The sequence below is a fragment of the Salvelinus namaycush genome, chromosome 23 (assembly GCF_016432855.1).
Source record: "Salvelinus namaycush isolate Seneca chromosome 23, SaNama_1.0, whole genome shotgun sequence".
Taxonomy (NCBI): Eukaryota; Metazoa; Chordata; class Actinopteri; order Salmoniformes; family Salmonidae; genus Salvelinus; species Salvelinus namaycush.
In genome coordinates this window covers 27,187,852-27,249,079 of record NC_052329.1, presented here as the reverse complement: position 1 = coordinate 27,249,079, position 61,228 = coordinate 27,187,852, and the positions used below count along the sequence as shown (strand labels likewise).

The following is a 61,228-nucleotide window of genomic DNA, read 5'->3' as shown; positions in this document are numbered from 1 at the left end:
TCAGCTTCCGGCAGGGTAGGCGGAGAGGGAGGTTCCTGGTGGAGAGCCAGATGCGATCACCAGGATGGAACACAGGAGCCTCACTGCGGTGGCAGTCCGCCAGATCCTTCTGACGGTGGGCTGGAGCCTTATGTGAGCGTCGTTCCACACCTCCTCTGCTCGCCGGAACCACTCATCAACTTCAGGGGCCGCGGTCTGGCCCAGAGTCCTCGTAGCCAAAGCCGGCTAATATCCCAGAACGCACTGGAAGGGATTCAGCCCAGTGTAGGAGTGACTAAGTGAGTTCTGTCCGTAATCCACCCAGGGAAATAACTGGGCCCACTCACCCTACCGGTCCTGGCAGTGATTCCTCAGCAGCCTCCCCAGCTCTTGGTTGGTCTTCTCCACCTGCCTGTTAGACTGAGGCCGGTACCTGGATGTGAGGCTTACCGTGGCCCCCAGCTTCTCCATAAAGGCTTTCCAGACCCGTGACGTGAATTGGGGACCACAGTCGGAAATGATGTCCTCCGGAAGGCCATTGTGCCGGAAGACCTACTGTGCCTTAGCAACCTGGAAAGCGGTAGGTAGACCAGAGAGGGATAACACGGCAGGATTTAGAGAATTTGTTAACCAACCAGAATAGTGGCAAACCCATCAGAAAGGTGGAGATATATTACAAATCCTATGGACAGATGTGACCAAGGCCACTGAGGAACGGGAAGGGGAAGTAGTTTCCCTACTGGAGCGTGTCGGGTAGATTTGGACTGAATACATAACGAACATGAGTTGACATAGTGGGCGACGTCCTGTGCCAAGGTGGGCCACCAGTATTTATCGGAGATGGATTAGATGGTGCGGGGTGATACCTGGGTGTCCAAAAGCAAGGGATGTGTGTACCCAGGTCAACAACCGATCTCTCTTCTCCCCTGTGGGGACATAGATGCGCTCTGGAGGGTAGGTGGCATTTGCGGGTTCCCTCCAGAGCCTGACGGATGTCCACATCTACATCCCAAACCACGGGGCCAACGATACTGGAGGACCGATTGATGGGCTGGAGGACACTCACAGGACCCTCCACTGACGTGAAACCACAGGGTGTGGTAAAGCAGGTCCTCTGGCATCCTGGTCCCCAGGCGGTGATTCTCATCTTTGACCAGGAGATGGTCGGGTTATGAAGTTGGAGGCACGGGAAGCTGAGGATGACTGTGTACGGGTGGTGATGAAGTGAAGGCTTTCCTGGTGCTTGCGTCCCACTGTGAGGGTGAGGTGGTGCTGTGACATGCGTAATTGTGCCGGATCCCAATGGTCAAATATCCAGAGCTTGGACAGGAAAAGGAGAGGGGGTATGAAGTTAACTTCTTGACGCTAGGGGCCAGATTTTATTTTTTTATTTTTATAATGTTACCAACGTAAACGGACTATTTCTCAGGCCCAGATCGTAGAATATGCATATAATTTACAGATTAGGATAGAAAACACTCCAAAGTTTCCAAAACTGTCAAAATATTGTCTGTGAGTATAACAAAACTGATTCTGCAGGCGAAAACCTGAGGAAATCCAACCCAGAAGTGCTTTAAAAAAATAAAATCCCTGTTCTGTTGCCTGCCCCTCATCTATTTAAAGGTGTATCAACCAGATTCCTTTTCCAATGGCTTCCTCGGGCTGTGACCAGGCTTTAGACATAGTTTCAGGCTTTTATTTTGAAAAATGAGCGAGATTTTTCAAAACGAGTCAGGTGTCCTTTGATTAGTTCCTGCACGCGAGAGGGGTAGCTCGACATTTTCTTTCTCTCTTTTATTGAGTAAGTTACCGTCCGGTTGAAATATTATCGATTATGTATGTTAAAAACAACCTGAGGATTGATTATAAAAAACGTTTGACATGTTTCTACGAACATTACGGATACTTTTTGGAATTTGTCTGCCTTTCAGGAACGGAACGAGGCTGTGGTTTTCTGAACATAACGCGCAATCCAAATGGCGTTTTTTTGTTATAAAACAAATATTTATCGAACAAAAAGTACATTTATTGTGTAACTGGGAGTCTCATGAGTGCAACATCCGAAGATTATCAAAGGTAAGCGATTTATTTTATTGCTTTTCTGACTTTCGTGACCAAGCTAATATAAGGCTAACTGTTCTAGCATTGACTGATACACTCACAAATGCTTGGATTGCTTTCGCTGTAAAGCATATTTTCAAAATCTGACACGATAGGTGGATTAACAACAACCTAAACTGTGTTTTGGTATATTTCACTTGTGATTCCATGATTATAAATATTTTTAGGATTATTTTTTAATTTTGCGCTCTGCAATTCAGTGGTTGTTTAGGAAAATGATCCCGGTAACGGGATCCGTAGCGCCAAGAAGTTTTTAAGTTCAAGGAGGAGGCAAGGGCCTGGTCGATAAAGTCCTCTAGAGTTGTAGAGACAACACTTGAGCGACAGCCAGCAGTGAAATGGGAACTAGGGTTTTGGCGGAAAACGATGATACTGGAATACTCACACCTACCCTGGGAGATGGAAGGTCACGGGGCCGCCCCTCTACTCTAGTGGACCCCAGGGTTAGGACGCACCGGATACCACTGAAGCTGGTGCCGCCCCGGGCCACAGTAGGGACAGAGTGCCAGCTGTCTCCGGCGAACCCTACTGCCATGGCTTCAGGCTCTGCCTCAGGACAGCCAAAGGATGTTCCGTTGACAGCAATACTGCAAAATTAAGCTCTGTATAGAAGCTAGTTTTCATCCTCTTAGCCTAATTGAAAGAATGATAACACTACCACTACTTCATCAAAGAGGGAAGGGCCAGCAAAGCTACAATCAATGGCTGGCTAGTCAATATGTCAATCCAAGATGCAAGGTTTGTCCAATCACAAGTGTAATTCATTTGACTCTGCCTATTTGGAGGTTAGTCACTCATATTTGGGAGTTCTGTTTCTGTTACTGCCTGAAATTATACATTCCCTATAAGACAGTAAAAATACATAATTTCGAATTGTCAGAATATTACTATAGACAATCATTTTGTCAGAATATGAATACAGAATATACACTGCTCAAAAAAATAAAGGGAACACTTAAACAACACAATTGTGCAAGGAGGAGCACTGCCAGAGCCCTGCAAAATGACCTCCAGCAGGCCACAAATGTGCATGTGTCTGCTCAAACGGTCAGAAACAGACTCCATGAGGGTGGTATGAGGGCCCGACGTCCACAGGTGGGGGTTGTGCTTACAGCCCAACACCGTGCAGGACGTTTGGCATTTGCCAGAGAACACCAAGATTGGCAAATTCGCCACTGGCGCCCTGTGCTCTTCACAGATGAAAGCAGGTTCACACTGAGCACATGAGCACGTGACAGACGTGACAGAGTCTGGAGACGCCGTGGAGAACGTTCTGCTGCCTGCAACATCCTCCAGCATGACCGGTTTGGCGGTGGGTCAGTCATGGTGTGGGGTGGCATTTCTTTGTGGGGCCGCACAGCCCTCCATGTGCTCGCCAGAGGTAGCCTGACTGCCATTAGGTACCGAGATGAGATCCTCAGACCCCTTGTGAGACCATATGCTGACACATTCACATTTGTGGCCTGCTGGAGGTCATTTTGCAGGGCTCTGGCAGTGCACCTCCTTGCACAAAGGCGGAGGTAGCGGTCCTGCTGCTGGGTTGTTACCCTCCTACGGCCTCCTCCACGTCTCCTGATGTACTGGCCTGTCTCCTGGTAGCGCCTCCATGCTCTGGACACTACGCTGACAGACACAGCAAACCTTTTTGCCACAGCTCGCATTGATGTGCCATCCTGGATGAACTGCACTACCTGAGCCACTTGTGTGGGTTGTAGACTCCGTCTCATGCTACCACTAGAGTGAAAGCACCGCCAGCATTCAAAAGTGACAAAAACATCAGCCAGGAAGCATAGGAACTGAGGAGTGGTCTGTGGTCACCACCTGCAGAACCACTCCTTTATTGGGGGTGTCTTGCTAATTGCCTATAATTTTCACCTTTTGTCTATTCCATTTGCACAACAGCATGTGAAATTTATTGTCAATCAGTGTTGCTTCCTAAGTGGACAGTTTGATTTCACAGAAGTGTGATTGACTTGGAGTTACATTGTGTTGTATAAGTGTTCCCTTTATTTTTTTGAGCAGTGTATATTCAAATTGGGGAAAATGTGTGTGGTGATTAAAACCTCTTATGGCTGCAATCCCGTTAACGGGATCGATATGACAACAGCCAGTGAAAGTGCAGGGCGCCAAATTCAAATAACAGAAATTTCATAATTAAAATTCCTCAAACATACATGTATCTTCGACCATTCTAAAGGTAATCTTGTTGTTAATCCCACCAAAGTGTCCGATTTCAAATAGGCTTTTCAGCGAAAGCACCACAAACGATTATGTTAGGTCACCACCAACTCACAGAAAAATGCAGCCATTTTTCCAGCCAAAGAGTGGAGTCACAAAAAGCACAAATAGAGATTAATTAATTAATCACTAACCTTTGATGATCTTCATCAGAGGACACTCATAGGACTTCATGTTACACAATACATGTATGCTTTGTTCGATAAAGTTCATATATCCAAAAATCTCAGTTTACATTGGCGTATTATGTTCAGTAATGTTTTGCTTCCAAAAGATCCGGTGATTTTGCATAGAGCCACATCAATTTACAGAAATACTCATCATAAATGTTGATGAAAATACAAGTGTTATGCATGGAATTAAAGATATACTTCTCCTTAATGCAACCGCTGTGTCAGATTTCAAAAAAGCTGTTACAACGAAAGCACACCATGGAATAATCTGAGGGCAGCGCTCAGGCACCAAAACAAGCCGTACAGATACCCGCCATATTGTGGAGTCAACAAAAGTCAGAAATAGCATTATAAATATTCACTTACCTTTGATGATCTTCATCGGAATGCACTCCCAGGAATCCCAGTTCCACAATAAATGTTTGTTTTGTTCGATAAAGTCCATAATTTATGTCCAAATACCTCCTTTTTGTTTGCGCGTTTAGTCCAGTAATCCAAATGCGCAGGCACTAGGTCCAGACAAAGTCAAAAAAGTTGTATTACAGTTCTTAGAAATATGTCAAACAATGTATATGATCAATCTTTAGGATGTTTTTATCATAAATCTTCAATAATTTTCCAACCGGACAATTCCTTTGTCTTTAGAAATTAAAAGGAACAGAGCTCGCTCTCACGGCTGCACGCCTGACTTAGCTCATGGCATTCTGCCAGGCCTCTTAGTCAAACAGCTCTTATTCGCTCTCCCTTCATAGTAGAAGCCTGAAACAACGTTCTAAAGACTGTTGACATCTAGTGGAAGCCTTAGGAAGTGCAATATGACCCCATAGACACTGTATATTGGATAGGCAAAGACTTGAAAACCTACAAACTTCAGATTTGACCACTTCCTGGTTGGATTTTTTCTCAGGGTTTTTGCCTGCCATATGAGTTCTGTTATACTCAAAGACATCATTCAAACAGTTTTAGAAACTTCAGAGTGTTTTCCATCCGAATCTACCAATAATAAGCATATCTTAGCTTCTGGGACTGAGTAGCAGGCAGTTTACTCTGGGCACCATATTCATCCAAGCTACTCAATACTGCCCCTCAGTCCCAAAGAAGTTAAGAACATAGAAAGATGCATTTTTAGAACTCAATAACCTAAAAAAATATAAATGATTTGACAGTATTGTCCCCACAAGCATTATTGACATAATTTATTTTCTGAGAGTATTTAGAATAAAGCACACTTGACAGAGTAGCTTTGCATATTGTTGTACAATATATGCTAGGTTACCCAATGTCTCACCAGGAAGAGGATTGGCCATTCCTGTTATAACATTTGGAAGATGAATGAGATAAGTCACAGTGACACAAATGAGAGAAATCACTCTCAACATTTTAGTCACCTTAAAACTTCTTCTCAATAGGGGGTGCTGTTTGCACTTTGTAATAATTTCGTTCCCAAATTAAACTGCCTCGTACTCAATTCTTGCTCGTACAATATGCATATTATTATTACTATTGGATAGAAAACACTCTCTAGTTTCTAAAACCGTTTGAATTATATCTGTGAGTGAAACAGAACTGGAGTTGGAGGAATTTTCCTATGAGGATGTGAGAATGCTGAATTCTGCAAGCTGTTCCCAGGTCAGTTTATTAATTTGCCTGTCTTCTATTGGTTGAGATGCACTGCATACGCCTTCCCCTGGATGTCAGCGAATAGTGAGAATTGAAATGGTGTTTCTAGGCAGATCTGAGAGCTTATAAATGGCCTGGCAACGTGGTGTCCGTCCTTTGTCCTCTTCGCTCTGACGCAGAAAGGATCTCTGGCTGTCGTTCTAGAATGCTCCGGTTATAGCCCTTAGATATATCCGGCTCTGTTTTTATTCGATATAGGTGTTAAAGACATCATAATGTTGTTATATTAAACCGAGTTATATCAGTTTATATCATTATATTGCGATTTTCGGATATTTATTTATGCTGCGTTTTATGGAGTTGGGCACGTCTTTGCCACATGGCTAATGTTTACTGCTAATTCCAACGTTGAAGGCGACAATCTACAACCGAGCAACGATTCTTTTGGACTAAGGACACCTTGGTTCAATAATTCTTGGATAATATAATGTATAAATGTACTTCAAGGCAATTCTTTGTCATGCCTCATCTGAGCTGGCTACATTCTGGCAAAACTATGTTATTTTGTCTCAGCATGTCTACAGATTCTCACTTTCCCTTTTTTGTTTGCTTGGAAATGTTGATACTGGAGGCTATTATAAGAAGAAACTGTGTAACCATAGCATTTATAGCAGCTAACCTTCATTGGAAGGTTGGTCATCCTCCCACAATGTCACAATGGATGGCAGAAATGTCAAATAATGTATTACTAGATTAAGGGTGTACTGTGCAAATTTGATAAGGTCTGGGTACCTTATGGAATACTTTATGACAAATGGGGTCTGTAATGAAAACATTTTTATTTTTTTGTCAAGCAGTCACAAATATATATATATATATATATATATATATATATATATATATATACTGTATATATTTATGGCACACGAGACACCTATCTGATTTGCGCCTGTCTCAGTGGACTAATCCACTGAGGAGGCAGCGGGATGCCACGGTCCAAGAATATGGGGATTGTGGCTCTCTCCCGCCATTTCAAGAGTATTCATTGTGTGCATTGTTTGCTATGTCTATCAATTCCTCATTACAAATATCACCAGTAGTAGCCTACATTTACAGCTAATTCACATAATTTGGAATCTGCAATGTTTATTTGGTTACGATAATTTACTGTTCTCAATGTCGGAGTGGATATGTGTTTTGCAGAACTCACAACCTATGCTCTTATTACGCATATAGAAGTATGACTAGTCTACCTGGCTTGCGTGCAAATGTAGGCCTATAAATGTGCCCATTTAGGGATGATAGTATTTCTGATTGTCTTAACAAATTTACATAATACAGTATAGGTTAAATGGAATTCATCCATCAATGCTTAATCTTGAGAACACTGCACAGAAAGATTGCTGAACCTTTTCCTAGCTTTTAGTTGTCCTGAATGGTTGATGCACTTTAGTTTTCTCAAGATTAAGTGTAGAACTTTATATCAACTACAAATGTATCAAAATACACATTTTACATTTAATAACAAAATATATACTAAATTTAATAAATTGTTTTTCTCCCACTGTAAAATTAGTCAAATAAAAAAATGTATCCTCCAAAATTTACAAATATCTTGTTCTGTATTGCAATGACAATCTTTTGTGTTCTATCTCCATAGTTGATTGAATTTACAGCAGGTGAAATAATCAAAAAATACAGATAGTTTCTCCCCAATTTGGTGTGATATATGACTCAATATCAAATCTGCTGTGGAACAGCTCAAATGAACAACCAAGTATTACGTTTTAAAAAGTTATTACATTTGAGACACATGTTGTCATCACTTTAGTTTGTCCAGATTTGGTTACATTTAGGCAAAATGCAATGATTATGGTGTAGGAATAGATTCTAATAATCTTTATAGTTGAGGTGTATATGTTAATGTACAAGATATCTGAACATGCCAATTTCCCTATTGAGTAGTTGTGACAAAGCTCTTTGATGACTCACAGTTCAAGCCAAAGTTTAACATTTTGGTTGAAAAGGTCTCTATTTTCTATTCTCCTAGCAGATAGATCAAGCTTGAGAAGCTAACACCATTTTACATATTCTTGACCTTATCATCATTTTCACTCTCAGGTCACAGGTCAACATAGTATGATCAACAATATGTGTTTGTAGTATCTTTCCGGTGCAGCCAACTTCTTGTTAGGCCCAGTTCAATATTGTTGCATCATTCACATCAGACCAGTCTGAAGGGAGGACATTAAGCCTAATGCCACTCTAAACCTCCCTGGGACTAACCCTTCAATTGGCCTAACGAGAGGCAAGAGACGGTAACCAAGGCCTACCTTTGTTGTTATTTCAGTCTCTCTGATCTCACAGGTAGGTGTTGCTTGAGAGATACAGTGGACTAATGACCTGTTTTCTGAAGACTGACGGCCAAACAAATACAGTAAACACGTTTTCCTGCTCAATTGACCAGCTTCTACATACCCTAAGGCATTAGGATAATGGACAGGCATCCAAGTCGTTACTTAACATCCCAATGTCTCTGCGTTTCTATGTGGTATGCACTTTATGTTATATCTCAAACACACAATATTACATATAATGTTTTACCTTCCCTTGAAGAAAGTCCCTATAAATAGAGTGCATTTCAAAACACTGAAATCCCAAATGAGTTATCTTTGTAATGATTGCAATTTCCAGCAAGACTAAAACAAGTGGCCATCTGTCAAGTTGCAGGTATAAGGGTATTGTGTTTCAGTCATTACTAAGCCTAATATTAGTCAGGCCTGTGTACTACAGGTGTAGGATCTTTAGGTATATGAAAAATAAACATTGACAAATTATTTAATAAAATAATGAATTTGGCCTTTATTACTACAGCTCATCGATACGCAACTAATAACACATTCGTAAATGTCAAAAAAGACAATCCAAAAATAAATCACAACGAATAAGGTTTTGAAGTGTTAGGCATATATCTAAGAGATATAAGAAAGCTGTCACGATCGTCTTGCTGAGAGAGATTGGACCAAGGCGCAGCGTGTGCAAAATACATTCTCTTTTATTTTAGAGAAAGGGAAAAAAACACGCAACGAACACTTTAACAAACTGAAACAAAACAACAAACGATCGTGAAGCTATAGACGTAAGTGCACACACAAGCTACAAACGTACAACATAGACAATTACCCACATAAACCTAGTGCCTATGGCTGTCTTAAATATGGCTCCCAATCAGAGACAATTAATGACATCTGTCTCTGATTGAGAACCATTCAGGCAACCATAGACACAGCTAGACACCTACACTAAACACAAACCCATCTACTCTACTTAACCCCCTAAACCATACAACCACCCTAGACAATACAAAAACACACACCTTCCCCATGTCACACCCTGACCTAACTAAAATAATAAAGGAAACAAAGAATACTAAGGCCAGGGCGTGACAAAAGCTAAGGAAATATTTGTGTTTTTTTGGACACATATTTAACCCCTTATTTTTGTTGGCACAAAACTACCTCCGTACTTCCATTTGTTTGTATGGGTTACCTTCAGATGAGTCCTGTGACACTGAGCAAAACAGAGAACACCATCGAGTTTGTGAGAGTCTCCCCTTTCCATAGTGGGGTCATAAATGTATTAGTAGATAGGTCAAACGGTTCGGGCGGTACAGAAATAAGTTGGCACATCAGAGTTATCGACTTCAGACGAGTTCCGTGACACTTGTGGGTACATTCAAAGATATACATTTTGCTCATCAGTGCCCCCTCAACATTTTGGGGAGCATGATGCCCCTGGTTGGATGTGTTGTGCCAATCAAGAGGTCATCGGCCATGAGGCCTGTGAACAGTCCGCTGGGGGGTAGATAGTACTTTGTTACAAAGACCAGTTTTTATACGCTCTGACAATATTTTACAGTGCATTTTGCAATTGAAATGTTTTTCATAACATTTTATTTAAGAATTAATTAATGCAAAAACTAGCTACTACCAAAGTCTAGCCCTTTAAGACTGCTCGAGCTGAGCAGTGGTAAAAAAAACAAGTGCTAAAATTGGCTGAGATCTGTGCATTTTGTGGAAAGCCTTTAAAGACAAAGAAAAACTTAAACAATGTGGTCCAAATTTCCAATTAGGAAAATGGCCATGCTCTAAACAAGTTCTGTTCAAAATGGAGCAAGGTGCCAAAAAAAATGGTGTTAAACTCCTCCCAGGAGATAGTGTTTGTGCTGCATGGACTGAACGTGACATATTTATGTAACCGGTGTGAAATGGCTAGCTAGTTAGCGGTGGTGCGCGCTAATAGCGTTTCAATTGGTGACGTCACTCGCTTTGAGACCTTGAAGTAGTGGTTCCCCTTTCTCTGCAAGGGCCGTGGCTTTTGTGGAGCGATGGGTAACGATGCTTTGTGGGTAACTGTTGTTGATGTGTGCAGAGGGTCCCTGGTTCGCGCCCGGGTCGGGGCGAGGGGACGGACTAAAGTTATACTGTTACATTTACTTTGGATTGACTCTCACTCTATACCTCTTCACCATTTCTGTCAATCTGACACTGATCATTACCATTTTTCTGTAGAAAATGTAGCACGAACCTATGTATTTATTCCTCTGTAATCTGTGTATTAATGGTATCTATGGCGCTTCAGCTTTCTACCCGACGATACTTTATGACCTTTTATTTGACTCTCATGTGATAACATACATTGGCTGTATGACCCAGATATGTGTCATCTACTCCTTTGCTTTCTGTGAATTCACCAGCTGGCATATGACAGGTATGTTGCAAGCCGTTACAATACCACTCTATCATGACTACTCTAAAAGTGTGGACTGCTTCTTGTAATGTGGCTTTTCTAATGGCTAGAAAGTAGCATTGGGATGGGACTAACAGCTAGGTTACCGCTCTGTGGCGTCTACATCGGTAAACTCTACTGCTCAAACTGGGAGGTCGTGAAGCTCTCATACGTGGACACCACTTTGACCAACCTCCGCTGCTTCATTGTCACGTTATCTCACGTCTCTCAAACATTACTCATTCTTATTTCTTATGCATTCCCGGGCGGAGAGGAGGAAGTTCATGCAGACCTCATCTAATCACGCTGACTAACTTCACCATATCCATCACCTTGGATGTGATTTACGCTCGCTACGGCAGCAACACCAGCCTGCTGCCCCTGAGGAATATCATGGCGGTGGAGTTCCTAGTTGTGCCTCCTCTTGTGAACCTTATCATATACGGAATGAAACTCAGATTCGGAATAAAGTTGTATAGATGTTCAACCGTAAAGTTCCTGCCCTACGCTAAATGTATTGTAGTGATGCACTTGTGTGTATCAACATATTTTTCTTGTTGATCTAAAATGTGCAATACAGTATACTCTATTTTACATAAAGCTATATTAACAATTTGTATGTGTAATTAGGACATTAGGAAGGAAAAGGTGCAACTCGCTCACAATTAAAATCTTGGTACCTTATCTAAATATTAAAATCATGATGTTTTAGCCATCAATGGGCTTCGTCAGAATAATTTTTCATGGACATCCTGTGGAAAAACGTTGACCCTCTCATTTGTTGTTAATGACAGATTCAGGGGTTTGGCTTACGCTGGCCAACTAAGTGAAAATAGCTGTATATAGCAGTATATAGTATATAAACGTCCCTTTTTCAGGACACTGTCTTGCAAAGATAATTCGTAAAAATCGAAATAACTTCACAGATCTTCATTGTAAAGGGCTTCAACACTGTTTCCCATGTTTGTCCAATGAACCATAAACAATTAATGAACATGCACCTGTAGAACGGTCGTTAAGACACTAACAGCTTACAGACGGTAGGCATTTAAGGTCACAGTTATGAAAACTTAGGACACTATAAAGGCCTTTCTACTGACTCTGAAAAACACCAAAAGAAAGATGCCCAGGGTCCCTGCTCATCTGTGTGAACGTACCTTAGGCATGCTGCAAGGAGGCATGACAACTGCAGATATGGCCAGGGCAATAAATTGCAATGTCCGTACTGTGAGATGCCTAAGAATGCGCTACAGGGAGGCTGGACTGAGGGCTTGTAGGCATGTTGTAAGGCAGGTCCTCACCAGACATCACCGGCAACAACGTCACCTATGGGCACAAACCCACTGTCGCTAGGACCAGACAGGACTGGCAAAAAGTGCTCTTTACTGACGAGTCGCGGTTTTGTCTCACCAGGGGTGATGGTCGGATTCACGTTTATCGTCAAAGGAATGAACTTGTTGCTTGTTGTCATTGCAGGCAATCTCAACGCTGTGCGTTACAGGGAAGACATCCTCCTCCCTCATGTGGTACCCTTCCTGCAGGCTCATTCTGACATGACCCTCCAGCATGACAATGCCACCAGCCATACTGCTCGTTCTGTGTGTGATTTCCTGCAAGACAGGAATGTCAGTGTTCTGCCATGGCCAGCGAAGAGCCCGGATCTCAAACCCATTGAGCACATCTGGGACCTATTGGATCGGAGGGTGAGGGCTAGGGCCATTCCCCCCAGAAATGTCCAGGAACTTGCAGGTTCCTTGGTGGAAGAGTGAGAGTGTAACATGTTAAGTTTGCTGAAATGAAATTAATGAAATAACAGATATGGAATCCTTACCTTTGTGTTCTTGAGCACAGGGACCATGGTGGTCTGAGGGAAACATGTTGGTATTACAAACTCAGACAGGGAGAGGTTGAAAATGTCAATGAAGACACTTTCCATTTGGTCAGTGCATGCTCAGAGTACACGTCCTGGTAATCTGTCTGGCCCTGCGTCCTTGTGAATGTTGACATGTTTAAAGGTCTTATTCTTATTGGCTGCGGAGAGCGTGATCACACAGTCGTCCAGAACAGCTGATGCTCTCATGCATGTTTCAGTGTTACTTGCCTCGAAACGAGCATAGAAGTAATTTAGCTCATCTGGTAGGCTTATGTCACTAGGCAGCTCTCGGCTGTGCTTCCCTTTGTAGTCCGTAATAGTTTGCAAGCCCTGCCACATCCGACGAGTGTCGGAGCCAGTGTCGTACGATTCGATCTTAGTCCTGTATTGACGCTTTGCCTGTTTGATGGTTCAGATATCACATGAACACACATAAGACATGTTCCCCAGTGATGAGGGGGCCCGAGTGAAAAGGTTTGGGAACCACAGCTCTACTGTATAACAATATTACAAAAACTAAAATCATTAGTGTCTTAATTCTGCTGTCCTGGTTGTGTTATTTTTCATGGATGTCATCGTTATATCCCTGAGTTTGCGGTAATGTTATAGACAGAGTGTATTGTGATAACTAGTCGGTAGTCAAGCTTGCCTGTTCAAATATTACACAAAAATATCATATGGGGTCTTGTTGTAACTGTGCTTTCTTTGGCATGTACTATATTTCCTAACATATACTCATATGTAAGAATACTAGAAATATGTTTGTCTTCAAAAGAGACTAAACAGAAAGTGTTTAACACTTGTATACCACATATAGCCTCTTTGCTGAACTTCTCCTTTGACTGTTTATTTGTGATTCTACAAGGCAGACATGATACTGCACATTGTCCTCCTATACTTTTAAATCCTATTATGTATGGCATTAGGATCATTAAAACCAGGCAGGCTTGTAAAAAGGAACTAGGCCTTAACCTATTTTTGTCATATTGAATTTAGTGTTTTTGTAACGCCCTGGCCATAGAGAGGCTTTTATTCTTTATTTTGGTTAGGCCAGGCTGTGACTAGGGTGGGAATTCTAGTTTCTTTATTTCTATGTTTTCTATTTCTTTGTTTTTGGCTGAGTGGTTCCCAATCAGAGGCAGCTGTCTATCGTTGTCTCTGATTGTGAATCATACTTAGGCAGCCTTTTTTCCCACCTGTGTTTTGTGGGTAGTTATTTTCTGTTTAGCTGTTTTGTTGCCTGACAGAACTGTTCGCTTTCGTTTTCTACTTTGTTATTTTGTTGCGGTGTTCAGTTTTATTAAAAATCCTACAACGCTATATTTTTTTAACTTTTAAACGTACAATCCACCTGCAGTGAAGCTTGTCAACATTTACATTACATTTTAGTCATCTAGCAGATGCGCCCATCCAGTGGACCCACAGGAGCAACCAGCCCAGGCATTGGATGTAACAACCTTTTTTGTGTCATTGTGTCACGTTCCTGACCTTGTTTTCCTTTTGTATAGTTGTGTTTAGTGGGTCAGGACGTGAGCTGGGTGGGCAGTCTGTGTTGTTTGTTCTATGTTAAGTGTCAGTGTTAATTGACCTTGTATGGCTCTCAATCAGAGGCAGGTGTTTTACGTTTTCCTCTGATTGAGAACCATACATAGGTAGGTTGTTTCACATTGTTTGTTGTGGGTGGTTGTCTTCCGTGTTTGTGTCTGTGCACCACACGGGACTGTTTCGTTTGTTCGTTCGTTTGTGTAGTCTGTACCTGTTCATGCGTTCTTCGTGTTTATGTAAGTTCTCTAGTTCAGGTCTGTCTACATCGTTTATTTGTTTTGTAGTTTGTTGAAGTATTTTCGTGTTTCGTTTTTACTTTAATAAATATCATTATGTCTACATATAACGACGCTGCGCTTTGGTCCAATCCCTACTCCTCCTCTCCGGAAGAAGAGGAGGAGGACAACCGTTACAGAATCACCCACCAAACCCGGATCAAGCAGCGGGTTAACGGGCAGCAGTGGTACAAGGAGGAATGGACATGGGAGGAGATTCTGGACGGAGAAGGACCCTGGGCAGAGCCAGAGGAGTGTCGCCGCCCCAAAGCGGAGCTGGAGGCAGCGAAAGCGGAGAGGCGGCATTATGAGGTGCTAGCAAGGCAGAGCGGCTGGAAGCCCGAGAGGCTCACCCAAAAATGTATTGGGGGGGGGGGGGGGGGCTAAAAGGGAGTGTAGCTGGGTCAAGTTGTAGACTTGAGCCAACTCCCCCTGCTTACCGTAAGGAGCCGGTGAGGGCGGTATTGGAGGTGAGTGACACAGAGACAGTGAAGGAGTTAATGGGGAAATTGGAGGAGAGAGTTATGAGGGATGTACTGGTTTGGTGCATGAGGCACGGCATCCGTCCGACTGAACGTGTCGGTGAGTTGATGTCACCGGGAACAGCTCTCCATACTCGTCCTGAGGTGCGTGCTAGCCGTCTGGTTAACCTGTTTGGGGTGCAGCCCGACACCGGTACACTTATGACAACATCCAGCTCAAGTGCAGGGCGCGAAATTCAAAAGATATTTTTTTTAAATATTTAACTTTCACACATTAACAAGTCCAATACAGCATATGAAAGGTACACATCTTGTGAATCCAGCCAACATGTCCGATTTTTAAAATGTTTTACAGGGAAGACACAATATGTAAATCTATTAGCTAACCACGTTAGCAAAAGACACCACTTTTCTTACTCCATCAGTTTTTTACTCCATCAGTAGCTATCACAAATTCGACCAAATAAAGATATAAATAGCCACTAACCAAGAAACAACTTCATCAGATGACAGTCTGATAACATATTTATTGTATAGCATATGTTTTGTTCGAAAAATTTGCATATTTCAGGTATAAATCATAGTTTACATTTCAGCTACAATCAGAAATTGCACCGAAAGCAGCCATAATATTTACAGACACCAACGTCAAATACCTAATTACTCATCATAAAACATTTCTGAAAAATACATAGTGTACAGCAATTGAAAGACAGGCATCTTGTGATTCCAGACAATATTTCCGATTTATCAAGTGTTTTACAGCGAAAACACAATATAGCGTTATATTAGCGTAGCCACAATAGCCAGAAACACTTGGGCGCCCACGACCAGTTCACATGCACGACAGATATTAGAAATAGCATCATAAAATGTTTCTTACTTTTAGTGATCTTCCGTCAGAATGTTGGACAAGGTGTCCTTTGTCCAGAACAGTCGTTGTTTGGATCTGGAACGGCAAATTTCCCTCTTGATTTAGCATGGGCACTTGCCAAGTGGCACGGATCTCTCCAACGTCAACAAAGTCAGAGAACGGAACACGGCAAAACTCCCGAAAAAATTTCAATAATCTTATTAAACTATATTGAAAAAACATACTTTACGATGATATGGTCACATGTATCAAATAAAATCTAAACCGGAGATGTTAGTCGTCCATAACGACAGCTAAACAGAAGGCAAATCCATGTCCCCTTTCGCGCGCTCCAGAAACAGGAAATGGACAGTCACGTCATACAAAGAGCTTTAATTCCACCTCAGACCAAGATAAACACGAAATTTCTTCTCTCACCGCCTCTTGACAACCAGGGGAAGGTGTATGAAGTGTACGTAGACTCTTACGTGTCATGCCCATGTATAGGCAGGAAGTTGAACAGAGCATCGATTTCTGACATTCCACTTCCTGGTCAGGAAATGTGCTGCAGAATGAGTTCTGTTTCACTCAGAGAAATAATTCAAACGGTTTTAGAAACTAGAGAGTGTTTTCTATCCAATAGTAATAATAATATGCATATTGTACGAGCAAGAATTGAGTACGAGGCCGTTTGAAATGGGCACGATTTAACTGGCTACTCAATACTGCCCCTTGCAGCCATAAGAAGTTAAGCACACGGTGTTCGTCTATTGTTTTGACTTAGATGAAGATCAGATAAAATGTTATGACCAATTTATGCAGAAATCCAGGTAATTCTAAATGGTTCACATACTTTTTCTTGCCACTGTATATAACTATATAAATTAGTTGGGCAGACCGCACCACCCTCTGGTGAGCCCTACGGTTGCAGGTGGTGCAGTTGCCATACCAGGCGGGGATACAGCCCGACAGGATGCTCTCAATTGTGCATCTTTAAAAATGTGTGAGGGTCTTAGGGGCCAAGCCAAAGTTCTTCAGCCTCCTGAGGTTGTAGAGGCATTGTTGCGCTTTCTTCACCACACTGTCTGTGTGGGTGGACCATTTGAGATTGTCAGTGATCCTTACGCCGAGGAACTTTACGTTTTTCACCTTCTCCACTGTGGTTCCGGTCGATGTGGATAGGGGCATGCTCCCTCTGCTGTTTCCTGAAGTCCACAATCAGCTCCTTTGTTTTGTTGACGTTAAGGGAGAGGTTATTTTCCTGGCAGGGCCCTCACCTCCTCTCTATAGGCTGTCTCGTCATTGTTGGTAATCAGGCCTGCTACTGTGTTGTCTGCAACCTTGATGATTGAGTTGGAGGCCTGAGTTGCCCCGCAGTCATGGGTGAACAGGGAGTACAGGATAGGGCTGATCACGCACCCTTGTGAGGCCCCTGGATCAGCGAAGTAGATGTGTTGTTTCCTACCTTGACCTCCTGGGGGCGGCCAGTCAGGAAGTGCAGGACCCAGTTACACAGGGCGGGGTTCAGACACAGGGCTGCGAGCTTAATGATGAGCATGGAGGGTACTATGGTGTTGAAGGCTGAGCTATTGTCAATAAACAGCATTCTTACATAGGTATTCCTCTTGTCCAGATGGGATATGACAGTGTGCAGTGCGATGGCATCATCTGTGGATCTATTGGTGCGGGTTGCAAATTGAAATGTGTATAGGGTGTCAGGTAAGGTAGAGGTGATATGATCCTTAACTAGCCTCTCAAAGCACTTCATGATGACAGAAGTGGGTGCTACGGAGCGATATTAATTTAGTTCAGTCACCTTCCTTTGGAACAGGAACAATGGTGGACATCTTGAAGCAAGTGGGGACAGCAGACTGGGATAGGGAGAGATTGAATATGTCCGTAAACACTCCAGTCAGCTGGTCTGTGCGTCTGGGCCAGGCAGCCTTGAGAGAATTAACACGCTTAAATGTCTTACTCATGTCGGCCATGGAGAATGAGAGCCCACAGTCCTTTGGAGCGGTCCGCGTCAGTGACACTGTGTTATCCTCAAAGCGGGTAAAGAAGGTGGTCAGCTTGTCCGAGAGCAAGATGTCGGTGTCCGCGACGTGGCTTGTTGTCCCTTTGTAATCCATGATTGTCTGTAGACCCTGTCACATACGTGTTGTGTCTGAGCCATTGAATTGCGACTTTGTCTCTGTACTGACGATTTGCCTGTTGATTGCTTTACGGAGGGAATATCTACACTGTTTGTGTTCGACCATAATCCCAGTCACCTTGCCATGGTTAAATGCGATGGTTCCCGCTTTCAGTTTTGTGCAAATGCTGCCATCTATCCACAGTTTCTGGTTTGGGTAGGTTTTAATAGTCTCAGTGGGAACAAAATGTCCTCAGACACTTCCTGATGAACTCAGTCACCATGTCCATGTATACATAAAGGTTTTTCTCAGAGGCTACCCGGAACATATCCCAGTCCGCGTAATCAAAACAATCTTGAAGCATGGATTCTGTTTGGTCAGACCAGCGTTGAATAGACCTCAGCATGGGTACTTCCTCTTTGAGTTTCTGCCTATAGGAAGGGATGAGCAAAATGGAATTCTGATCTGATTTGCCGAAGGGAGGGCCTTGTAGGTTGAGGGTTTTAGCAGAGAGTTCTACAGTCAGTGTTGACAGAACTTCCTTAGTGTTTTCCTCAAATTTGCTTTGTTAAAATCACCCGCTACAATTAATTCAGCATCAGGAAATGTGGTTTCCAGTTTGCACAAAGTCCAGTGTAGTTCCTTGAGGGCCGTTGTGGTATTGGCTTGGGGGGGAATATACACGGCTGTGACTATAATCGAAGAGAATTCTCTTGGGAGGTAATATGGTCGGCATTTGATTGTGAGTGTTCTAGGTCGGGTGAACAAAAGGACTTGAGTTTTTGAATGTTATCAAATTCACACCATGAGTGGTTAATCATTAAACATACATCAACACCTTTCTTCTTCCCTGAGAGTTCTTCATTCCTGTCTGTGCGATGTACTGAGAACCCAGCTGGCTGCATGGACGGAGACGGTATATCCAGAGAGAGCCATGATTCCGTTTAACAAAGTAAGTTACAATCCCTGATGTGTCTCTGGAAAGAGATCCTCGCCCTGAGCTTGTCTATTTTAATGTCCAGAGACTTAACACTTGTGAGTAATACACTCGGAAGCAGCTGATGGTGCGCAAGCCTCCTGAGTCGGATTACAAATCCACTCCGAATAACTCTTCTCCGCCGGCGGCGTCTTGGGGCAGCCTCTGAGACAAGTTAAATTTCCCTGGGGGGTACGAACAAAGAATCCGATTCAGGAAAGTCATATTCCTGGTCATAATGTTGGTGAGTTACCGCCACTCTGAAATCCAAAAGTTATTTCTGGCTGTATGTAATAACACCAATAATGTAAGAAATAACACACAAAAAATACTGCAAAGTTGCTTAGGCGCTAGAAGCAGATCTGCCATGTTATTTTGTGCTATCTTTATACTATACTATACTTCACAATAACTTTGTGGTAGATCTTATTTTCTCAAAGCCGCGGTACCCCATGAAAATAAAGTTACATTTTCAAACTTGGTGAACTTGCATGGCAGGTTAGCATTTTACATATAGAATGAAGTCTTTGATCGAGGATCTATCCATTCAAGGCTAGATCACCCAGGAGTGGCTGAATACAAGTGAATTATTACAAAATATGTAACTTTAACAAGAAACTCAATGCAGAGAATTGGAAAACCTTTTAATTTTACTTGCACTTGTGTGTGCTACTCTATTGTTGCAAAGCAAACATTGTTGCAAAACAAACATAGCTACCCCTGTCACTGAAATAAAATAGTTACAAACTAGTTTGAGGTGTCTCTTATTGATCTTTGCACTTCTGTTGAACCTAATACTGCAATAATATATCTCTGTATAGTAGGCTATTTTCCATCCTGTTATGCTAGTAGAAAAACTCATAACACTACCACTACATCAGAGAGGGAAGGGCCAACAAAGCTACAATCAATGGTTGGCTGGTCAATATGTCAATACAACTCAAGATGCAAGGTTTGTCCAATGACAAGTCTAAATCATTTGATTTACTGCCTGAAGTTTTACATAGCCTAATTTGTGCCATTGGTTAAACAATCATTCTTACTATCATAAAACAGTGAAAATACATAATTTTCAACTGTCAGAATATGAATATATAATATATATTTTAAACTTGGATTAAAAAAAATGTAGTGATTAAATTAAATAGAAATTCACAATGTGATATTTCTGTCCAGTATTTCTTGTATCTTGTTTATGCATGTTATATCACTCTAAATGTGTAGCCTACATTCAACCATACTTTCTTCATGCATATTAATGTTATTACATCAAAGTGTTTGTGAATATACATTTATTTTGAGATACACTGAGGAGGCCTGGTTATAAGCACATAGATGCATTATCACAAGTTATTTAAAAAAAACTATAAAAAATTGGGATTTGTGTAAACACAAGCATTATTGACATTATTTTTTGACAGAATTAATAAAGCACCCAGTGGGAATAATATATATTGAAAGAGTAGCTTTCCATATTGTTATTCTTCTTTAGAAAATTCTTAACTGCATAAGGAGTCACAAATTTGTTCTATCAATTTCACCCTATAAACTTTATAGTGCACTACTTTGGCTCTGTTGAAAAGTAGTGAACTATACTGGGAATAGGGTGCCATTTGGGATGTCTTCAAGTGTTTTCCTGCTCTGGAAGTCTGCTACAATTACTCTATTCTTGTAATATTTGGAAATCACAGACTATGGCAATAGGCAGGGGCGCAACTTTCACTGGGGATGGGGGGGACGTGAACCCCCACATTCTGGGTGCCTTATGGAATATTGCATGACAAAAGGGGTCTATATTGAAGACATTAAATTTATTTTTGTAAAATATTCAGAAATATATATTTTTCATGGTACATGAAACACTGATTCGCGCCTGTCTCAATGAGGAGGCCGCAGGGATGCCACTGTCCAAGAACATGGAGATTGTGGCTCAGACGCACAGGGCACGTCTCTCTCCAGAATGAGCTCTCTCCCGCCATGTCATGGGTATTCATTGTTTCATAACTTCATTGTGTGCATTGTTTGCTATGTTTATCAATTACCCATTATAAATATCACTAGTAGTAGCCTACATTTACTGTCAATTCCCATAATTGCTAATCTGCAATGTTTATTTGGTTACGGTCATTTCTTATAATTCATTGAATATATTATTATTACAGTAATTTACCATTCTCAATGTCGGAGTGGCCATGTGTTTTGCAGAACTCACAACCTATGATCCACTTGTGAGAAACAAGTTTTGGTTTATTCCATTCCATTTACGAGTTTTGTCAATTTATTCATAGTTTTATGTTTGAAACTCTCGTGTCAATGTTGTGTCTTTGCTGTCATTAATGTGTTTGACTGTTATTTTATAAAATCAATTAACTACGTTTCATTATTACCCAATTAAATTAACCATATAAGAATTAATTAAGTAGTAATCTTGGGCACCACGGTAAAAGTTTATTTAACGAGTTACCATTTTCCGAATTCACTCTTAAAGATCTCTTACATTAGTCACAGTCAATTCATTATTTCTTATTTAACTTCAGTCTCATTCTGAACGTCGTTGACTTCAAATATGCACGAACCCTAGCATAAATGATGAATCAACGATATACAAATTGGCTTAATTACTTATTTACTCACTAACTACATAAACACACAAACAGGATAGCTTACACATTGATTATTAACCCGATATGAAAGCTTGTTACAAAAATGAAAAGGAAGGGGCATGTAAGAAAGAACGGGGGAAGAGACAAAGGACTTCACTATTGTACATACAGCTGATAGCTATGCTCATGGAAATGAACAATTAACAATATTTCCATCTCTCTCCCTTTCCATAACGACTTGGCATGAAAGGGAAAAATGTAATGCTCTGATCCAGTGGAAACATCATAAAATACCTGACCCAGTTGATAGTTGATACAGTGTTAGAGTTCGTTGAAGACAGGTCATGCGTAGCCAATGCGATTTATAGGATATTTTATATTTACCAGGATATTTTTCTGCCTGCAGGCTGCAATATTTTTATGTGTTGGCTTTATGTAGGCTTTTTTTACATAGTTGGCAGTGGCAATAAAAGTTAATTTTAGATTTGTATCATTTTCATTTAGATTCATATTTTAGAATGTAGATTAACCACAGACAATTATTTTGTGATACAAAGTGTTCCATGATATGTGCCTATGAAAATCAAAGCTGTCTCACAGGTTGGTAGAAATGGTAAGATAAATAGGCACATCAGATGTGTCTATATATGGAAAATTACATGTTTTAAAATCTACACAGATTGATTGGTCGAAAGAAAAGACTACGCTTGGTTGACCAAGATTTTTTTGTTGTTGTGTACAGCACTAGAATGCGAAGTCGGTCCCTCTCCATGTTCGGGCGGCGTTCGGCGGTCGACGTCACCGGTCTTCTAGCCATCGCCGCTCCACCTTTCATTTTTCATTTGTTTTGTCTTGTTTTCCCGCACACCTGGTTCACATTCCCTCATCAGACTAAATGTATATTACCCTCTGTTTCCCCATGTCTGTGTGTGGAATTGTTCTTTGTGTAGGGTGTTACGCTACAGGCTGGCTTTCGCTAGGTTTGTTTGTTTTGTTTAATCCGGTTCATGTTACCGTGGTTGTGCTTTGTGCTGCCTCGCCTGTGCCTTTGGGCCAGGGTGTATATTAAAGTTCTCCTGTTATCACCCATCTCTGCTCTCCTGTGCCTGACTTCCTGGCAACCAGTCACTCACCCCATTACAGAATTCCACACCTATCAATGGAGTCAGCAGGAACGGGTGCCCCCGTTGTGGGGGTAGAGGAGCGCGTCCAGGAGCACGCGGCGATGCTTCCCCATCTCAGCGCTGTCATGGATCGCGTCGGCCAGACTATGGACCGCTGAGAGAGACAGGGAGTCCCTCCAGCGCCCCCACCAGCACAACAGGGGTCTCCACTACTCGCCTCCCCTGAACCCGGTCCCAGTGGGATTCGTCTCGCCCTTCCCAGAGAGTTTGATGGGACGGCGGCACGCTGCCAGGGGTTCCTGCTGCAGCTGGACCTGTATCTGGGGACCGTCCACCCGTCTCCTTCGGGACGTGAGAGGGTGTCCGCCCTCGTCTCGTGCTTCTCGGGGAAAGCCCTGGAGTGGGCTAACGCCGTGTGGGAAGAAGGAGATGCGGCGCTTAACCACTTTGAGGATTTCACCCGGAAGTCCAGGGCGAACTCCTGGGCACTCCTCGTCCCCTGCCTCAGGTGGAAGAGACGTTCACCTGCCGCTCTACCCTTGGGCGGGTGGTCAAAGCCTGCCCGGAAGCGGCGGGTGAACGTCTCTTCCACCTGAGGCAGGGGACGAGGAGTGCCCAGGAGTTCGCCCTGGACTTCCGGACCCTGGCCGCCGGAGCGGGATGGAACGACAGGGCCCTGATCAACCACTATCGCTGCAGCTTGCGCAAGGATGTCTGTCGGGAGTTGGACTGCAGGGACACCACCCTCACCTTTGACCAGCTGGTGGACCTGTCCACCCGGCTGGATAACCTGCTGGTCACCCGCGGACGTTCAGACGCGGCTCTGTTGGCTGGGGGGTGCTGCGCTCAGGGAGGCCGGAGGGGGAGGCTTTCACGTGCACAATCTGTGGCCGCAGAGGTCACACTAAATTATGTCAATAATGCTTGTGGGTACAATACTGTCATAATTTATATTTTCTTTTAGGTTTTTTAGTTCTGATAACGCATCTATGTTCTTAACCAGGCCTCTTCAGTGTATCTCATTAACAACCACTTTGAATATAATTCATTATTTCATTGATGCAATAACAACAATATGCATGTAACTAGAAAGTATGGTTGAATGTAGGCTACACATTTGGAGTGATAAATTGAATAAACAAGATAAAAGAACACTGAACAGAAATATCCTATTCTGAATTTCAATTTAATTGAATCACTACACACATTGTAGGGGTAAAGTGACTGTGCATAGATAATAAACAGCGAGTAGCAGCAGTGTAAAATCAAAGGGGGTGGGGGGTCTTATGGCTTGGGGGTGGAGGTGTTGGAGCTTATTAAAGCTTATTAAAACATACTACCAGCTGTCTGTATCCTAAAACATAAGCTAAACATTAGTGTGACCTTTTTTTGTCCTGATTGTTAGATTTTTGTGATGTTGACTTGTGTGTTTTGTTGCTTATACAGTAGGTGTAATAATGAATGGAGGTGAGGATGTTAAAAATCAGACTTGTAAAACATTTGCTGATTTGTATAAAATTGTCATTTACCTTTTATTCACTTGCTGATCTCCATTGACTACCTTTAAAGCAGGCCTTAAGACTCATCTCTATGAGCCTTCCCTTCTTTCTAGACTTGTATTGTTGCTTTCATGATTTGTTTATCTTTTTTACACACTTTGACATTATTATTTTATAATGAAAAGCACTTTACAAATGTAATAAATGATTATTATAATATATATAAGAATAAACAGAAGTTCATTACTTTGAATTCCTTACTTACATTTACAGTTTTGCCAAAGACTGCTTTATCGTACTATAAGGGCACAAGTCGAGACCCAAATGCAGATACAGGAGGCAGATGGTTGCCGCCCGAGCTCTTCTCCAGGTACGTCGACAGCGACGGACAAACATCTGGGCCGAGGGTACGTTAACCTCCTGCTCTTCTTCTGGGAAGAGAGGAGGCTGATTCCCCTTTTGAGTGTTCAAGGGGGTGAGTCCCGTGGCTGAACAGGGAACGGTGTTCCCGGGCATACTCCACCCAGACCAGTATTCGGCTCCAGGTATTGGGGTTGGTTGAGACCAGGCATCGTAGGGTGGTTTCCAGGTCCTGGTTAGCTCGCTCCGACTGGCCGTTGATTGGGGATGGAATCCAGAGGACAAGCTGGGCGATGACCCAATAAGGGTGCAGAATGCCTTCCAGAACAGAGACGAGAACTGAGGACCCCGGTCGGAGACCCTGTCCACCCGGAGTCCATGGATCCGGAAGATGTGCTGCACCATAAGCTGGGCTGTCTCCTTGGCAGAGGGTAGTTTGGGGAGAGGGATGAAGTGGGCGGCCTTGGAGAACCGATCCACTACCGTCAGAATGACAGTGTTGCCATCAGAGGGAAGGAGCCCAGTGACAAAGTCCAGAAAGATATGGGACCAGGGATGATGAGGAACAGGTAGTGGCTGAAGGAGGCCAGAAGGAGCTTGCCGTGGAGTCTTGTTCCGAGCACACAGTGCATGTGGCGACGAAGGCAAAGACGTCAGGAACCATTGCGGGCCACCAGAAACGTTGTCAGAGGAAGGCTAGGATACGACGGGAACCTGGATGACAGGTCAACCTGGAGGAATGAGCCCTTTACAGGACACGGGACTGGACTGAGAGCGGTGGAACTCACACTTCTCGGCTTTCACAAACAATTGGTTCTCCAGGAGGCGCTGAAGGACTTGTCTGACATGAAGAACGTGTTCTTGGGCAGACCGGGAACATAACAGGATATTGCTACGGTAGACAAACACAAAACGGTTTAGCATGTCCCAGAGCACATCGTTTATCAGAGCCTGGAAGACAGTTGGCGAGTCCAAATGGCATGACCTGGTACTCATAATGTCCGCTGGCTGTGTTGAATGCTGTCTTCCACTCATCTCCTTCGCGTATCCCAACCAGGCGGTAGGCATTGCGAAGGTCCAGCTTGGAAAAGCCCACTGGAGAGGTTCTTGATCGTAATATCATTCAGACCCCGGTAGTCAATGCACGGATGCAGGGTTTTGTCCTTCTTCTCTACAAAGAAAAACCCTGCGCCGGCAGGAGATGCAGATGGACGGATGCCTCCAGTAGCCAGAGACTCCTCTATGTACTCCTCTATGGCCTTGGTCTCCAGGCCAGATAGAGAATATAGCCGACCACGAGGTGGTGTGGTGCCTGGGAGGAGATCAATGGCACAATCATAAGGATGGTGCGGGAGAAGAGAAGTAGCACGTGCCTTACTGAAGACCTCCAGGAGGTCATGGTAATCAGTGGGAACGGCAAAGACATTCGAGGCTTTGCTTACGTCCTGAGGGGACGTCTCAAAGATGGCTGTGCCGCTTTAAGGCAATGAGAATGACAAAACGGGCTCCAACCCAGGTTCGAGCTCGTGGTCCAGTCAATAAGAGGATTGTGTTTCTGGAGCCAAGAAAATCCCAAAACCACAGGAACATGGGGGGAATCGATGAGGAGGAACTGTATGGTCTCACTGTGGTTTCCTGATACCTGTATATGAATGGGCATTGTGCTATGAGGCCGTCCAGTGCCCTTGCATCCATGGGGACAGAGAGAAGTTGAGTGGGAATACCTAATACAGAAACCATGGTTTCATCCATAAAACTTTCATCAGCCCCAGAATCAATGAGCACCCAGAGATACTAAGACTGGTCTCCCCACAGCAGAATCACAAAAAAGGTGGGCAGGTGATGGAAAATAGGGGACTCCCAGTCTGACTCACCAGAGTAGGGTTTCTTAACAGGGCAAGTGGCTATATGGAACACAAATAGAACTGTTTGGCCATAATGACCATCGTTATGTTTGGAGGAAAAAGTGGGATGCTTGCAAGCCGAAGAACACCATCCCAACTGTGAGGGACGGGTGTGGCAGCATCATGTTGTGGGGGTGCTTTGCTGCAGGAGGGACTGGTGCACTTCACAAAATAGATGACATCATGAGGTAGGAAAATTATGTGGATATATTGAAGCAACATCTCAAGACATCAGTCAGGAAGTTAAAGCTTGGTCGCAAATGGGTCTTCCAAATGGACAATGACCCCAAGCATACATCCAAAGTTGTGGCAAAATGGCTTAAGGACAACAAAGTCAAGGTATAGGAGTAGCCATCACAAAGCCTTGATCTCAATTCAATAGAACATTTGTGGGCAGAACTGAAAACCGTGGACAAGCAAGGAGGCCTACAAACATGACTCAGTTACACCAGCTCTGTCAGGAGGAATGGGCCAAAATTCACCCAACTTATTGTGTGGAAGCTTGTGGAAGGCTACCCGAAATGTTTGACCCAAGTTAAACAATTTAAAGGCAATGCTACCAAGTACTAATTGAGTGTATGTAAACTTCTGACCCAGTGGGAATGTGATGAAAGAAATAAAAGCTGAAATCAATCTATCTCTACTATTATTCTGACATTTCACATTCTTAAAATCAAGTGGTGATCCTAACTGACCTAAAACAGGGATTTCTACTAGGATTAAATGTCAGGAATTGTGAAAAACTGAGTTTAAATGTATTTGGCTAAGGTGTATGTAAACTTCCGACTTCAACTGTATATACAGTGGCAAGAAAAAGTATGTGAACCATATGGAATTACTTGGATTTCTGCATAAATTGGTCATAAAATTTGATCTGATCTTCATCTAAGTCAAAACAATAGACAAACACGTTATGCTTAAACTAATAATGCAAAAAGTATTGTATTTTTCTTGTCTATATTGAATATGTCATTTAAATATTCACAGTGTAGGTTGGGAAAAGGTATGTGAACCCCTAGGCTAATGACTTCTACAAAGGCTAATTGGACTCAGGAGTCAGCTAACCTGGAGTCCAATCAATGAGACGAGATTAGAGATGTTGGTTAGAGCTGCCTTGCTCTGTAAAAAACACTCAGAAAATTTGAGTTTGCTATTCACAAGAAGCATTGTCTGATGTGAACCATGCCTCGAACTAAGGAGATCTCAGAAGACCTAAGATGAAGAATTGTTAACTTGCATTAAAACTTCTTATGGCTGTGATCCTGCTAACGGGATCGATATGACAACAGGCAGTGAAAATGCAGGGCGCCAAAATCAAAAAACAGAAATCTCATAATTAAAATTCCTCAAACATACAAGCATCTTATAGCATTTTAAAGGTAATCTTGTTGTTAATCCCACCACCATGTCCGATTTCAAATAGGCTTTACAGCGAAAGCACCACAAACGATTATGTTAGGTCAGAGCCAAGTCACAGAAAAACACAGCCATTTTTTCCAGCCAAAGAGTGGAGTCACAAAAATCAGAAATAGAGATAGAATTAATCACTAACCTTTGATGATCTTCATCAGATGACACTCATAGGACTTCATGTTACACAATACATGTATGTTTTGTTCAATAAAGTTCATATTTAAAAAATCTCAGTATACATTGGCGCGTTATTTTCAGTAGTTCCAAAAACATCTGGTGATTTTGCAGAGAGCCACATCAATTTACAGAAATACTCATTATAAATGTTGATAAAAATACAAGTGTTATACATGGAACTTTAGATAAACTTCTTCTTAACTTCTTTGGGGTACCCCCCCTCTTCTCAATTTCCGCCTAAAGACATACCCTAATCTAACTGCCTGTAGCTCAGGCCCAGAAGCAAGGATATGCATATTCTTGGTATCATTTGAAAGGAAACTCTGAATTTTGTGTAAATGTGAATTGAATGTAAGAGAATAACACAATAGATCTGGTAGAAGAAAATACAAGGAAATAAACATACGTTTTCTGTTTTTTATTGTTGCATCTTTCAAATGACCAAGACCAGCCAAACATACAGATAGGATGCTGTGGATGATTTGAATGAAGAACATAAGATGGCAACAATAGCTGAGCAAAGTTTTAGAGAGATTCAAAAATGAGCGAGCTACATGACATTGAGCATGAAGTCACCCAGGTGTCCCACACAAATGTACCCAAATGTACCCAAGTGGCCGAATTGGTACATTTTGAAGGAAAGAACTATATACAAAATACATAAATGCTATTATAACACACCCCAAAAAAACAAATATATATACAGTGGGGAGAACAAGTATTTGATACACTGCCGATTTTGCAGGTTTTCCTACTTACAAAGCATGTAGAGGTCTGTAATTTTTATCATAGGTACACTTCAACTGTGAGAGACAGAATCTAAAACAAAAATTCAGAAAATCACATTGTATGATTTTTAAGTAATTCATTTGCATATTATTGCATGACATAAGTATTTGATCACCTACCAACCAGTAAGAATTCCGGCTCTCACAGACCTGTTAGTTTTTCTTTAAGAAGCCCTCCTGTTCTCCACTCATTATCTGTATTAACTGCACCTGTTTGAACTCGTTACCTGTATAAAAGACACCTGTATAAAAGACATCTATCAAACAGACTCCAACCTCTCCACAATGGCCAAGACCAGAGAGCTGTGTAAGGACATCAGGCATAAAATTGTAGACCTGCACAAGGCTGGGATGGGCTACAAGACAATAGGCAAGCAGCTTGGTGAGAAGGCAACAACTGTTGGCGCAATTATTAGTCTCTCACAGTTGAAGTGTAACTATGATAAAAATGACAGACCTCTACATGCTTTGTAAGTAGGAAAATCTGCAAAATCGGCAGTGTATCAAATACTTGTTCTCCCCACTCTATATATATGAAAAAATATATATATACAGTGGGGCAAAAAAGTATTTAGTCAGCCACCAATTGTGCAAGTTCTCCCACTTAAAAAGATGAGAGAGGCCTGTAATTTTCATCATAGGATTTTTGTAGGATTTTTAATGAATTTATTTGCAAATTATGGTGGAAAATAAGTATTTGGTCACCTACAAACAAGCAAGATTTCTGGCTCTCACAGACCTGTAACTTCTTCTTTAAAAGTCTCCTCTGTCCTCCACTCGTTACCTGTATTAATGGCACCTGTTTGAACTTGTTATCAGTATAAAAGACACCTGTCCACAACCTCAAACAGTCACACTCCAAACTCCACTATGGCCAAGACCAAAGAGCTGTCAAAGGACACCAGAAACAAAATTGTAGACCTGCACCAGGCTGGGAAGACTGAATCTGCAATAGGTAAGCAGCTTGGTTTGAAGAAATCAACTGTGGGAGCAATTATTAAGAAATGGAAGACATACAAGACCACTGATAATCTCCCTCGATCTGGGGCTCCACGCAAGATCTCACCCCGTGGGGTCAAAATGATCACAAGAACGGTGAGCAAAAATCCCAGAACCACACGGGGGGACCTAGTGAATGACCTGCAGAGACCTGGGACCAAAGTAACAAAGCCTACCATCAGTAGCACACTACGCTGCCAGGGACTCAAATCCTGCAGTGCCAGACGTGTCCCCCTGCTTAAGCCAGTACATGTCCAGGCCCGTCTGAAGTTTGCTAGAGAGCATTTGGATGATCCAGAAGAAGATTGGGAGAATGTCATATGGTCAGATGAAACCAAAATAGAACTTTTTGGTAAAAACTCAACTCGTCGTGTTTGGAGGACAAAGAATGCTGAGTTGCATCCAAAGAACACCATACCTACTGTGAAGCATGGGGGTGGAAACATCATGCTTTGGGGCTGTTTTTCTGCAAAGGGACCAGGACGAGTGATCCGTGTAAAAGAAAGAATGAATGGGGCCATGTATCGTGAGATTTTGAGTGAAAACCTCCTATCAGCAAGGGCATTGAAGATGAAACGTGGCTGGGTCTTTCAGCATGACAATGATCCCAAACACACCGCCCGGGCAACGAAGGAGTGGCTTCGTAAGAAGCATTTCAAGGTCCTGGAGTGGCTTAGCCAGTCTCCAGATCTCAACCCCATAGAAAATCTTTGGAGGGAGTTGAAAGTCCGCGTTGCCCAGCAACAGCCCCAAAACATCACTGCTCTAGAGGAGATCTGCATGGAGGAATGGGCCAAAATCCCAGCAACAGTGTGTGAAAACCTTGTGAAGACTTACAGAAAACGTTTGACCTCTGTCATTGCCAACAAAGGGTATATAACAAAGTATTTAGATAAACTTTTGTTATTGACCAAATACTTATTTTCCACCATAATTTGCAAATAAATTCATTAAAAATCCTACAATGTGATTTTCTGGAATTTTTTTCCTCATTTTGTCTGTCATAGTTGAAGTGTACCTATGATGAAAATTACAGGCCTCTCTCATCTTTTTAAGTGGGAGAACTTGCACAATTGGTGGCTGACTAAATACTTTTTTGCCCCACTGTATATATAATAAACAAACAAATAACAAGGGTAACTATTTACACATTTTCTATTTACAATATTGTGAAGACCCTCAGTCCTCTACACAATATTGTGCTGCTGGTGCCATGGCCCATAGCAGTCTCTTTCTGCTGTAAAGCAGAGGCTTACTGAGCAGTTGGTGCAGGTGATGGGGCATTTCCTGTGACAAAGGGCACAACGACGTCTCCCTACTGTGCCCTTTTTGCCCTGAGGCACATTCATGCCTGCAGAGATGAATCTGGGCAGGTGAACAACACTGGTTGGAGCAGAAGGTGCTGCAGTGGACTTGCTGTAGCTAGCAAGCTCCTGGATGAGCAGCTCCCTGAAGGCTAGCTGTGAGATGGGGGGCTGTCTCTATCAATTTCCTCTATAATTTGGGTTAAATCTGTATACCTAGACTTTGTTTTAGCTTTTCCTGATTTATTCGCCATAACTTAATTATATAAACTTGTTGAAAATGCTATTGAATATGTACTGCTATGCGTAACACGCGTGGCTCCGTCAAGTAGGATTTGCAATGGCGAATTAACCTCTTTTACGCCAGAGTTTACGACAAAGGCTGGTCTTCAAACGTATAACCATTACATATTGCCGTTTACCTCAGCTCATTGGCTATCTTCCAAGCTAGATTTCAAGATGATCAGTGGTCATTGGGCCAAAATACAGTCAATCAACGATAAACCGGTCCTACCATTGGTGCGCAATGAGGTCATTGATTGGTGTCTTCAAATCAGTTTGTTTCGGTCAATACGTCCTGGGAAAAGAGCCATCATGTATGGTTGTGTTAGTAACAACCAGAGGATTGCAATGAAACCAACCATGACTGGATAAACGTTTGTTTAGTGTGTGTAATTACCACGAACGCTTCGTCCAAAGTTGAATGAGACGGAAATCACGACGCAACCAGTTTACAAATGTTTCGTGTTAGGCTATAAAAATGGATTTTATCAAACAAAACGCACATTCACTGTGTAGTTAGGACACTTGGCATTGCCACCAGAGAAGATCTTAAATTGTAAGCAATTTATTTTATTGTTATTTCTGACTTTCGTAACGCTAATGCTTGGTTGGAAAATGCTAGTAATACTTGTGTGTGTGGGGCGCCGTCCTCAGAAAATCGCATGTTTGCTTTTGCAGTAAACCTTTTTGAAATCTGACACAGCGGCTGGATTAATAAGACGTTCATCTTTTAAATGATGTAAGATACATGTATTTACAAGAATGTTTAACCTGTTTGGGCTGCAAGCCCGACACCGCCCACAATATGACAACATCCAGCTCAAAGTGCAGGGCGCGAAATTCAAAAGCTAGTTTTTAAAAATATTTAACTTTCACACATTAACAAGTCCAAGACACCAGATGAAAGATAAACTTCTTGTGAATCAAACCAACATGTCCGATTTTTAAAATGTTTTACAGGGAAGACAAAATATGTACATCTATTAGCTAACCACGTTAGCAAATGACACCACTTTTCTAACTCCATCAGTTTCTTACTCCATCAGGTGCTATCACAAATTCGACCAAATAAAGATATAAATAGCCACTAACCAAGAAACAAATTCATCAGATGACAGTCTGGTTACATATTTATTGTATAGCATATTTTTTTTCGAAAAATGTGCATATTTCAGGTATAAATCATATTTTACATTTCAGCTACAAATCAGAAAGTGCACCGAAAGCAGCCATAATATTTACAGACACCAACAGACACCAACGTCAAATAGCTTATTACTCATCATAAAACATTTCCGAAAAATATATAGTTTGCAGCAATTGAAAGATAGGCAACTTGTGATTCCAAACAATATTTCCGATTTATTAAATGTTTTACAGCGAAAACAAAATGTATCGCTATATTAGCGTAGCCACAATAGAGAGACACATTTGGGCGCCCACGACCCGTTCACATGCACGACAGATATATGAAATAACATCATAAAATGAGTCTTACTTTGGCTGATCTTTCATCAGAATGTTGAAACAGGCGTCCTCTGTCCAGATGAGTCGTTGTTTCGTTTCAGAATGAGAAATATCCCTGTTCATTTACCATTTCCAGTAGCCGTGGTCCAACGTAAACACAGTCATACGACGGAACACGGCAAAACTCCCGAATAAAGTTTCAATAATCTGATTAAACTATATTTAAAAAACATACATTACGATGATATGGTCACATATATCCAAAAAAATTCGAGCCGGAGACGTTAGCCGTTCGTTAGGAAGGCAAAACAGAAGTCCATCCCACTTCCTTCAGAATACCGGAAGTGGGCGCTCAGGTCAAAGAAATAGGTTTTTTTCCACCACAGACCAAGAGGAGCAAAAAAAATTCTTCTCTGACATCCTCTTTACACCAATAGGAAGGCGTATAGACTGTCAGCAGACTCCTAGGTGTTAAGACCATGTATAGGCATCAGATTGAAAAGAGCATAGATTTCTGACATTTCACTTCCTGGTCAGGAAAAGTGCTGCAGAAGGACTTGTGTTTCACTCAGAGAAATAATTCCAACTGTTTTAGAAACTAGAAAGTGTTTTCTATCCAAAAAGAATAATAATATTCATATTGTACGAGCAAGATTTGAGTAGGAGGCCGTTTGAAATGGGCACGATTTCACTGGCTACTCAACACTTTGCCTTGCAGCCATAAGAAGTTAATACAACGAATGGTGTATTTAAAATGTTAGCTCTCTGCAGTTTCACCGGATGTTGGCCTGGTGGGACGTTAGCGTCTCACCTACCCTAGAGAAGTTAATGCAACCGCTGTGTCAGATTTCAAAAAAGCTTTACGGAAAAAGCAAACCATGCAATAATCTGAGTACGGCGCTCAGAGACCCAACAAGCCAAAAAGATATCCGCCATATTGTGCAGTCAACAGAAGTCAGAAAGAACATTATAAATATTCACTTACCTTTGATGATCTTCATCAGAATGCACTCCCAGGAATCCCAGTTCCACAATAAATGTTTGTTTTGTTCGATAATGTCCATCATTTATGTCCAAAGAGCTACTTTTGTTAGGGTGTTTTGTAAACAAATCCAAAGTCACGAAGCGTGTTCACTAGGAGCAGTCGAAATGTCAAAAGGTTCCGTTACAGTCCGTAGAAACATGTGAAACGATGTATAGAATCAATCTTTAGGATGTTTTTAACATAAATCTTCAATAATGTTCCAACCGGAGAATTCCTTTGTCTGTAGAAAAGAAATGGAACGGGAGCTACCTCTCACGTGAACGAGCGTCACGAGTTTGTGGCACTCTGCCAGACCACTGACTCAAAGAGCCCTTATGAGCCCCTCCTTTACAGTAGCAGCCTCAAACAAGTTTCTAAAGACGGTTGACATCTAGTGGAAGCCTTAGGAAGTGCAACATGATCCCCCTGTATCTTCAACAGGGAATGAGTTGAAAATCGACCAACCTCAGATTTCCCACTTCCTGGTTGGATTTTTTCTCAGGTTTTTGCCTGCCATATGAGTTCTGTTTTACGCACTGACATCAGTCAAACAGTTTTAGAAACTTCAGAGTGTTTTCTATCCAAATAGACTAATAATATGCATATATTAGCAACTGGGACTGAGTAGCAGGCAGTTTACTCTGGGCACCTCTGGGCACCTTATTCATCCAAGCTACTAAGTTTTTTTTTAAAATCTGACACAGAGGTTGCATTAACAAACAGATCACCGACTATTTCGAATCCCACCTTACCTTCTCCGCTATGCAATCTGGTCACCTCAGCCACGCTCAAGGTCCTAAACGGTATCATAACCGCCATCAATTATAGACAATACTATGCAGCCGTATTCATCGACCTGGCCAAGTCTTTTGACTCTGTCAATCAACAGCCTTGTTTTCTCAAATGACTGCCTCGCCTGGTTCACCAACCTCTTCTCAGATAGAGTTCAGTGTGTCAAATCGGAGGGCCTGTTCTCCGGACCTCTGGCAGTCTCTATGGGGGTGCCACAGGGTTCAATTCTCGGGCCGACTCTCTTCTCTGTATACATCAATGATGTCGCTCTTGTTGCTGGTGATTCTCTGATCCACCTCTACGCAGAAGACACCATTCTGTATACTTCTGGCCCTTCTTTGGACACTGTGTTAACAAATCTCCAGACAAGCTTCCATGCCATACAACACTCCTTCCTTGGCCTCCAACTGCTCTTAAATGTAAGTAAAACTAAATGCATGATCTTCAACCGATCGCTGCCTGCACCCGCTCGCCCGTCTAGCATCACTACTCTGGACGGTTCTGACTTAGAATATGTAACTAGGTGTCTGGTTAGACTGTAAACTCTCCTTCCAGACTCACATTATCTCCAGTCCAAAATCAAATCTTGAATCGGCTTCCTATTTCGCAACAAAGCATTCTTCACTCATGCTGCCAAACATACCCTCGTAAAACTGACTATCCTTCCGATCCTTGACTTCGGCGATGTCATTTACTAAATAGCCTCCAACACTCTACTCAGCAAATTGGATGTAGTCTATCACAGTGCCATCCGTTTGACACCAAAGCCCCATATACTACCCACCACTGCGACCTGTATGCTCTTGTTGGCTGGCCCTCACTTCATATTCGTCGCCAAACCCACTGGCTCCAGGTAATCTATAAGTCTTTGCTAGGTAAAGCCCCGCCTTATCTCAGCTCACTGGTCACCATAGCAGCACCTACCCGTATCACATGCTCCAGCAGGTATATTTCACTGGTCATCCCCAAAGCCAACTCCTCCTTTGGCCGCCTTTCCTTCCAGTTTTATGCTGCCAATGACTGGAACGAATTGCAAAAATCACTGAAGCTGGAGTCTTATATCTCCCTCACTAACTTTAATCAACACAGTGCTGGGTCATAGTGTCGGGTCAAAATGACCCAAGGACAGTGGGAGGGTCAACACTGTGTGGGGTAAAAATGACCCGAGGACAACACAGTGTCGGGTTGGGTGTCGGGTTGGGTCAAAATGACCCGAGGTCAGCGGGAGGGTTAATCAACACAGTGCCGGGTCACAGTGTCGGGTCAAAATGACCCAAGGACAGCGGGAGGGTCAACACTGTGTGGGGTCAAAATGACCCAAGGACAACACAGTGTCAGCTTGGGTCAAAATGACCCGAGGGCAGCGGGAGGGTTAAGCAACAGCTGTCAGAGCAGCTTACCGATCATTGCACCTGTACACAACCCAACTACCTCATCCCCGTATTGTTATTTATTTTTTGCTCCTTCGCACCCCAGTATCTCTACTTGCACATTCATCTTCTGCACATCTATCACTCCAGTGTATAATTGCTAAATTGTAATTATTTCGCCACTATGGCCTGTTTATTGCGTTACCTCCCTAATATTACTACATTTGCACACACTGTATATAGACTTTTCTATTGTGTTATTGACTGTACGTTTTGTTTATCCAATGTGTAACGCTGTGTTGTTTGTGTCGCACTGTTTTGCTTTATCTTGGCCACGTCGTAGTTGTAAATGAGAACTGGCCTACCTGGTTAAATAAAAGTGAAAAAAATAGGTTTCTACATGCAACCCAAAAGAGTTCTACCTGGAAGCAAAAAGGGTTCTTCTATGGGGACACCCTTTTGGAACCCTTTTTTGTAAGAATGTACCTCTCATAGGACATAACTGCTAAATAAAAAATATATGTTATAGCGTATGTGTACAACACATACATCTGGATGTATGTGTACAACACATACATCTGGATATAACAATAAAGAATGGAAATATCATGTGTGTCAGAGAGTAAGTAAAACATGAGAGCAGGAAACAAACCAGTGCTCCCATACAACTGATTAACAAACAAAGCACACATAAACAGATACATGGGTTCAAGAAGGCTTCTTTCAATGCACATAACTCCAATAAGCAAAGCATTGGCAATATAAAACAGTTACTGCAGCAAAGTGAAATTCTTAAATTCTCTGACATCCCTGTATGCAGCAAGCCTAAAGACCTTGAAGTAAGTATAGTTAGTTTTGTTGTTTAAATATTTAATTACATTTTTTACAAAATACAAAACATACACATACTAACCTCAACATCACACAAACGTCCACTACATCACACCTGCCCAGACCCATATGCTCATAACCTCATCTCCAGCACCCACATCTGTCTCTGCCACATGGCCTCAAACTGCACCATTTCGTTTCTCTCCTTCGCCACCACACTTTCAATATTTACATAATAAAGCATTCAAGCTTTCTATTGTGTTAATGACTGAGCATTGGTAGATTTCCAGTTTTTAAGTATACATTTTTTCAAGATGATTGACAAGAAAAGTCAAATCGTCAAATCCATTGGGCTCCCGAGTGGCGCAGCATCTAAGGCAGACCCTGGTTCGATTCCAGGCTGTATCACAACCAGCCGTGATTGGGAGTCCCATAGGGCGGCGCACAATTGGCCCAGCGTTGTCCGGGTTCGGGTTTGGCTGGGGTAGGCCATCATTGTAAATAAAAATTTGTTCTTAACTGACTTGCCTAGTTAAATAAAGGTTAAATAAAATAAATACAATAAAAAATATCATATGCCATGTCTTGAAATATGCAGACAGAAGGATTAAAAGTTCATCTACTTTGTAATACTGCCAACTTTCTACCTCCGCCCATAACTTTTGGACTTTATAACATTCCCAGAAGGCATGGATTATTGAGTCAATGATAGTTTTACACTTAAGACATGACTCTGCCGTTGTGCTGTAGAATTTGTAAATTGTGTCTCTTGCATAATTCTATACATGTGTATACTGGATTAAGCATACATTTTAGTTAACTGTAATTTCATTAGTTATTGTAACGGCAGTCTAGCTCTTCCTCGGACGAGGAGAGGCGAGAAGGATCGGAGGACCAATGTGCAGTGTGGTAAGTTTCCATGATTTAATATGTCCGCGAAAACTATACAAAATAACAAAAACAACTAACCGTAACAGTCCCGTGTGGCACAAACACTGACACAGAAAACAACCACCCACAAAATCCCAACACAAAACAAGCCACCTATATATGATTCTCAATCAGGGACAACAATTGACAGCTGCCTCTGATTGAGAACCATATTAGGCTGAACACAGAAACAGACAAACTAGACACACAACATAGAATTCCCACCCAGCTCACGTCCTGACCAACACTAAAACAAGCAAAACACATAAGCACTATGGTCAGGACGTGACAGTACCCCCCTCCTGAGGTGCGGACTCCGAACGCACCCCTAAACTCAAGGGGAGGGTCTGGGTGGGCATCTGTCCGCGGTGGCGGCTCCGGCGCAGGACGAGGCCACCACTCCACCATTGTCTTTGTCCCCCTCTTTAGGGGAGGGGGCGAGGGTTGAGTGGCAACCCTCGCCCCCGACCTTGGCCTAGAAATCCTCACCAAGGTCCCCACTAAATTTAGGAGACAGCTCAGGACAGAGAGGTAGCTCAGGACAGAAGGGTAGCTCAGGACAGAAGGGTAGCTCAGGACAGAGAGGTAGCTCAGGATAGAGAGGTAGCTCAGGACAGAGAGGCAGCTCAAGACAGAGGGGCAGCTCAAGACAGAGGGGCAGCTCAAGACAGAGGGGCAGCTCCGGACAGAGAGACAGCTCTGGACTGAAAGGCAGCTCCGGACTAATGGCAGCTCCGGACTGAGGGGCAGCTCCGGGCTGAGGGGCAGCTCCGGGCTGAGGGGCAGCTCCGGGCTGAGGGGCAGCTCCGGGCTGGAGGGCAGCTCCGGGCTGGAGGGCAGCTCATGACTGGAGGGCAGCTCATGACTGGAGGGCAGCTCATGACTGGAGGGCAGCTCATGACTGGAAGGCAGCTCATGACTGGAGGGCAGCTCATGACTGGAGGGCAGCTCATGACTGGAGGGCAGCTCATGACTGGAAGGCAGCTCATGACTGGCAGGCGGCTCTGGCAGCTCCTGACTGGCTGGCGGCTCTGGCAGCTCCTGACTGGCTGGCGGCTCTGGTAGCTCCTGACTGGCTGGCGGCTCTGGCAGCTCCTGACTGGCTGGCGGCTCTGGCAGCTCCTGACTGGCTGGCGGCTCTGGCAGCTCCTGACTGGCTGGCGGCTCTGGCAGCTACTGACTGGCTGGCGGCTCTAGCGGCTCGGGACAGACGGGCGGCTCTGACGGCTCGGGACAGACGGGCGGCTCAGACGGCGCTGGGCAGACGGACGGCTCAGACGGCGCTGGGCAGACGGATGGCTCAGACGGCGCTGGGCAGACGGATGGCTCAGACGGCGCTGGGCAGACGGATGGCTCAGACGGCGCTGGGCAGACGGATGGCTCAGACGGCGCTGGGCAGACGGATGGCTCAGACGGCGCTGGGCAGACGGATGGCTCAGATGGCGCTGGGCAGGCAGGTAGCTCAGACGGCGCTGGGCAGACGAGCAGTGCAGGCGGCGTTGAGCAGACGAGCAGTGCAGGCGGCGTTGGGCAGACGGCCAACTCTGACCTGCTGAGGCGCACAGTAGGCCTGGTGCGTGGTGCCGGAACTGGTGGTACCGGACTGGAGACCCGCACCTCAAGGCTAGTGCGGGGAGCAGGACCAGGGCACACTGGACTCTCGAGGCGCACTATAGGCCTGGTACGTGGTGCCGGCACTGGTGGTACCGGGCTGAGGGCACGCACCTCAGGGCGAGTGCGGGGAGAAGGAACAGTGCGTACAGGGCTCTGGAGACGCACAGGAGGCTTGGTGCGTGGTGCCGGAACTGGAGGTACTGGGCTGGAGACACGCACCACAGGGAGAGTGCGTGGAGGAGGAACAGAGCTCTGGAGACGCACTGGAAGCCTGGTGCGTGGTGTAGGCACTGGTGGTACTGGGCTCGGGCGGGAAGGTGGCGCCGGATATACCGGACCGTGCAGGCGTACTGGCTCCCTTGAGCACCGAGCCTGCCCAACCTTACCTGGTTGAATACTCCCCGTAGCCCGACCAGTGCGGGGAGGTGGAATAACCCGCACTGGGCTGTGTTGGCGAACCGGGGACACCATGCGTAAGGCTGGTGCCATGTACACCGGCCCGAGGAGACGCACTGGAGACCAGACGCGTTGAGCCGGCTTCATGGCACCTGGCTCAATGCTCAATCTAGCCCGGCCAGTGCGGGGAGGTGGAATAACCCGCACCGGGCTAAGCACACGTACAGGAGACACCGTGCGCTCTTCCTCATAACACAGTGTCTGCCCGTACTCCCGCTCTCCACGGTAAGCATGGGAAGTGGGCGCAGGTTTCCTACCTGACCTCGCCACACTACCCTTTAGACCCCCCCCCAAGAATTTTTTGGGATTTCTTCTCGGGCTTCCAGCCACGCTTCCGTGCTGCCTCCTCATACCACCGCTCCTGGGCTTAGCTGCCTCCATCTCTTCACGAGAGCGGCGATATTCTCCAATGTGAGCCCAGTGTCCTTTTCCCTCCAGAATTTCCTCCCATGTCCAGGAGTCCTGTGTAGTGGGCCGCTGCTGCTGCTGCTGCCCGTAGCCACGCTGCTTGGTCCGAGTTTGGTGGGTGGTTCTGTAACGGCAGTCTAGCTCTTCCTCCTCCTCAGACGAGGAGAGGCGAGAGGGATCGGAGGACCAATGTGCAGCGTGGTAAGTTTCCATGATTAAATATGCACGAAAACTATACACAATACAAAATAACAAAAAGAACTAACCGTAACAGTCCCGTGTGGCACAAACACTGACACAGAAAACAACCACCCACAAAATCCCAACACAAAACAAGCCACCTATATATGATTCTCAATCAGGGACAACGATTGACAGCTGCCTCTGATTGAGAACCATATTAGGCTGAACACAGAAACAGACAAACTAGACACACAACATAGAATGCCCACCCAGCTCACGTCCTGACCAACACTAAAACAAGCAAAACACATAGGCACTATGGTCAGGACGTGACAGTTATGTTCCAACATTCCCTCCATCTTATGCCAATATCAGTTATTTTTAAGTCTTGGTTCCAATAGTCTAAAGAGATATCCTTTTCTGTCTCAAATAGGATTCCGGCAAGATTGCTCAGATGTCCAAAAAATGTCAAAATCAACATTTTGTGATAAAAAACAATTAAGTTGCATGTATTTGAAAATACACTGCTCAAAAAAATAAAGGGAACACTTAAACAACACAATGTAACTCCAAGTCAATCACACTTCTGTGAAATCAAACTGTCCACTTAGGAAGCAACACTGATTGACAATAAATTTCACATGCTGTTGTGCAAATGGAATAGACAAAAGGTGGAAATGATAGGCAATTAGCAAGACACCCCCAATAAAGGAGTGATTCTGCAGGTGGTGACCACAGACCACTTCTCAGTTCCTATGCTTCCTGGCTGATGTTTTGGTCACTTTTGAATGCTGGCGGTGCTCTCACTCTAGTGGTAGCATGAGACGGAGTCTACAACCCACACAAGTGGCTCAGGTAGTGCAGCTCATCCAGGATGGCACATCAATGCGAGCTGTGGCAAGAAGGTTTGCTGTGTCTGTCAGCGTAGTGTCCAGAGCATTGAGGCGCTACCAGGAGACAGGCCAGTACATCAGGAGACGTGGAGGAGGCCGTAGGAGGGCAACAACCCAGCAGCAGGACCGCTATCTCCGCCTTTGAGCAGGAGGAGCACTGCCAGAGCCCTGCAAAATGACCTCCAGCAGGCCACAAATGTGCATGTGTCAGCATATGGTCTCACAAGGGCTCTGAGGATCTCATCTCGGTACCTAATGGCAGTCAGGCTACCTCTGGCGAGCACATGGAGGGCTGTGCGGCCCCACAAAGAAATGCCACCCCACACCATGACTGACCCACCGCCAAACCGGTCATGCTGGAGGATGTTGCAGGCGGCAGAACGTTCTCCACGGCGTCTCCAGACTCTGTCACGTCTGTCACATGTGCTCATGTGTTCAGTGTGAACCTGCTTTCATCTGTGAAGAGCACAGGGCGCCAGTGGCGAATTTGCCAATATTGGTGTTCTCTGGCAAATGCCAAACGTCCTGCACGGTGTTGGGCTGTAAGCACAACCCCCACCTGTGGACGTCGGGCCCTCATACCACCCTCATGGAGTCTGTTTCTGACCGTTTGAGCAGACACATGCACATTTGTGGCCTGCTGGAGGTCATTTTGCAGGGCTCTGGCAGTGCTCCTCCTGCTCAAAGGCGGAGATAGCGGTCCTGCTGCTGGGTTGTTGCCCTCCTACGGCCTCCTCCACGTCTCCTGATGTACTGGCCTGTCTCCTGGTAGCGCCTCAATGCTCTGGACACTACGCTGACAGACACAGCAAACCTTCTTGCCACAGCTCGCATTGATGTGCCATCCTGGATGAGCTGCACTACCTGAGCCACTTGTGTGGGTTGTAGACTCCGTCTCATGCTACCACTAGAGTGAGAGCACCGCCAGCATTCAAAAGTGACCAAAACATCAGCCAGGAAGCATAGGAACTGAGAAGTGGTCTGTGGTCACCACCTGCAGAATCACTCCTTTATTGGGGGTGTCTTGCTAATTGCCTATCATTTCCACCTTTTGTCTATTCCATTTGCACAACAGCATGTGAAATTTATTGTCAATCAGTGTTGCTTCCTAAGTGGACAGTTTGATTTCACAGAAGTGTGATTGACTTGGAGTTACATTGTGTTGTTTAAGTGTTCCCTTTATTTTTTTGAGCAGTGTACTTACATTGGTCAATCCACAATTATATTTGAATGCTGTATTTTCTACTACTAAGTCATTTATGTTTTTCTATGCCTTTAGTTTGCCATGTGGACCAATTTATCTGTGAATTCTAACAAGCTATTCAATAATTGTTGCATAGGGTTCTGATTTTAGGGAGTGATATTGGTTCTTGTAGAATACGTTTCATTTTCTTCCATGTTGTTATAGTGTTCTTAACTATGAAGTTGTTCATGTTCTTAGCTTTATCCTTTGAAAATAGACACATGACGTGTGGAAGCCAGGAGATGCTAAATGTGTTTATGTTAATTAAAAGGTCAATTACTGTGGGACTGGCAGTTATTTGTTGACAATCACCAGCTGACAAAATGTTATGACCTCCACCCAAAGGAGTCCATGACACAACTAATTGATGCTGTTCTGAGGGCAAAAAGGAGTCCATGACACAACTAATTGATGCTGTTCTGAGGGCAAAAAGGAGTCCATGACACAACTAATTGATGCTGTTCTGAGGGCAAAAAGGAGTCCATGACACAACTAATTGATGCTGTTCTGAGGGCAAAAAGGAGTCCATGACACAACTAATTGATGCTGTTCTGAGGGCAAAAAGAGTGCAACTCTATATTAGAAAGGTGTTTCTAATGTTTTCTACACTCAGAATAAATTATTAACTAAATGTAATCTAAAATGTAATCTACGTAACCTTTTATCATGAGAGGGTCATAAACAATAAATAGTAATGCCGCATAATCCAATAAAGGTTCAAATCATATCTTTCTGTGAAAAATAGGTATAAATTGCTGAGGTATAGTCACTTTTGAGGACACAGCTCAAGTACACAGTACAAATATGATGAAAATATGAAATGTTTCATGTGACATATTTCCTTTTGAACAAAACTATATGAATAAGGCTTGAAATTACATATGCTTTCTAAAAATAGTATAATCAAATTATAAAATGACAAACTATAAGATGTCACCTTCCTTATAACTGTAAAATACATGTTCAGTGTCTCTCTTGATCAAAACGTCTGCCCCCACTGCTGTGAACGTCACACAGAGCATTAACTTGGCTTCCTGAACCCGATAGGAACTCACCTTTCATCTCATATTAATATTGTCCTATAACAAACATGAATATTTTTTGTTTGTTTAAAATCTATGAATTTTTAAAGATTACTAGCTATAAATCGATCTCTGAATGTGCTAGAGCAACAAAACCTCTCCTGCTGCGCTATGATGCAAGGATTGCAGGCATGCTCTTTGTCAGTGGCTGTGATGTAGGGTTCAGTCAGAAGTGGTTGAACAGTCAGAAGAGATAATTAAATGGGAGGAGCGACATCCAAATCAATTCAAATCTAATTTTATTTGTCACATGCGCCGAATACAACAGGTGTAGACCTTACAGTGAAATGCTTAGTTACAAGCCCTTAACCAACAAGGCAGTTTTAAGAAAATACAAAAAAGTAAGAGATAAGACGTGGGGCAGCAGGTTGCCTAGTGATTAGAGCGTTGGGCCAGTAACTGAAAGTTTGCTGGATTGAATCCCCGAGCTGACAAGGTAAAAATCTGCCATTCTGACCCTGAACAAGGCAGTTAACCCACTGTTCCTAGGCTGTCATTGTAAATAAGAATTTGTTCTTAACTTATGGCTGCAGTCCCGATATCGGGACCAATATGACAACAGCCAGTCCAAGTGCAGGGCGCCAAATTCAAAAACCAGAAATCTCATAATTAAAATTCCTCAAACATACATGTGTCTAATATCATTTTAAAGGTAATCTTGTTGTTAATCCCACCAAAGTGTCCGATTTCAAATAGGCTTTTCAGCGAAAGCACTACAAACGATTATGTTAGGTCACAACAAAACCAAAAATAATCACAGCCATTATTCCCAGCTAAATATAGCTTCACAAAAACCAGAATAGAGATAAAATTAATCACTAACCTTCGATTATTTTCATCAGATGACACTCATAGGACTTCATGTTACACAATACATGCATGTTTTGTTTGAATAAATTCATATTTATATAAAAAAATCTGAGTTTACATTGAGGCTACAAGATTCCCTAAATGCAAAAACATCAAGTGACTTTGCATAGCCCATCGTTTCAACATGAATACTCATCATAAATATAGATGATAATACAAGTTATACACATTGAATTATAGATATACCTCTCCTTAATGCAACCGCTCTGTCAGATTTCAAAAAAACTTTAAGGAAAAATAATTGCACGCTATAATCTGAGACGGCGCTCAAAGTAGCATATCACAGCTGCAAAGATAGCGTCACTATAAACAATAAAATACATTATAAATATTTCATTACCTTTGTTGGTCTCGATCAGAAAGCACAGCAGGAATCCCAGGTCCACAATAAATGTTTGTTTTGTTCGAAAAAATCCGTTATTTATGTCCAATTGTTAGCGAGTTTGATAAACATGTCCAAACGCTAATTCTGGTCAGCTTCATATCGGACAAAAACTTCAAAATGTGATATTACCGGTCGAAGAAACATTTCAAACTAAGTACTGAATCAATCATTAGGATGTTTTTAACATATAGCTTCAATAAAGTTCCAACCGGAGTATTCGTTCTTGTCTGCATGATCAATGGAACGTCAGTGGCTTGCATGAGGAAGTGGGATGATCAGCGCATGGCTGCTTGATGGACACCTGACTGATTCTGCTCTCATTCTCTCCCACAACATCATAGAAGTCTCATTGGAATTTCTATTGATTGCTGACATCTAGTGGAACCCCTAGGCAGTGCAACCCCAGTCATAACTCAATTGGATTTCTTAAAGGACTCTGGTGAATACAGACAAAATCAGATTTCTGACTTCCTGTTTTGATTTCAACTCAGGATTTTGCCTGCCAATATGAGTTCTGTTAATCTCACAGAAATAATTCAAACAGTTTTAAAAACTTGAGTGTTTTCTATCCAATACTAATAATAATATGCAAATATTAGGAACTATGACTAAGGAGCAGGCCGTTTGAAATGGGCACCTTTCATCCAAGCTACTCAATACTGCCCCTGAAGCCATAAGAAGTTTAACTGACTTGCCTAGTGGGTAAAAAAGGTTAAAAAAAAGTAAATGACAATTGCGGGGCTATATACAGGGGGTACTGGTACAGAGTCAAAGTGCGGGGCCCTGGTATTGAGGTAACATGTAGGTAGAGTTATTAAAGTGACTATGCATAGATAATAAGATATTTGAAGGCCAGCATCCAAGAGTCGACTCTTCACTGGTGTTTTGCGTGTACTATTTAATGAAGCTGACAGTTGAGGACTTGTGAGGTGTCTGTTTCTCAAACTAGACACTCTAATGTACTTGTCCTCTTGCTCAGTTGTGCTCCGGGGCCACCCACTCCTCTTTCTATTCTGGTTAGAGTCCGTTTGCACTGTTCTGTGAAGGGAGTAGCTCACAGCATTGTACAAGATCTTCAGTTTCTTGGTAATTTCTCGCTTGGAATAGCCTTCATTTCTCAGGACAAGAATAAACTGATGGGTTTCAGAAGAAAGTCTTTGGTTTCTGGTCGTTTTGAGCCTGTAATTGAATATGTCTGTAAACACACCAGCCAGCTGGTCTGCGCATGCTCTGAGGACGCGGCTAGGGATGCCGTCTGGGCCGGTAGCTTTGCGAGGGTTAACACTTTTAAATGTCTTACTCATGTCGGCCAAGGAGACAGCCCTTAGTAGCGGGCCGCGTCGGTGGCACTGTGTTATCCTCAAAGCGGGCAAGAAGGTGTTTAGTTTGTCTGGATGCAAGACGTCGGTGTCAGTGTTTGATTTTCTTTTTGTAGTCCATGATTGTCTGTAGACCCTGCCACATACGTCTTGTGTCTTGTTACAATTACACCATGAGCCGTTAATCATGAAACATTCATCCCCGCCCTTCTTCTTCCAGGAGAGATGTTTATAACTGTTGGCGCGACGCACAAAGAATCCCGGTGGCTGTACCGACTCCTACAGCATGTCCCCAGAGAGCCCTGTTTCCGTGAAACAGAGTATGTTACAATCCCGGATGTATCTCTGGAAAGCAACCCTAGCCCTAATTTCGTCTCCCTTGTTATCTAGAGGCTGGACATTAGCGAGTAAAATACTTGGAAGCGGTGGGTGGGGTGCGTGCCTCTGAAGTCTCATCAGAAGCCCACTCCGTCTACCTCTCCTGTGGCAACGTTGTTTTGGGTCAGCCTCTGGAATCAGTTTGAGTGCCTTGGGTGGTTCGAACAAAGCATCCGCTTCGGAAAATTCGTATGTTATGGTAATTTGAAGTCGCTCTGATATCCAATAGTTTTCCCGGCTGTATGTAATAACACTTAAGATTTTCTGGGCTAACAATGTGAGAAGATCCTCTTTGTCGGCTGCGAGGCGATCCTCTCTGTTGGCTCCATCTTGCTGACTATTATTGGTGTCATTGGAGTTCAAGTAAACTCACTGCTGTATACTGTTTTTTTTCTTCCTTTAAAGGGTATAAAAGGGCAGTGATGTGACAGTAGTTTAGTGTGGAATAGCCCACTGACACAGAACATACAGGTGTAGGCATATGTCTATACCACAGCAGTCTGGAGAAAGATACAAGGTGATCTAGACTTACATGCTCTTTAAGACAAATCTTGTTTTTATATACCTCTATAGGTACTATTAGGAAAATGATGAACTCAACACAATTCACATAATTTATACTAGCTAGATACAATGACAGTTGACACTTAAAGTACTAGTATTTCATTACAATAACTGTGTTATACGTCTCCATAGTTTTTGCGAACACAGTGCTTATTGTGGTTATATGTATGGAAAGAAGCCTTCATGAACCCATGTATCTGTTTCTGTGCAGTTTGTTTGTAAATGACTTGTATGGTAGCACTGGTTTGTTTCCTACTCTCATGACTCATTTGGTTTCAGATGACCATACAGTTTCCACTGTGTGATGTTACCTACAGATTTTTTGCATGTACACATGGAACCATTGAATTCAGCAATTGTCCTATGACAGGTACCTTGCTACTGTACATGTTATCCACTACAGTATTACAGCATCATGACAACCAACAGAGTGTGTATTTTAATTTGTGTAATATGGTGTAATCTTTTGCAAAAAGCATCATAACACTGACTTTAACCATTTGTTTGCAATTGTGTCGGAACGTTATAGACAAAGTGTATTATGTTATGATGTTATAGACAAGGTTAAGCCCACCTTATTGCCCACCTGCCACCATTACGTCCATCCCTAATGAGAAATAGGTGGTGGGACAACCACACATCCATTTTGTTTTTCAAGGGCCACTGTGAGATATGTTTGACCCACAGAATAAAATAATACAGTAAGGGTAATGATGATGTATTTTATGTATAAGGCACAGTGGTTGTGTACTCCATCCATCCTGTAAAAGCCGTAAAAAGTTTTGTAGTTCTTTCATTTAAAATTATGTCCGAAACACCAGTATTTTTTTTACTCCATGCATACCTTACCATGGGCAAAGCAGAAGCTAATAACACAATAACAAGAGCATAATAAACATGTTTATTGAGTCATTAGGTACCAGGTCATTAGTCCACTCGATCACCTCGTTCCCTGGGACCCAATTAATGCAGCTATTAACCTGTAGAGACCTGAGGGGCTCAAGGAGAGGCACGGCTGGTCTTCACTGCATACCAACTGGTACCCTATTCCCTATATTGACCCGAGCCCTCTGGTCAAAGGTGGTGCACTATATAGGCAATAGAGTGCCATTTGGGATGCCCACCTCCTGTCATCGCCTCTGGGAGTGCAGGACCTGAAAGTGTACTGAAGGCCTAGGATAGCCTAGAGCAGACATGAGCAAACTACGGCCCGCGGGCCACATACGGCCCGTTAGGCTTTTTAATCCGGCCCGCCGAACTTGTCCAAATTATAGTAAAAACCTCCTTTTTTTCCCCTTTCCCTGCAATGCCCACGTTTCCCCAATAGATGGCGCACTCAAAACACATTGACCGTTGTTGGAGTGGCGCGTATTTCTCTTTATTTCACTTTAATTTTCACTTCGTTTCACGTCACCATTAAGCCCTTCTGTGAAAATGAGCGGACCAAAGAGAAGGAAAGTGGACAGCGAATGCCGAGTGTTTAATAAGGAGTGGACAACAAAATACTTCTTCACTGAAGTCCGATCAACGGCTGTATGTCTGATATGCCAAGAAGCTGTTGCGGTTTTCAAAGAGTACAATATCAGCCGTCACTTTGCCACGAAGCATGCAAACTATGCTAGCAAGCAGTCAACACAAGAACGGGCGGCGAAATAGTATGTAAATGCCATATCTTGCATATTCCTTGAGACAAATTTATTAACTGATAAGGGCTATTTTTCACATTTGAAAGACAGTTAATAAATTGGGTTGTAGTGTTCTTACTGTGCTATGAGGTTTGCACACACTACATTTAATGCTTTAGTATATCCGGCCCAAACACTCCCTCCAAATGCTCCTGGCCCGGCCCCTCTGTCAAATTTTAGAACCCATTGTGGCCCGCGAGTCAAAAAGTTTGCCCACCCCTGGCCTAGAGTGACAATAAGGGTTCTCACTTTTACCTGAGCAGGAATAGCTCTGGGCCTAGGTTTTAGACTATAGCTAGGACTTAAGGTCCAGAGTAATTCTCTGTTTTCTCTCATTAGCTCATATGTTCGGGGAAACCGTTCCTTTGTCAAAAGCTTTGGATTAGTTTCACTGAACCATTTATTTATTGTAAGGACAGAGCCAGCTGAAGCATGGGAGCCCAACGAGCCGGCTGAGGCGTGGGAGCCCGACAATCTGGCTGAGGCATAAAAGCCCGACTATCCCGCTGAGGTGTGGGAGCCTGACGAGCCGGCTGAGGCGTAGGAGCCCGATGATCCGGCTGATGCGTGAAAGCCCGACTATCCCGCTGAGGCGTGGGAGCCTGACGAGCCGGCTGAGGTGTAAGAGTCCGATGATCCGTCTGAGGCGTGAAACCCTGACGATCCCGCTTAGGCGTAGAAGCCTGACAGGCTGGCTGAGGCATGGGAGCCTGACGAGCCGGCTGAGGATGACGGGGGATGGGAGCCTGCCAAGCCAACCGAGGCAAGGAGACCTCTCGAGCCAGCTAAGGCGTGGAAGCCCGACGAGCCAGCTGAGGCACTCCCGGTTACATCGGCAGCGGCACTCGGACCCGACATCACTTACAAAAACAAAAAACAAAAACTCCCTAATGCTTCAAATTGTGGTGTCAGCGTTCTGTAAGGACAGATGCTTGGAGACGAGATGCAAGTACAGGGAGTGAACATGTAATTATTAAACAGACGTGAAACAGGACAGGACAGCGTCTGGACATTAATGCTGACACGGGGATGAAACAGAGGAACAGACAGATATAGGGAAGGCAATCAAAACGTGAAGGAGTACAGGTGAGTCCATTGAAGTGCGGGTAACAAAGGTGACAGGTGTGCGTAATGATGGGCAGCCTGGCGCACTCGAGCTCCAGGGAGGTGGAGCGGGAGTAGGCATGACAATTTATTGTACATGGCACACAATACATAGCACACAAACTCCTGCGAAAACTTTAATGATAGATCTGATAGTTTTGTCTGCCCAGCCCATTGGTGTTGTCACAAACAGTGCGTTCAGAAAGTATTCAGACCCCTTTTCTTTTTCTACATTTTGTTACGTTACAGCCTTATTCAAAAATGGATAGAATAATACAAATCCTCATCAATCTACATACAATACCATATAATGACAAAGCGAAAACAGGTTTTTATAGGAATACCTTATTTACAGAAGTATTCAGACCTTTTGCTATGAGCCTCGAAAATGAGCTCAGGTACATCCTGTTTCCATTGATCATCCTTGAGATGTTTCTACAACTTGATTGGAGTCCAACTGTGGTATATTCATTTGATTGGACGTGATTTAGAAAGGCACACACCTGTCTATACTGTACAAGGTCCCACAGTTGACAATGCATGTCAGAGCAAAAACAAACCCATGAGATCGAAGGAATTGTCCGTAGAGCTCAGAGACAGGATTGTGTCGAGGCACAGATATGGGGAAGGGTACCTGTAACGGCAGCCTTCCTTCTCTTCAAGAGAAGAGGAGGCGTAGCAGGGATCGGACCAACACGCAGCGTAGCCAGTGCTCAACATGTTTAATTAAATGATAAACAGAGAACACTTAACCATACAAAATAACAAAGTGGCAAACCGATACAGTCCTAGCTGGTGCAGAGAAAACACAGAGACAGGAAACAACCACCCACAAAATCCCAACACAAAACAAGCCACCTATATATGATTCCCAATCAGGGACAACGATTGACAGCTGCCTCTGATTGAGAACCATATTAGGCCGAACACAGAAACAGACAAAGTAGACACATAACATAGAATACCCACCCAGCTCACGTCCTGACCAACACTAAAATAAGCAAAACACATAAGAACTATGGTCAGGACGTGACAGTACCAAACAAATTCTGCAGCATTGAAGGTCCATAGGAAACACAGTGGCCTCCATCATTCTTAAATGGAAGAAGTTTGGAACCAATACAACTCTTCCTAGAGCTGGCCGCACGGCCAAACTGAGCAATCAAGGTAGAAGGGCCTTGGTCAGGGAGGTGACCAAGAACCCGACGGTCACTCTGACAGATCTCCAGAGTTCCTCTGTGGAGATGGAAGAACCTTTCAGAAGGACAACCATCTATGCAGAACTCCACTAAATCAGGCCTTTATGGTAGAATGGCCAGACGGAAGCCACTCCTCAACCTTCTCAGGGGGCTTAGGACCTCAGACTGGGGTGAAGGCCAAGACAACGCAGGAATGGCTTCGGGACAAGTCTCTGAATGTCCTTGAGTGGCCCAGCCAGAGCCCGGACTTGAATCCGATCCAAAATCTCCAGAGAAACCTGAAAATAGATGTTTAGCGATGCTCCCCATCCAACCTGACAGAGCTTGAGAGGATCTGCAGAGAAGAATGGGAGAAACTCCCCAAATACCAGTGTGCCAAGCTTGTAGCATCATACCCAAGAAGACTCGAGGCTGTAATCACTGCCAAAGGTCCTTCTATAAGTACTGTGTAAAGGGTCTGAATACTTATGTAAATGTAATATTTACGTTAAAAAAACTATTATAAATTTACTAACGTTTCTAAAAACATGTTTTTGCTTTGTCATTATGGGGTATTGTGTGTTTATTGACGAGGGGAAAAAACAATTCATTCAATTTTAGAATAAGACTTAACAAAATGTTGAAAAAGTCAAGGCGTCTGAATACTTTCTGAATGGACTGTACCACTTCTACAATGTAGAGTGCAAGGCTAGAGGGTACCCATACATCATTTTTTTTAACAGGATCATAGGCCGCTAACACAGCCTGTTCAATAACATAACATTAAGGATGTCTATTCTTCTGATGTGCTGTACTATCCTTCCAATCTACTATTTTTATTTAGGAATGTCACTCTGGCCATGTGTAACAGTGTTGCTTCCATCCCTCACCTTGCCCCAACCTGGGCGTTAACCAGGGACTCTCTGAACACATCGACAACTGAAATGAATTGTCTAAATGTTGTGTTTAGCGTACTTTACATGTAATCCATTTGTTATTTTGCCTTTGAATGTATTCAGTAATATTTTAAGAAACTCAGTCAGGCTTTCAACTTACTCTTGAAAGTTGTAATAGTAGAATGCACAAGGTGCAATTTCGAAATTGGGTAGTTGTTTTCCTCTTGTCATTTCAGACATTTCAGACCTTAGAGAGCTATTAAAATATCCAGATCAACTAGCTCATGTCAGCTAACATTTTTGAGCTAGGTTTTTTAGCCCATTGATTTTGTTGTAATGTTTGAGTCACCAGATATCACATGAACACACATAAATCCTCTCTAGGGTACGTGAGACGTTAGCGTCCCACCTCTTCAACAACCAATGAAACTGCTGGGCGCCAAATTCAAATACAGAAATACTCATTATAAAAATTCAGAAAACAAAACATATTTTACATAGGTTTAAAGATTAACTTCTTGTGAATCCAACCACGGTGTCAGATTTAAAAAATGCTTTACAGCGAAAGCATACCGTATGATTATTTGAGAACATAGACCAGCAGACAAATCATTACAAACAGTAACCAGCCAAGTAGATGAGTTATACAAGTCAGAAATAGAGATAAAATTAATCCCTTACCTTTGATGATCTTCATATGGTTGCACTCAGCAGACATTCATTTACTCAATAAATGTTCCTTTTGTTCGATAAAGTCTCTTTATATCCAAAAACCTCAGTTTTGTTCGCGCGTTTTCTTCAGTAATCCACAGGCTCAAACGCAGTCAAAATAGGCAGACACAAAATCTAAATTGTATCCGTAAAGTTCATAGAAACATGTCAAACGATGTTTATATTTAATCCTCAGGTTGATTTTAGCCTAAATAATCGATAATATTTCAACCGGACAATAACGTCGTCAATATAAAAGGTTAACAAGAAAGGCACTCTATCGGTCGCGCACATGAAAAAGGTCTGTGACGATTTCTGACGATTTCTAAAGACTGTTGACATCTAGTGGAAGGCATAGGAACTGCAATTTGAGTCCTAAGTCAATGGATACTGTAATGGCATTGAATAGAAAATTACAACAACAAAAAAAAAACTACTTCCCGAATTGATTTTTCTCAGGTTTTTGCCTGCCAAATCAGTTCTGTTATACTCACAGACACTATTTTAACAGTTATGGAAACTTTAGAGTGTTTTCTATCCAAATCTACCAGTTATTTGCATATCATATCTTCTGGGCCCGAGAAGCAGGCAGTTTAATTTGGGCATGCTTTTCATCCAAAATTCCGAATGCTTTCCCCTACCTTAGAGAAGATAAGACATGTTCCCTAATGATGAAGTGAGGCCCGAGTGAAAAGGTTAGGGATCCACCGCTCTACTCTATAATAGGATTGAAAAGTGGTGGACATATTGGAAAATAAACAAATAAAAGTGTGAAGTATAGGTGGACTATGTGCAGTATCATGTCTGCCCTGTAGATTTAAAAATAAATAGTCAAAGGAGAAGTTCAGCAAAGAGGCTATATGTGGTGTACAAGTGTTAAAAGCTTTTGGTTTCGTCTCTTTTGAAAACTGTAAACAAATTTATAGAATTCTTACATCTGAGTACATGTTAGGAAATATAGTACAAGCCAAAGAAAGCACAGTTACAACAAGACCACATATTGTATTTTCTTGTAATATTTGAACAGGAAAGCTTGACCACCGAGTAGTTGTCACAATACACTCTGTCTATACCATTGTCACAAAACTGCAGTTACAAACTCAGGGAGATAGGGATGGCGTTGATGAAAAAATAATACAACCAGGACAGCAGAATTAAGCCACTAATTATTTTAGGTTTCATATTTTTGTTATGTATGGCTTTAGGATCATTATATTGAATTGTGTTTTGTTGCTATAATTGACTATACAAATATGTGGCATTTCGGCATAGTTTTGTCACTGCAAATGTTTGATGTAATATTAGGTATCTGATCTTTATAATTCACAGATTAAATATGGTGTTCCCCAAGGCTCCCCAAAGCTGTTCCCCAAGGCTTTTAGAACCATTCTGGTTTTACACAGTATTCAGATTTGGGGTGAAAAAATATATTGTGCTGGCAGATGTTTGGATTGGTTCCTTACAAATAAACATTTGTCGTTAGGACGTCCCCGGAACGTCACAAAATGGTCACCTAAAGTAGTCCCCTGGAGGTTTGGTGTAGTTCCCAGTTTATTCCGGAGGCTTCCCTGATTACTTTTTAGATGTCATTTTAATTTCTAATTCATCTTTTCAAAAAAATGTATGATGTAGATTCAGAAGGGTTAGGTTAAATGCGGAAGACACAATTTGGTTGAATGCGTTCAGTTGTGCAACTGACTAGGTATCCCCTTTCCCTGCCATTCAACTGTATGAGAGCAGAATTGTGGATTGAGAGTGGAATGAACCAACCACATTTTGACTTGTAATGGGTGGAACTGTACAAAAAAATAAGTGACTTATCTAGGTACGTCACTACTGAGTGCGCAAGAGTAAAGAATCAGTGGCAATAGCAAGCAGTAGTCTTCCCACGCTAGTAGCTAGAGTGTGTTTTAATAGTGTGATAATGGCGACGACAACTGCAGCAGCAGCAATTGTTATCAACTTCAAAGTGAATGATGTTGCAATTTTGTATTTTATTATTCTTTTTATTGACTTTTTGTTTTTGCAAGGATCTGTACACAATTCCTGGAAGCTGAAAATGTCCCAGTTCTTCCATGGTCTGCGTACTCACCAGACATGTCACCCATTGAGCATGTTTGGGATAATCTGGATTGACGTGTACAACAGGGTGTTCCAGTTCCCGCCAATATCCAGAAACTTCGCAGAGCCATTGAAGAGGAGTGGGACAACATTCCACAATTAACAGCATGATCAACTCTATGCCAATGAGATGTGTTGCGCTGTATGAGGCAAATGGTGATCACCAGATACTGACTGGATTTCTGATCCACACCATTACCTTTTTTAAAGGGTCTATTCCCAGTCATGTGAAATCCATAGATTATGGCCTAATTACTTTATTTCAATTGACTGACTTCCTTATATGAAATGTAACTCAGTAAAATCTTTTAAATTGTTGCATGTTACGTTTACATTTTTATCAGTATACCTTATAATAACGTTATACTGTGACCAAACCGGTATCTGTACTGAACGCCATCTTATGGTCCTGAGGTAAATGTCATGTTTTAATGTTCCTACAAAGTTCTGACTATTGAACAAAGTCATCAGTGGGATGACATCTCGCTGAAACCCTTAAAGCAACATTTCCCAAACTTTGACCTGCGCTCTCACGATCGTCGTAATAACATTCGGACCAAAGCGCAGCGTGAAATCGGTTCGACATATTTATTAGAAGTAAACCGCACAAAAAAAAACAATAAAGAGCAAACGACACGTGAAGCTATGGAGTGCTCACAAGCAACTACACATAAACAAGATCCCACACAGTGGGGAAATGACTGACTAAATATGATCCCCAATCAGAGACAAAGATAAACAGGTGCCTCTGATTGGGAACCATACCAGGCCAACATAGAAATAAAACAACCTAGATTATTCACCCTAATCACACCCCGACCTAACCAAAATAGAGAATAAAAAGGCTCTCAATGGTCAGGGCGTGACATGGCGCCCCAAAGGGGGTGCACGTTTAGGTTTTTCCCTAGCACTACACAGCTGATTAAAATAATCAACTAATCATTCAGGCTTGATTATTTGAATCAGCTATGTAGTGCTAAATGCACGTGCACCACTTGGGGTCCCCAGGACAGTTTGGAAACGCTGCCTTAAAGGGACCTAATGGGAACGTTGCCTAATGTCCTTTGGACATCCCCTGTTTGCTGGGTTAATACATAAATAAAGAAAATATAATCCAATTAGTTGCTTGTCATAAACTCAATATAGATCCATCTCTATGGAGTGGTTACATGTTGAAACTACAATCCCATGTGATCATACACTATGGTATATTAGAGGCTAGCAATGCAAGTTATTGGAGCAGTCTCCTCTGTAAAGCAAGAAGACATTTCATGGACACAAGTTTTTTCATTTCTTTAACACCTCAGAAGTCTGATAATATACAGATATTATCGGGATCTTTTTTTGATAAGAGTTTGAGGGAGGATGTGAATTTGTTTTGTTAAAACTATTGTGTTTAGTCTGAGCCGACACAGAATCAAATTATTCACACTTGCATTCATTCACATCCATACACGCTCAAGCCTTGCAAGGACTAAGAATTGCTGCATTGAACAGAGAAAGAAAATTAACAAAAGCTATGGAGAACTCAACCCAAGTCAAGTTCTTTTATCTCTTTGGCTTACAAGAGACATTTAACAACAAATCGGTCTATTTTATCTTGTCTCTTATCACATACCTTCTCATCATCACTGTGAATCTGACTCTGATCATAACAATCATTCAGGAGAAAGGCCTCCATGAGCCCATGTATATATTTCTGTGTAGTCTATGTGTCAATGGATTGTATGGAACTGCTGGTTTCTACCCCAAGATCTTACTGGACCTTCAGTCAGATGTTCAGGTGATATCTTATGGTGGATGTTTGACTCAAACCTATGTAATATACACATCTGTCCTGTGTGAAATGTCTACTCTAACAGTGATGTCTTACGACAGGTATGTGGCAATATGCAGACCACTACTATACCATACCATTGTGACATCTTTAACTGTTAGAAAGTTACTCTTATTTTCTTGGTGTTATCCTTTATTTACAGGACTCATAGCACTTAGTTTAGCCGTCAGACTTCCTTTGTGTGGATCTCGTATTGATAAGCTCTTCTGTGACATTCCGTCTATACTGAAACATGCTTGTTTACCCATTACCATCAATCAGATTTTGAACAAATTTGTGATAGTGATTCATGTTTTACAGATACTTTTCATTCTATTTTCTTACTGTCAGATTGTAAGGAATTGTGTAAAGTCAGCTAAGGGAAGGATTAAGTTCACACAGACATGTGTGCCACATTTAATAACAATTGTTATTTTCATCACAGTGACCCTGTTTGACACTCTGCAAGGGTGGAATAGTAGTGTAAATATTACACTAAATATGCGTAATGCAATGGCTGTACAATTCCTTGTTATACCACCTGTCTTAAACCCTCTCATATATGGACTTAACCTCCAGCAGATTCGAAGGGCAGTTTTTAGAAAGTGTAATGCACATAAAATCATTGATATGAAACGTTAGTTACATGATCTTACACAACAGGGAGACTTCCTGATATCAGAAGTCAACAAATATAAAGGTAAAATCTGCCAAAACTGTTGCATGGTTAAATGGTGCCTCATCTCTTTATACCTGTCGCCAAGGGCGCAACTTTTGTTTTAGAAGTGGAGAGGAAGGGGGGGACAACACCTGGCAGGGGGTCTGGGGGTCCTCCCTAAATTTCACTCTACCCGACCCCAAAAAATCTTAGTCAACCAAAAGTAGTCTTTCCTTTCAATCTAATGGATTTTCTTTCAATCTAATGGATTTGTCTAAATTTTAAAATAATATTTTTTCCATATATGTACCCAACATATGTGCCAATTTATCTTACAATGTCTACCAATTTGCGTACCAGTTATCCTTTTCATATGCACATTATTGTGGAACATTTTATTTTAGTATATAATAGTCTTTGTATCTCAAAATCATTGTCTGTGGTTTATCTACAATCTTAATCTAAATGAAAATGATACAAATCTAAAAGTAACTTTTATTGCAATTGCCAACTATGTAAAAATAGCCTACATAAAGCCAACACATAAAAATATATCAAAATGTATTTCCTATAAATCACATTGGCTATGCATGACCTGTCTACAACTAACTCTAAACATTGTATCAACTATCAACTGTGTCAAGTATTTTATGATGTTTCCATTGGATCAGACCATTACATTTTTCCCTTTCTTGCTGAGTGGTTATCGAAAGGTAGAGATATGGAAATATTGTTCAAATACTTTGAGGAACTATTATTATTCTCAATTGTTTCTTGAAAGAGACTTTGTTTCCTTGCTGTTTGAGGCGAAGAAAAAATACTTTGAGAAGCTCCTCAGCTCATTAGTGGTGGTGAGTTAAGGCAATCAGAAATACTATGAGACATCCCCAAATGGGCATATTTATAGGCCTAAATTTGCACAAAGGACAGGTAGACTAGTCCTACTTCTATATGGGTAATCAGGTGCCTTACTCAACATTGAGAGCAGAGTAAATAAAAATAAAAAACTCAAATGGAATAGAAATAAACAAATAAAGGTTTCTCACGAGTGTAGCATAGGTTGTGAGTTCTGCAAAAGACATGTCCACTCCGACATTGAGAACGGTAAATGACTGTAATAATAATATATTCAATGAATTATCAGAAATTACCTAACCAAATAAACATTGCAGATTAGAAATGATGGGAATGAATGGTAAATGTAGGCTATTACTGGTGATATTTGTTATGAGGTATTGATAGACATAGTAAACAATGCATACAATGAAGTTAGGAAACAATGAATACCCATGAAATGGCGGGAGAGAGCTCATTCTGTAGAGAGACAAGCCTTGTGCATCTGAGCCACAATCCCCATATTCTTGGACTGGGGCATCCCTGCGGCCTCCTCAATGGATTAGTCCACTAAAACAGGCGCAAATCAGATCGGTGTCTCGTGTGCTATAAAAAATACATACAGTATATGCTTGACAACAAAAAAAATCAAATGTTTTCATTACAGACCCATTTTGTCATAAAGTATTCCATAAGGTACCCAGACCTTATCAAAGATGCACAGTGTACCCTTAATCTAGTAAAAAATCAAATCTAGTGATACATAACTAGACATTTCTGCCATCCATTGTGACATTGTGGGAGGATAACCAACCTTCCAATGAAGGTTAGCTGCTATACATGCTATGGTTATACAGTTTCTTCTTAAAAAGCCTCCAGTATCAACATTTCCAAGCAAACAAAAACAGGGAAAGTGAGAATTTGTAGACATGCTGAGACAAAAGAACATAGTCTTTGCCAGAATTCAGCCAGCCTTCACACTGTCACGCCCTGACCTTAGTTATCTATGTTTTCTTAATATTTTGGTCAGGTCAGGGTGTGACGAGGGTGGGTATGCTTGTTTGTCTTGTCTAGGGTTTTTGTATGTCTAGGGGTGTTTGTTAGCCTAGGTATATTGTAGGTCTATAGTGGCCTGAATTGGTTCCCAATCAGAGACAGCTGTTTATCGTTGTCTCTGATTGGGGATCCTATTTAGGTTGCCATTTTCCATTTTGGGTTTGTGGGTAGTTGTCTATGTGTAGTTGCATGTCAGCATTCGGTTTAAATAGCTTCACGTTTGTTTTGTTAATTTGTGAAGTGTTCTTCGTTTAATAAAAAAGAAGAATATATTCAAATTACGCTGCGCCTTGGTCTCATCGTTATGACGAACGTGACACACACGATCATGACATATTCAAATATGTCCCCTTTTGTGTTTTACACCTCCAGCAGAATAGTTACATTTCTGAGTGCTTATTTTCAGTTTCACTGCCATATAATATGTTTTATGGATGGTTTTACACTGCAGTGATTTATGTCTGAGATTATATGAACATGACTGTGCATTCATACATGTCTGTATCCATCCAACATCGTCAATAGTGTCTCCCAGGTCTTCCTCACATTTGTGTTTGACATGTTTTGTGTCATCAGGAAAAGCCTCTATCAAACCTTGATATAATTTGGAAATCTTCTGGCTTGTCCAGTGTGTATTGCACCGAGAGAATAAAGTGTTGCATCTGAAAAAGTTCATCTCAGCGGCCAGACTGGTCTTCCCTGGCTGCTTGACCCTCCTGAGACCCCTGTCTCCATCTGATACTGCTCAGATGAGGCATGACAAAGAATTGCCTTGAAGTACATTTATACATTATATTATCCAAGAATAGAATCAATGGTTCAATAATTGATATGACCATTATTCCCAGATCTCAGACTGTATCCTACCCATCAACTCAAGATGGAACTTTGTATCTATTCACTGATTGTTATAATATACCGCAAATTTCAACTGAGCTCTATAGACTGGTCTTCACTGGATGTCTGACCCTGCTGGGACACCGGTCACCATCTGATCCTTCTAAGACATGATGGGCATAGTGTTGTGTACTGACTGTGCACCATGACAGTGAAGCCTGTAGAGCTGTTTATACCATGTTAGTGTGAAAAGTAGGGAATGATATAGGAAACTGACAGATCAATAATGTTACATTGCTATACTGACTAATAAAAACTCACTTTGCACTGTCAGAAAACGTCACAATATCGGTCTTCAATTGTTTGGCCGCTGGTTCCATTTCATACACGAAACATAAACTCTTTAATCCCAACACTCAGCCACTCTCAGCCCATCCCACCTATCACCATAGACCACCCTTGTTTGGTTTCCATGTGCCATATATTTATCAATTGTGCTGTGATGTTTTACAAAATGTTTAAACCTTTCTACTCGTATTTTACCCACAGATTGTGAGCTAAAGATGAAAACCTTTCCTATGATTATTATTATATTATTTATTGACTGACTATGTCTTTCCAAATCGCCCAACACTGCTATTTGTAAGGTTAATTTTAATTGCATGTTATGATTTTTTTAACCATTCCTGAACCTGTGACCAGAAACAAGCTACATAGGGGCAATACCAGAATAAATGAAGCTGCCAGTTGCGGACTTATGAGGCGTCTGTTTCTCAAATTAGACACTCTAATGTACTTGTCCTCTTGCTCAGTTCTGCACCGGGTTCTCCCACTCCTCTTTCTATTCTGATTAGAGACAGTTTGCGCTGTTCTGTGAACGGAGTAGTACACAGCGTTGTACGAGATCTTCAGTTTCTTGGCAATTTCTCGCATGGAATAGCCTTAATTTCTCAGAACAAGAATAGACTGACGAGTTTCAGAAGAAAGTTCTTTGTTTCTGGCCATTTTGAGC

General features: G+C 42.5%; 1 protein-coding gene and 1 pseudogene across 1 annotated transcript; both read left to right on the top strand.

Annotated features, from left to right (window-relative positions):
• Positions 1 to 971: 971 nt before the first annotated feature.
• On the top strand, positions 972 to 26,010 carry LOC120018592 (annotated as a pseudogene).
• Positions 26,011 to 56,534: 30,524 nt separating this feature from the next.
• LOC120018591 (olfactory receptor 6N1-like) lies at positions 56,535 to 57,473 on the top strand. The gene has a single exon (XM_038961803.1). The coding sequence runs from the start codon at positions 56,535 to 56,537 to the stop codon at positions 57,471 to 57,473; it is 939 nt and encodes a 312-aa protein (XP_038817731.1).
• Positions 57,474 to 61,228: the final 3,755 nt, after the last annotated feature.

Bases quoted from the DNA above. Each gene is read 5' to 3' on its own strand.
- LOC120018591 (XM_038961803.1), top strand. From the start codon at position 56,535: ATGGAGAACTCAACCCAAGTCAAGTTCTTTTATCTCTTTGGCTTACAA.